Consider the following 72,089-nt stretch of genomic DNA (forward strand, 5'->3'; position numbering starts at 1 on the left):
AAAACAAACGACTGGCTCACTCAGCATCAGAGAGTTCAAAAGTTTTCAGCAGGTGAGCTTTGAGTGCAGCGTACTTATTGTCCGTCGGGGGGTTCTGTAAAAGACTGATCACCCTCGTAGCCGTAGAACTGCTGAGCGCTGAAACGGCGTAGTAGTACTCGGTGGAGTCCATAGGTATGTCACGTAAGGCGAACTGCGCTTCAGCCTGGGCAAACCACACCAAAGCGGATGACTCCCAGAATTCTGGCAGCTTCAAAGTCACAGCGTTTGTCGTCATCGTTCCGAAAGATCACGGAAAAGGATCACATTGGGGTCACCAGTGTGGAAATTGTAACAGACGAAGAAGCAATTTCACACTTTGGTCACGCAACACGTTTATTAGAGGTCTAACACTGAAACCCCGTCTTTAAAAGGGACAGCATCCTCCGCAGACCAAAAGCTGGCCCAGGGCTCCTGAGCAACCGAGAACATACTTTTAATACTTACTGCATGGTGAATTATGCATGAATATATATGAGTCACTACAACACCATATATCACAGATGGTGGATACATAGTAAAAATGATATTTCATTTCTAAAATATTTTATTGTTGTAAATATACATGTTTTCAAGCACCCTGTTCATTAAAGCAAAGAGCAACACTTGAAGGCGAGGTTAATTACAATGATTCAGCTGAATAGTCTCTTAATTGCCTGTGGGGTAACTGAGTGCAATGACCTGGAAGTAGTCAAGAAGCAACCCTGATGAGAGCTGTCTGAATTCTCTAATTACTAAGAAAAGGGGCTTTGAGCTTCCTTTATTATCTCCTTTAGCAGAAGAAATACTGGACCATCCTTTTAGAGAGAAAAGAGATCATTTCATCACACAAATCTTTGCAGCTTTCAAAGTGATGCTTGATTACTTTTTATCCAGTAATACTAAATAAGTCTTAGAGTTCAAACAGAAGAATTCACCCCCCTCTTGTCTGCCCTCATAATCTGCTGTTTGAGCTTTTTATCGTGCTCTGATCCTTGTTTACTGTCCTGTAATTTCCCCTCTGGACTGACTTTCAGACAACTTTCACATCAGTGTCTACTCTACAAGGGGTCCAATTGCTGCTCTTACTATTTCCTCCCCATTTATGTCTCCATTCTGATAAAATTATGCAAAATAAAACTGCGTGTTGAACAAGCGACAAGCTGCGATGGATAAAAGTGAAGCCTATGCGTAAGTGCCAAAAGTTGCAGTTCCCTGCTAATCCACCAGGGGCTCCAAAACAGCAAATTCTCGTAGACTCCCATGTGAAAAAAAAGACCAACTTCACAGCATAAATAAACTTTTTTACAGCCTGGTACAAAAAGGATTTTTGCTTTAATAGGATCAGGTTTACCTTCATGACAACTGTGGGTAAATCATCTCAAAATGACGGGGCGTGTCATTTTGATTGACAGCTAAGTAACATCCCGGCGCAAATAGGAAGAGGGTAGCCCAACCCCATTTTTTAATTGGTTACCAGTGCGACTTAGCTGTAGCCCGCATACTTCTTTTAGCTAGTTAGTTCAAATAGCTCTTAGCTACAGGCAGGTCAGAGTTTGACAAATATCAAGGATCCACCCCCATGCTTACAACTCCACCGTCAGCTCTACCTCTTTGCCATTTTTGTATTTTCCAGGTGTGACGGCACATTTGACACTGCTAAAATAGAGGCTATGGGAACTGCCTAATGAGCTTCAATTCAGAAACCTAGATGGCTCTGTCTGTCTTGAATGCATAGGGCGGTTTCGAGCTTCATGGGGGTCCGAGGCATGATGCTGTTTGGGACCCCTGTAGTTTGTCAAGCTGTGGTGAAGAGATTTCCGAATCTTTAGACGGTCTAAGATGTCACAATCTATTACACATCATGAGCAAAACAGGTTCCAGGTAAATGAAACATCTTAAGTTGACCCACTCAGCCAAGTTAAGCTCATTTAAAAAAAAAAAAAAAAACACCATATAGGTGGTTCTTTTTTTTTTTTTTTTTTTTTGCATTAGTTTACACACTATATTAGTTAAAGTAATAAAATAAGAAAAATAATCGACTGCTACAATAGTCTGAAGTGGTTAACACCATGCCTTGTAAAATACTTCCATAAAATATTAAATAGGAACACACTTCAAATAAGGAGCTTATAAAACACACACCAAACTTAGCAAATTCATCTCAAGTAAGGCTAAGGCATAGCCTAAGGCATATGTAAGAGACAACTTCCATTGAACAATGGGAGAACTGAGTACAGCAACATGGCCCCCTCCCTGTTAGAGTCTGAATAAACGGGTCTGGTTCAGTCATTCCCATGGCGGGACAGGACAACATGGCGGGACAGGACAACATGGCGGGACAGGACAACATGGCGGGACTGGACAACAGAGTGGGACAGGACAACATGGCGGGATTTGGCCAACTTTCATAAAATAAACAAAAAAGCTGAGTTAATGACAAACAAATATTAGCTCGCCAGCTAACATGTATCCAATGCTAGCTAGCTGGCTAGCAGGACAAATTTGTTGGCAACGAATAATTTACCTTTATTCAGTTTTCTTTGTCTTTTGTTTTTTGCTCTGCTTGGAAAACTCCTTTTGATGCCATTATGGTTTTTCTTTAAGTCTCTTGCTAACAGGAATGAATGGTAGCTGCCAATCACTCCCATCATGCCTGTTAGCGTAGCCGGCCTGCTACATCACTGTGTGTCATGTCATGCCAAAGCAAAAAAAGAAAAGACCAGTCACATTCTAATTTCCTCAGAAGAGGCTGCACATGCAGCTTTGGGGCTGTGGTGGCTTAGGGGCCCTCGGCATTCCCCAGGTGGCCTGTAGCAAGAAATGGCTCTGTGTTTAGGCACCCAATCACACCTACTGTATGCGAGTATAGTCAACATAGCTTTAGAAATGAGGTCAACTCATTTCATATTGATTTAGTCTCCTGTCTCTTGTCTAGAAAGCAGTTGATAACTGATTCCAGGTGGCCATGCTGAGGATTGTTACACTCAAATGGTCAAAAAACAAATGTGGGGAAACAATGTTAAAAAAACAAAAAGAGCATGAGAAATCAGACCAATGAGAAAATCTGAGTGTCCATATTTATTTGAATAATTTTACATTTCAGCAAATTGTCTTTGAGGACATTTATACATTAAACACCTGCTAACTGAACAGTTTTTGCTCCTATAATATACCGTCTCTCCATATTAACGTCACAATTCAGGTTTAGTTTGGTCTCCCTACTTGCTCCTACTGCAACTATACAATCAAATAACAGTGATATGAAAATTAAAACAACAAACTGAGAAGTATTCATTCATTTTTCCAGGAAATTCAATCAATAAAAAAACATCATTCAGTGTCTTTAGAGCACAAATACTTCATGATCTGAAACAATACATTAGGTTCTCAGTGGAAGAGGTGGCTTTGGCTGAGATAATAATAACATTAGTCAAAGTCAGAGTGAAATAAAAATTTTTTCGTAAAAATACTACAAGACTGTAAATCAATTAAATAAATGCAAAACACGCACAGAGCTCACGATGGACAGAGTCATTTCAGAATGAGGCATTATTAAAAACAGTGCCTGAAAAACCAATTATTAAACCACCAAAATGTTGATGTTAAACATTTTTTGCAATGATTTTTATCTCCTCATTTTATAAAAAAATCTTAACGCGGATATTTAATTAATCCCGTCTCTACAGTGCACAGCGCCACTGCCAACAGCTTTCACTGGGAAACGTCTAAATAACCAGTATAGTTCAGGTTCCATGTCACACGCAGAGGCATTGAAAAGCACACATTTAACATACATCCATAAAATATAGCTTTTCAAAACAGCCACGTAGTGTCAAACATTAGAACCGTGTAGTTTTCTTGTCTTTTTTTTTTTTTTATTGTGATACTATTCTGTTTCCCACAGTCTGTTAAACTTATTATTTGCAGGATAATTAATGTTTCAGATTGTGATAAATCTTGGAAGATGCAGCTTCAGTCTTGGAGGCTTTGCAGTTTCACAATCCAATATGCTGCAAACCACTTTTTAAACCACCGTAGAGGTCCACCAAAGAATAAACCCATGTATGTTAGACATTGCGTTTGTTCATAATGTTCAGAAGATCATCCATATCCACAAAGAGACACTAAGTCCTGGATGGGGGGTAATATCTGCTCACGGTTTCCTCCTAAATGTAAAGCGATCTGAGTTACAAGAAACACTGACAAGAGGAGGAAGTATAAAAAAGAAAAAAAGTGCATTTTTCCACTTGATCTTTCAGGAGAAAAATTAGAAATATTGCTGGGAATAAAAACACAGAATAAACTTCAAAGCTGATGCAACTGTGTGAATAAACTATGATGTTCATCACTTACTTTTCTCAGTGTTCAACTGAAGACAAGTCTGCAAGATACATAAAAGATTTACAACTTAAACATAAATGTCCTACTTCCATGGAGTTTTGGGTGATTATATAAAATGCTTTTTGTTTTCTTAGAATAATTTATTGGTACTAGATTATAAAATGATCACAACCTACTCCTGAGCTCAACGCCATGGTTTTCTTGTGTTTTTAATCACAGTGGAAAGTTGAAACACATACTGTGGAACTGTAATGATGTTTGTTACGGCAATTGTGGGAATCTTTAACAAAGAAATAGCTCCAAAACTCTTAAACAGTGTCACTTTTATATTTACTTGATATTTTCTGAGCTGAAGTGCCTTCTTGCTCCTATATCGCTGCATGTGTGGTAGATTGGCCGAGTCCGTTAGAAGATGTGTTAGATTTGTTGGATTGTTTACTGCAGCGCTTCCTGTTTGCAAAGATTTAAAAGATAGTAAGTATTTGTAATTTTTTTAGGACTTTCATTCATTTTTACTGTTCAGAATCAAAGTTTTGGGATATTTCATTCAGAGGTCTTTCCTAATTTTCCAAAGTGAGAGCACTCTGAGGCTTTTAAAACACACAAAAATAAAATATTTTATCTTACATTTAATTTGATGATGGTAAACGAGATTTATTTTTCATCAAACCAAAACTTACAAATGTGAACTTGTGTCTGGTTTGTGCTTCAAATCATTAAATTCCCATTTGGTCTTTCAGGAAAGTAGGAATTTGATGAGACATCGTTTTACGATCACAAGTCGCTGTTTGTGTCTTTTTGTGTTCTTTTCTGCTTCACAATAAAGGTATTTGTTTATATTATTGAAGTAAATTAGATTGAAATAAAAAATTTATCACCGAATTGAAAATATGAGATAGGGTGTTTTATTTGTTGCCACTAAATAACATTTGACTTACAATTCCTCATTCATGTCTATAAATGCATCACAACCAGATCTCACTTTGCCCGGATAAAAACACATTGTAAGTTCAGTTCAGCATTTACACAACGTGACATGTTTAGAATAACACGTTGTTGTTTTGTTGTGTGACAACCATGTTAGCTCACTGAATGCTGACATTACTGATACACAGGATTACACAGTTCCTGGAAAATCACAGCATACAAATTTGTGTTCAGACTTGTTGAGTGATTTGAGGCAAAAATGTAAACTCACAAACCGAGGACCTCCAGGGTGGCTTTTGGAGTGGCTTTTAAGCCGTCTGAGTCCCTGAAACGATTACGGCAAAACTGTGGTCCAAGAGTCAGAAGCAAAGACAAAGCAACATAGAAAAAACATTCAAAATGCTGAATTCCTTAAATAAAAACAGATTATAAATGATAAATTCTGTTTACACTTCATATAACTGTGTAATAAACGAGGCTGATAGCAAGTTTAATAAAACACTGACAAAGAACATTGAAATATCTTGCATGTTGTGTAAAGCAGAAAGTATCGTCCAATAAAATCTATCTGTAAAAAAAACAAAACATCTTCACCGGTGTTTCACTCCTAATACTTTCACCCTAAAGATCATCAGCCGGACCCTCTGAGTCAAACTCAGTTTAAATCAGTCGCTATGTTCAAGCAGTACAGATGTTTATTTCATGTAAACGTTGTATCCTAATAACTGGAAGCATCTACAGTGGCTGTGTGAGTGTGTGTGTGTGTGTGTGTGTGTGTGTGTCCCTGTTTACGGTAACAGGCTTTATAATTATTTTACTCCTGAATATCCGACTGACTTTTTTTTTTTTTTTTTTTTATTCTAACCACCTTTTGACTGCTTCATAACACTAAAGAAATACGTCTACCATATCAGCTAATGCACAGAAATCAACATCTACAGACGTGAATGTTTCTCTGGCATCATCTTTGTAAGACTCTCAGTCTCTCTGATGTGCACTAAATCAGGATTTACATTCAGCCCAGTTGTGTGACTGATTAATTGAAACTGGAACAATTATCTTTGTAATGCAGCTCTAGGAAAACCAGTGACAAACGCCAACTTGAGTTTATTTATTCAAAAGGACTAAAAAAGTAAACTGAACGCCAATATTAATGGTTTAAAATAAAAATATGTTTTTCAAGGCTGACATCTGCAAACATTTGAATATTTGCATCATAGTCTGATAAAGGAAACTTACAAATATACGTGCTGCTTAGTGAGCACATCTGCAAACAGGACACTGGATTTTTCTTTATTAAAAAAATCTTATTTCAGGAGAAAAGAGATAAAAACTCTTGACTGAAGGGCGAATTTTTAATGTATTTAAATGAGAGCAAATACAGCAAGGTTGATGTAATAATACGACTTTTCATATGATTGTGAGCAGCAACATCGACTCTCTCATGATATTCCAGCAGAGATGTGACAGCGTTACTAAAACCATCTCTACTGCCAGTTTTCCATGATAAACTGAGGTGTTCAGCATATCGTCGGTGACCAGGCTGCTTACAAATGAGCTCTACAGAGTTTCATTCCAATGGACTAAACTAAAATAAAATCTTAATGAGAATACAATTTAAATTTATAGAATTATTGACCGCATCAACACTAAACTGCTGTACCAAAAACACTGGGCGAAGATGAAGATATAACTTTATCTTCCTACATTTTTCTTCCCGTTCAGCGGTTTGCTCAGACACGTATGATATCTGTGTCATTGTGAGGTTATTCCATGTCAGATATGGAGTCATCTTGGTCAATTTCCTTTATTTTTACATGTAATTTGAGATTTTAGACTATTTTCGTTTGGTCACTTTTTCTTCAGACAAGTGAGCAATTTGATCTCATTCAGAGCAGAAAAGCTTTGCTGTTTTGTTTGAGCACGTCTATTTTGTAAGATAATTCCTCATTATCTAATTTTAAATGAAAACTTTAGAAGACTTAAAGTAGAAATGTTTGAATTTCCATAAAGGACTAATTAGGGAAGTTTCAAAGTCATGTGTCGAGATTTATTAAATCTAGTTGCTCATTTAATTAAACATTTTTCCTTCCACATTTTATAACTATACAACACTGAAGTGGTTCCATTTAAGATGAAGTGATGTGAGTTTTCTTGCCATTTCTTTACACACATTTAAAAATTTGCTTAAGTTTTCGAAACATAAGAAAGTGACATTTATTCCGGAGCATCTTTACTGGCCTGTTGCTCATAGACTACACTGTTTGTGGTTTTTAAATGGTACAAATACATTTAAAAGTAATGAAGAGGAACAATTTTCTTAAACTATGATGCAGCCTAAGTTTTTCATAAGGTGTTTAGACATAAAAAAAAAAAAAAAAAAACAAGGTAAAAACAGGGATCTTACCCTCTGTGACCCAATAAATTCCAATTTAGCTTTAATATTCAGGATTCTGACATTAAATAAACCAATCTATGCTTAAAATAATTTCACCAAATAAAGAAATTTAAGGTTGGGAGGTTTTTAACAAACAAGCCTCAACAGCAGGGATGCTCAATCGATCAAAAGAGACGGTGTCCTGCAGGTTTTCCAGGTGTCCCTGCAGGACACACCTGTCTCAGACACAGACAAGCTCTGTACATGTCTACTAAATACACATTAATATGAATCAAGTGTGTTGCAGTGGAGGTACTTGGAATACCTGCAGGACACCGGCCTTGGAGGACCAGGATTGATGATCCCTCTACAGAGATGTAGCAACACTGAGTTTTCAGCCCAGCTTCTTTTTTTTTTTTCCAAGAACACCGACTAACCGGCTGATTTCATATTCAGTAAACATAAAATATCCCCATCACATATTATCATGTGTGTAACTATAATTTAAACATCAGTGGGACCAGACGGAGCTGAAGGGGAGAACCAGAGCAGAGCTGTAAGTGGGGTTGACATGCCACGCACGCGGGTGTGATGGTTTAATATTCCAGCTGTCTGTTCTGGTTGCAGCCGGCCACCTCTGCCTCCTGCCTGCCGGCTTCTGTCTGATCTGCTCAGCTGTCTGTTTGCCAGCCTCATTCTCTGCTTTCTCTGCTCATTTCCCCACTTTTCCCGCCTGCTGTCCTTCTCAACATTCGATTTTCATACTTCTGCACTTCACATGCCTGCTGTTGACGTGAAAGAGTCAAATCCACAGCATGTGAAACACCTTCTGATTGTGCCAGTCTAATAAGCCGTCACAGGGAGTCAGTGGAGCATAAAGAAACAGAGAGTGGAGCAAACACAGATAGATTTTGTGTCATTTTGTGATATTCTAGCTTATTTACACTGTAGCAGAAACTTCTCTATGGTCATAAAAATCTGCACTCTAAATACTGATAATCTGAAATAAAGTTAAAAATAAACTCTAAATTACTTAAAACCTCTGTACAGAAAATAGTAATTGCAGAAACTATGAATGACATTTTCCTATGTTTGCATCACTAGCAACCAGAATCCAGCGTCAGACATAAAATCATCTCATTTCGCTAAATAAAGTCTAGTTTAGTCGGTGGATGCTCATTTGATTTTCTGGAATTCGTCCTCAGATAAAAACCCAGCAGAGCCTGAGAGTTCACTCATCACTCAAGATGAACTCAAAACTTGGAAATACATTGAAGTTGGACCCTCATTACAATATAGATGAGCGTTTCAGAACATTTGGCTGGAGAGAGTGTGAGAGAAGAAAACAACAGAGCTCTGCAGGAGCAGAAATACCAGAAGTGACGTCTTCAGATAAACAAGTGGTGTGAGGAGCACAGAGCTATGCTGCCTCAGTCATGAAGCATGCAAACTGAGTGGAACCGACCGAAACTTGTGATTAACCCCACTGTTCTCGCTCACACTCACAGCACAAACAGCGAGAACATAATGGCAGTAAGGTAAACGATATTTTCATGCATCTTTTAACACGTTCTCATGAACTTAAATGTGTCATAAAGTAGATGATGAGCCGGTTCTATGGTTAAAACTTGGCTGATGAAGGTTTTTCTGTAGATATGGTTCAGAGCGTTCATGTCAGCCAGACAGGAAAAATAAATGTAAAAATGTTGTGATTGAGAGTTAAAAACGTAAATATTACTGGTGATACCAACAGGAATCACAATGCACCGTTAATACAAACTGTGTCATTGCAGATGCCTTGTGTAAGGATCGCAGGGAAGAACACAGGTTCACATGCAGGTATCACAGCTCTGCCACAGTCCAGCAAGATTAATGATGCATCTAACAACTGGTTTGTGTCTGAAGATGTGGATTTCACGGTGGGATTGAGAGCGATGGGGTTCATGTTATCATGCATATGTTAGCCAAATATGAAATGCGGTTCCAACAAGGACTTCTGACCAAGCGTCAACAAGATAAGAGTGAAAATATGTTCTCATCTGAAACATAACATCTTAGTTAAACTCCACAACAGCCTTTTATTCCTGAAACAAACAGAAGACAAAAACTTCACTGTGCCTGATGGTGATGCTGAGGTGGCGGCAGACGAGTGTTTAGCACCTTCAACCAAAGCTGAACCCTGTTTAGCTCGAGGATGGGTGCAAACATCAAGCTGCAAGGAGTAGCATTAGATATTTAGCTGCATTATAAAATATTTGAGCTTAAACGGATGCAGAAGACTTGAACCGCAGGCTGCAATACTGTATTATGTTTATGGTTTTTTTTTTTTCAGAACTGATGAATTTCTAATTCTATAAATGTTACACTGACAATTCAACCTGTAATAAAACAAGGCAGACGCTATGTGTGACTTTTCAGAGGAATAAAAATACATTTGTCTCAAAGTTACAGGACAGGATTTTATATTAGCTATGCTTTAAAAAACAATACAAAGGAAAAAACAAACCCAAACTATATCTAGTCTTATTTATCTGACTACCCATTAGATTCAGAAAAATATATTTTTGGTCATCTTCTGCCAGAGGAACATAATGATGCAGGCTGCTTGCTGTTCAAGAAGAAGCCCGCGGCTTTGTAGTTTTTCTAATGGTGGAAGAAAGCATTGTTTTCTGTGACATCTGGGTCAGAAAAAGAGAGAAAACGGCTGACGGGGAAAAAAAAAACAGATGATTCATTGAGCCATCTCTTACCGTAAAGGGAGGTTTGCTTTTCCAAGAGACTACTGGAGCGAGACCGAAAGTTCAGACATTATTTTCACAGCAAAGAGGCCAATCGCCCTCTGGAAAATGAGAAATAATCTCCCACTAAAACCAGTGCTTATTTGCAGGTTTGAGTTGAGAAGGTTGAATAAGCTGCTAATTCTAAGACATCCTTCCTGCCCATATAAAGCAGTTACTGCACAAAGAAAGAAGAAGAAGTGTGACCCAAAGTCCTCTTTGAACTCTGATTTGCGTCCCTTAGCATCGGTGTCCTGTACAGCTGTGAAAGAAGTCCTACCACAATTCGTCTTCTTTTGTCCGCTTGCGAGACGGGTCCTCCCTGCTCCATACTGGATTGTTTAAAGACGTTAATTTTTTAAATTGGCACTTGACATGTAACTAAATAAATAAATATACTGTATAGAACACCATCAGTAGCTCTTAGGATCCCTTTCAGTGAGAGGAAATGTCCCTCTTGTCTCTGGGAATACGCTTTTCCTTGATTTCAGTAGAACCATGACTAACGGCAGCAGAAGGAGTGTGTTCTGGAGGAAGATGTTTTTGCAAGTGTTGCTTCCACGATGTGCACAGGTAAGTCAGTGTAGAAACATGGATTAGGGAATGCTTTAGAGCTGCTAATGTGGGGTTTAGTCCAACGAGAGCAGTGGCTGCAAGTTGTCTTCTTCACTCTTGACTTTATCAGGTCTCTTCAGGACTCCTGGTTCCACCACCGACTGAGACCTATGAGAATACAGAAGGCAACACGGTCAGCAGGGATTTCCACCAGGAGACATTTTGGTTATTATATATGAGACCTGGCCTTGTCAGTGTTGGGCTCCAGTAAAATCTGATTGGTTCTAATTTCTGTTCATAAACGAAGAAACATAAATTTTATTTTGGAGCCTCAGCTGTGAAATGATCCCAGCGAACCTTTTCACCTGGAGTCGCAGCATCAGACTGTAGATCGTTCAGAATCAGGCTTTACTTTTGTCTTTTTTCACATATTTCACAACTGTTGACCTCACTCTGTGCAACTCGTTAGATTCATTTTATGGAAAGAAAAAGAATTAAAAAAAAAAAAGAAAAATAATAGTGCCTGCTGGGGAGGTTTGCCTGTGGAGATAACAGAAACATTAGATTTCACTGTGACATGACAAAGATTGAGATGCTTTAAACAAACAAACAAAATCTAACTAACTGTTTGGGAAGTGAGCAGAGCAACTAATGCAGGTTTAAAAATAAAATATTTTCTTTACTTTTGTTGGATTTTAGCTACTCAAAAGTTTGATTTTATTTTATTTAACCTTTATTTCACCAGGAAAGTCCCATTGAGATTAAGAACCTCTGTCTCCAGGGAGTCCTGGCCAAGAGGCAGCAAGAGTTACAGGCAATTTACATGTTACCACTTAAACAAAACACATAATTAAAAGCAATTACAACTGAAGGAGGACGTCTCAAAATCTCTCTGGACTTAAAACCGTTCAAAGAAATAAATTGGGACAATTTCCAGTCTCTCTGCAAAGAGTTCCACATGGACATGATTCAGAAGTTCAGGGTTTATTTTTCCAAGTTTGTCCTTATTCTAAACGGGAATGTCCAGCTCCGGTCCTGGAGGACCACATCCTGCAGGTTTTCTGTGTATCCCTGCTGCAAAGCACCTGACTCAAATAAATCAGTCATTGTGAAGAACTTCATTAGCTGTTGGATCCATTTAACAGAAGCCAGGTGAGTTGGAGCAGGGACATATCAAAAACCTGAAAGTCCAGCGGACAGCCCTGTTCTAAATGGTGAGCAATATATTGATGGCTATAAGTTGTAAAGCATCATTTCGACAATGCAGGAAAAATGTTTAAAATATAAACAGAAAGCAAACATTTTACATTTCAATAATTAAACACGACACAACTTTTGTCATTTTCTCCCTCTATCGACCTCTAATTCGGCATCCATCTTGCTTCCTACCTGACCTGTTGGCTCTCTCCAGCCAGAAAACGACAAACTTACGATGACTCTTGTTTTGTTTCTTTCTCTCTTTTAGTCTTCTTGTGTTTATTTGCTGAATCAGCAACGTTGCATGTTGAAAACAGCCAGTTCTTCATGACAGCATGAAGCGAAACCCTGCTGCAGCGTCGCGTCCCGGATGTAAAAGTCGTACAGTGCAGTTTCTCAGCTTTGAGACGCTGCTGCAGGGACAGATGTTCACTGCGTCATTGAACTTCCTCCATTCTCTGTTCATGGCAATCGGCTCCTGATCACCCTGACCTGTTCCATCTGTCTGCAACCCGCCTGTCAGATGGCGGTATTCTAGCAGTCTGTTTCAGGCATCTCTCCATTTGCCTGATCTGACCTGTTTTCTGCCCTTTTGGACAACTGACCTCTGCCTGTCTGAGACAAGGATTCTGGGTTGTGGACTTGGATTGGAGGACCAGGATTGATTGATTACCTACCTTGTAGCATTTCCTTCATTACCTGGGTTGAATTCCACGGATGATCTTCAGTTTGTCCATCCACCTGGTGGATCTTACCAGTGCTACCCCAGATTCCAGCTCCACTACGTCTCTGCTCAAAGCTTAGTACTGCGGTCATATTGGATTTTCCTGTTTCTGCTTCACACACCTTCATATAAATCAAGACCTGCCGAGGGAACACCTTCCTGTTCCCCAGGCAGTGCTCATATAAACCATAACACTCTGTTGTTGCTGGTCCTTTTCTCTGAGTCCATCACAAAAACATTAACTTTTCACAAAATAAAAATATATTTAAATTAGGGTTGGGATTAAAAAAATTAATCTAGTTAATTACAAAGTTATTAATTAATTAATCTCCGACCCCAGTCACCCAACTTCCAAACTGTTCATCCTCTTACCATGAGGAAGAAAGTTCAGAAGCAAATGCACATGAAACGGTGGTTCTGAGACAGTTTTTACCCACAAGCCATTCGGCTTCTGAACTTCTGAAAAGCTTAAATCTTGAAGCTTTGCTTCATTATTTTCTGGTTTTTAACTGGTTTCTGGGCTTTTTTCCCTTTTGCGTTTTGTGTCTCTGCAGTGGGAACGGTTTAAATATTAAATACATCACATGAACTCAGTTTTTTTTCCCCAAGACTCCATTTTTGACCAATAAAATATTAGTCTGAGTTCCTGTGGAAACAGAACTGAATCTTCATGCCAACATTTCCTGCAACAGGGAACTGAAAGAAACAACTGGGTGTGTTTTTAACCTCATAGTGTCATTGTCACATGATTAATTAGGGAGTAATGATCCATTGATAATTGACAGGCTGTGCTGCCCTGCAGTGACAGTCTGCTGTTTCAGCTCAGGACTCTTTGTCTCACATCGCATGAGTGTGTTTGAGTATATGAGTTAGTTTACGTCTCACAGTGAGAAGATGTTTTTCTGTCACAGTGAATTATCTCTCATTGTGGCCTATAGGGAGGAATGATCCAGCAGGAAATGTCAAACATGCTCACAGCACCAACATGCTTACAAAGTCATGAAAACAATAAAGAGGTAGCATTAGTATTCAGCTAATGTGTTTAGTAAATACATTTATGTTTTAACACACATTAAGTATCACCTAAACGATATATTTGCTGTGTCAGCTTTTTTCTTCTTCTTCTTTTTATCGCCTTCAGTTTGGGTATCATTTGATAAAATTAGCTTTTATGCTAATTTGTTTACATCAGTAAATATCGTGATTGGTGACCACAAGCTTCAGATGACTCGCAACATGGCTCATGTTTTCTGCTACTTTTTTTCTATCTGTAAAACTAAATAAAACAAACCCAGAAAAAATATTTAAATCAAAACAGAACATAGTCAAATGGAACCAATTAGGACACTTAATCCTTATCAGCTTCGTCAAAGATGACAATCAGACCATAGTGAGACAAAAATCAACGAATTAGCTTAATTATTGTTTTACTTGTTTGTTCTAATTATGCAACGATAACCTAATTAGCTTGAGAGTGCAGCGAAGCTCTACTGAACACTGACACAACACAAGCAGATCGTTGTGAAGGTTTTGCTCCATGCAGCAATAATTAAAAAAAAAATCTTTCACTTATCTTGACTTCTTTCTACAAAATGCCCATTTTAATTATTTAGTTCAAAATCCTGCTTCATTTGTAAGATCTGAAGGCCTGATACCAGGAAACTTAAATCTCCACACAGATGCTGAGTTTAGCTTCGGTAAAACTCAGATCATAAATGTATATGATGAGGACGTGTTTAGAGCGAGACGCTGACCTCTTCATGGTTTTTGGGGACATGTTTTTCTCCAGGTCCCTCTCCAGGTCTTGGACAGACAGGGTGTAGGACTCCGGACAGTAGTCCGTTTCCTCGTCGTACGCATGGTCCAGCAGCGTTCGAGCCCACGTCCCCATATCGTACGGCGGCATCATCCCTCCCAGTTCTGATGGCAAGATCTCTGGGTGGATAAGCTGGTGGAGGCTGTTCAGGTTGTTACCATGCATGAAGATCTAAAAAGGGAAATGCAAGATAGTATGTATTTACTTTTCTTAGTTTAAAGTAACAACTAAATCCAATTAAGGTTTGTCACTATCACAACATTCAGCACATTTTACATGCTGTAAAGCGTAATGAAAGCAAATCCAAATTATTTTTGCATCTCATTACCAACAATCTTACAACAGACAAGCGCCTTATCTTACCCTCTTCCTGGTCTTGTCCTTGAGGAACGGTCGAATTACGGTGTAGAGAGCGTGGATGTACCACGGCTGATTCACAAAGTGGATCCCTCCAAATCTGGCAGGAAAACTATCCTGTTAGAAACAAAACAGCAGAGTATAGTTTCCTGTTGCTGATTCAGCATTCATTCATGTTTTTTTAAAGTTGTAGATTTCCACATTGTAAAAGAAGGTCATAGGCAAAGATGCATGTTTGTGGACTGTGGATAGAAGCTGGAGTCCTCGTAGTGAAGCCACAAGGAGAGCATGCAAACACACAGAAAGGCCCCTGCCGAGGTCCGAACCAGGGACCCTCCTGGAGCGAAGCAGTGGTGCCAACCACCACACAACTACAACCATCAAACCATCCATTTTCTTAACTGCTGAGTTCAAAACAGGGTCACAGGAAGCTGGAGCCTATCCCAGGAGTCATTTGGTGAGCGGGTACACCCTGGACAGATCACCAGTCCATCACAGTCACACAGAGAGCCAAACAACCATTCACACTCACACCTAGGGACCCTTAACTGAACTAAACAGTTGAAAGAATGAATGAATGATAAATATGTTTGTAAATATAAATATATTTAAAAAAAAAAAAAAACAACTTTAACAGACTGGATTTCAGTGACGCTTTTTTTCGTCTTCATGTCTGCATTTTCCATTTTATTTAACTGGCCCAAAATCCAACAGACAATACTTATGAAAATATTTCAGGGGAAAGTATTTCTTACAAGTTGGTGTCCTAGCATAACATATCTTCACTCTTGCTGAAGATACAGCAAGAATTTTTTTTTTTTTATTATTATGTATATATATATATATATATATATATATATATATATATATATATATATATATATATATATATATATATATATATATATAAGCTGTTTTATTCCAATTAAAATAAGAAGACAGTCCTTATAAAAAGGAGTGAACCTGGCTCTTCGCACACGAAATGGACTTTCTGTAAACATAAAATTACCTCTGTGAGTTTCCTGTCCCTTTTCATTAGATTAGTTTTGCAAATGGGTTCTAATCTAACAGTCAATAGGAAAAGGTCCAGTCCACTTTGGAGTCACCGTTGCTCAGGGGCCTGAGGGAAATAAGCCCTTCTTCATGTAGGTTAGTGTGTGGCGCCTGAGCCTGATGCAGTGTTTCCTAGAAGGCAGGCCACAATTATTATAATTACAGTCCAGTGCTTGTGTGTGTGTGTGTGTGTGTGTGTGTGTGTGTGTGTGTGCGTGTGTGTGTGACAGTCATGATTTGGCTGTGGTCCAGCAGTGTGCTGAGATTACGTTATGACATAAGAGCTGGCTGATGAAAATGGCTTGAGGCAGACATTTATGTAAAAACTGTTGATACTGTGTGGGAGAGGAGGACACAATGACGGTGTCTGAGGAAAGCTGAGGTTTGCACATTGGGACTCAAAGCCATTTCTAGCTTTTTTTTTTTTTTTTTTTTCTTTATAAGTTTGTATTAATATGTTTTTATTCATTTTAAATTAATTTTACAATTTTTAGTGCACAGTTAAAATTTGGTGTCTGCATTGTGTCCATATGTGAACTGGTGTATAATAAGTAAAAAAAAAAAAAAAAAAAAACTTTATAAACTAGTGAGATCCATGGAAATTTTATGACCTCTTGCAGATAAAATGGGATAAAGTGTCATGAGACATCATGGCCACATCATAGCATTTCTATAAAGATTTTTCCTTAAGTGCCACAGTTTGCCAAACATTTAACATGAGAAAATACAGAAAATATTTTAAGAGCAATGATTTCTGAATGTTTATTTCAGTGACCCAATAACTCCCAGGTTTAGGCTCCTCCCATTCGGATTAAACAGCAGTTTTATTTTAAGCTGAATTGTGTTTGACATGTTGAATATCTGCTGCATTGACAACAATTACTGTTCGGTCTAACTATGATGTAATGTATTTTGGTTAAATGGTGGTCAGACAGCCCTTCCTCCTCCTGTAAGCTGTTACCGGCCTCCTCTGACTACAAACCTCTGGCCTGCCCTCTGCCTGACAGACTTTTTTACTTTGATGAAGCATGCATTATACATGAAAACTGAAAATGGATTACAAGCTGCAGGGCTCCTTCAATGCCAGAGGGACTAAAAGAGGAGAAGAAGAAGCAGCTAAAGCACTGATCTGCCTTCACTTCATGTCGGCAGGAGAAAGGACGGAGTCCGTATGCAAGGGGGAACTGTAGGGAGAATACAATGAAGCGGCCAAGAGGAAGTGGGCTGGGGAACACATATAAAAACAAAATATTCACATCTTCCTGAGCATCTTACAGGATTCTAAGGTCCTACTGTATCCTTGAACCTAACTCATGTTTAGTTTCCTACAGTGTTCGTGATGACCTAAAACCATCCAGATCTTTCCAAGTGCTGCTTTACTTGGACTTCCCCTTTGCCCCTAAAGCTTCTTTCTTTTTGACCTGCAGCCTCCCAATTCAGCATATACCCTTCTGCTGCAGCATCTATTGGCATTTTGTGACAGTTAGTTAAATTTATGATAAAAAAAAACCCCCCAAAACTTTAAAACAAGTGAATAATTTAGTGAGAAATAGGCTGAAACTTGCATATATTAAGCAACGGCTTGTGTCAGAAATGGCATGTTTGTATAATACTGGCTGTATGAGAAGCTTTCTACTTTCTGATTCTGAAGGTAGGTACTTCATATACATGATTGGAAACACAGAAAACACAAAGTTTGACTGCAGTAAATCCTGTTATTATATCCTTTTATTGTAGATTCGGAACTACAATAGACACTTTAAAATCTCTTATTCGCACCTTATCTACTGCTAAACTGCATCTTATCTGCCTGTGTCCAGATTTCATGTACATCATCATGTATATATTTTTCATACTTTATATTCATCTTTCTGATTACTATTTCTTTGTTTGTATATTTTATTGTTTTTTTTGTTTTTTTTTTTAACTGTATGGCAACCCTTGGACAACAATTTCCTGCAGGATTAATAAAGTTCTTATCTTATCTCATCTTATCTTGTCTTAGACAACTTTAAAAAGGAAAATGTCTCAGTTCATTCTCTGTCATCCAGACTCTAAAATGATAAATTTAAAAAAAAAAAAAAAAGGGTTTTGTTTTCCACTAATATTTATTATGAATCATTATTATTATCATTATCATTATTATTATTATCATCATCATCATCATCATCATCATCATCATCATTTTTTTTATTATCATCATCATCATCATCATCATCATCATCATCATCATCATCATCATCATCATTATTATTATTATTATTATTATTATTATTATTATTATTATTAAGCAATATTATTAGCTCAAAATTTTCAAACGTCAGCAGGAACCAGCAGAGGACTCAGTCTATGTTTTAGGCTGTATAAGCATTCCTGAAATAAACATTTGCTGACATACAGTATGTCTTATACAGATACTTCTCTGTGAATGTCAAGCAGCAGAGTCAGTAGTTGAAGAGTCAGACAGAGGCTTTTAACACTATAATGGCAAATACATTATATGTAATAAGTTTCTCACAAAATGGCACTAAAATAATCTAAATGTTTTAAAACTCAGACCATTGATTGCAAATGTTTCCCCTCCCTTCATTGACCTGCATTGGAATAAGCAGGAATAGAAAAGACATGGATGACTTCCCAACTAAAAAAAACAATCAGTTGAGAAAACTGTAAAAAGCAAGACAACCAGCTGTACAACGATGTTGGGGAAACTCACAATGCAAACTTACATGAAGTGGGCAAAACAAAGCTGCAATTTTAAGTTGGACAAGCTCAACCATTTTTTAAAAGCACTTCAACGTAACTTGAGTTCTTTCAGCTCGAAGACAAGAGTAGAACTAGTGGCTATCCTAACCGACTTTAATCTAGTTTCATTCAACTCAGTGGAGTTAACTCAATGCTTGGCGGCTGGTTACCTAATTTTTTTTTCATTCAACTTTGTTGTTTTCTTTTTGCAGCGTACAAGAAATGGTGGGTTTTTTGCCCTACAGCAGGTTAAATTTCCAGCATAATGTTGCCATGGTGATCCATCACCACTGTTTATTTTGGTTTGCCAGATATGAAAAATATCCCTCTGAACCATCCATACCTTTTCTATGTGTAGCAGACCCTGAAAACCTCCTAAAGATATTTACAAATCAAATATTCCATTAGTTAAACATAAGTTATAACATATGAGCTAAAAGTTAAAACGAAAAGGACATCTGGGATGTCAGAAACAAAAGAGTCAGTTTGTTTTGCCTTTTCTCCTCATCCTAATTAAACAACAGCATGTGTGGCAGGAAAAAATATCTGGCAAGGAATAAAATCTAATGAGGGAACTATAAACACCAATTAAAATGTTCTGAGAACCATTACAAGTATCACAGGAACAGAAAAAAAAGACAAATACAGCAAAAACTAACAGTTAAACAGGTGAGATGGAATATGAGGACAGATAAGTGACAAAAGCAGGGCTTAAAACCTAAGAAATTTGTTTTAGTCACTAAGAGAGCATCCGCATGTGGAAAATCCACGAGACTCTGTCCCACTGAGGACTCTCTTGGGAAGGTGGGCGGGGCGGTGTGCAACATCACTGGGCTCTGAACCCACAATGCACTTTGTTTTGTAGTCCACATCCTGTATTTTTACCACTTGAAACGGCCAGTGTCAGTACGCAGTCCGATTCTTTGATCCGAATCAGGAAGTCATTTTGCACATTCACATTTCTGCAAATGAAGCAAACTTTGAGCAAACAGACAAGGATTCGAAACAGAAAGGCTGATGTGAATGTGCCCTCAGTCCTATTGTTGAAGGACAGCTGTAACTTATCCTCATCTTGTTCTGACAGAGTAGAAAAATACAACATTTTGAACTCATCTAGTTGGCAAATAAATAAAATCAGTAAATACAAGCTGCCATTGTTGGAGACAACCAGTCTGAACCACTTCAGTATCATCTTTGATGTTGAGCAACTGGGAGGCAGAAGTCGATCTTAAACAAATGAGCGGGTGAGGAGGATTTATTTTTAGATTACTGCTGCAGGTCACTGCTGATTGTGTTCAGATACGGCAGAAGGTTGAGCGTGATTAAAAGTGAGACGTTGGGATGAGTCTGTTTCAACCAAAAGGACAATGTGTGTAATTGATGAGACTTTTGCCTTTTTATTTGTTAAATTGATTTATAAACATCAAAGTTATACATCATGATGCTGACTTATCTGCCTTCCTCCTGAGAGCCTGTGGCTTCACTGAGCTGGATAAACACATTAGAAATGATTTTCTCTTCAAAGGAAAGAAAAAAAAACAACAAAACAACCACCTCCAGCTTCATGACATTCAGTGCTTGGACAGATTTTCCTCTAAATCTACCCCAGGGACAGAGCCTGCAAAATGCTCTTAAAATCTGCCAATCTTGTTGGTGATGGTCTGTTTCTTTCACACCAATTAGAGTAATGACTCAAAATCAATTTCCATATTGTTTTAACAAAATACTAAAAGGGATTATCTTTCATTTTGTTTTAAAATCTGGAGTTTTGGCATATTCTTTTTACTTCCTCCGACATGTTCTATGGCATAGAAACAATCTTGCACCATGCCCAGGTTTGACGACTACCCTCCCGACTCCCCAACTGACCATTCACATCCCATTAATGCTCCATACTGAAGCACCCTAATGTTATGACCAATAGGTTAGTTATAATCAAGGTAAAACAGCAGCTATCATGCTTCCATGCACTTCTGCTGGAATAGTAGGTAAAACAACAATGTCATCGCAGAGGTACATGTGGAGCAAGAGGGCAGAAATCAATGCTGAACTTGGTTTATTTGGCAGAGCCAAGCTCCGAAACAGAGATCACAAGGCAGTGGAATTAACCAGTGGCCTAGCATGGATGGTAGTTGTTCAAAATTTCAAAAGGGATCACAGCCCTTTGCCAAGAGCTGCAGACCATTTGGAGATCACATCCTGTAAAACAGCAGGATCAAACTCTCCCGAGACCCAAAGACTGCAAAGTTTCTGCAAACATTTTGTGTAACAGATACGTTTTATGGGATCTGCATTGTTGGAGAAGAGTTGTTCCCCAAATGAAAAATAATTGAGACATAATCATGTTATAACATGATAGTTTAATATCGTGTTATAATGTGTAAGTCTTATAAAAACATGTTACAAAAAGTTCTGTACAGAGATGCTGTTGAAACCAAGCAGCAACCTGTGGCGGTTTAAAAGAAGCCTATACGGAAATGCCAAAAACTGCAGTTTCCTCCTCATCCACTAGGGGCTCCAAAACAGAGCAAATCTCCATAAACTACCATGTTAAAAAGACCAACTTTTAGCAGAAATAAACAAGTTTACAGCCTCGTGCAAAAATTCATTTTAGGTTAAATAGGTGGGGGTGAATTCTTCGATAACATCTGTTTAGAAGAAATTTGTCATAACTAGGGATATGTTTTTTGGTATTTTGATCTTTCTTTATATAGATTAACAGGTACCCCATATCTGGCTGCAAGAAGGCAGAGTGTTGAACAACCGTGGTTTTGAACTAGTTATCAGCGTGATTTAGCTTTAGCCTGCCTACCTCTGTTGGCTGGTTAGCTCCTGTTATCTCTGGGGGAACTCACTTTGCTCTTAGCTACAGACAGGTCAGAGTTTGATAGATGTCAATCATCCACCCCCACACTCACAGCCCCCCTCTCAGCTCTACCTCTTTGCCCATTTTTGTATTTTCCTAGACGCAACGGCATGTGTGACACTGCCAAGATGATGACTGTCAGCTAAAAATCAGCTTTGTAGAAACCTACGAGTCACATCTCAGAGGCTCCATCCATCTTTTATACAGTCTATGGTTGTGACCGAGAAATATTGGAGTAAAATACGATCTATGAAAATAATTCCAACCAAGCAGAAACATTTCAGGGTTTTTTGACAAGAGTTCATTCTACTCCTATTTATTGTTGTACAAACAGGAATGTAGGACAGTTACAAGCAACATGTCAACTACCTGCATGTAGTGAGACAGTATGTGCATCTGTCTGTGTGTTGCATTTAGTTACCATGTACCAGTGGTTTTATAGGCTATATGCACTGCTGGGACTGGTAGAATTAAGTTGCCAACATGAAGACGTAGTCCTGTCTGGTTTAAGGGTGCAACAGTGTACTCCAAGGTTCACTCCTGTACAGTCTTTCCCATGATGTACAACCTAACTCTGATGTTCAGGTCAACTCGTCTCTGCTGCATGCAGACTTTCTCATTCAAAGCCAAATATGGTTTCTATCCAATTTTTTCATCACAATAAAGGGTCAAGGAGCTGGAGCCTATCCCAGCAGTCATTGGGCGAGATGCGAGATGATTTTCGGACTTTGTTTGCTCGAATGGCACAGAAGCCGAGGTGTGCGTCTGTTTATGGAGCTAAGTTATGGAACTCCTTAAACAAAGAGCTACAATGTTGCACAAGTGTTTTTATATTAAAAAAAAATGTACAAGGATGGAATCATGAGACTGTATACACAATTACAAGTTTATTGAATCTATTTACAGATACACAAGACAGATGTTTTTTTTTTTTTGTTAATTTAGTGTATTGTGACCTGGTTAGAGTGGGGGTTAATCTAATTCAGTGAAGACAACTCAACTTATTACTATCTAAAAGTTGCTTTATGGGGCAGATTATACAAGATTTTAATCCTCTATCTGTGCCTGTTTGTTCATGTATAACAAAGTCAAGTTAAACTGAACAAGAAATGAAACATGAAAAAGAACATGAAAACTCCACACAGAAATGCTTCTGTTTGAACCTCCACTGAGGCTCAAACCAGCGATCTTCCTGTGAGGTCCCAGTGCTAAACACAATGCCCAAAATGACATCTTATTGAAATGAATCAGTAAACATAGTTTACATCTGAGCCTGCTCGAGCAACAAATGTAAAGACTTTTGAAAGATTCTAGATTTCCAGGAGAAAAAGGGTAAATTAGGTCACAGAAATGTCTCAGCTGAGTTCAACCACTTTCAAAACATCACGACTTAACTTGGGTGTTCCTTTAGAGCAAAAGCAACCTGCTACCTGAAGCTGAAATCATGCAGAGTGAGAAGAGAAACACTTCAGAGAGCCACAGTGTGACTGAGAGGATATAAGCTGTGAAGGTGTTATGTAAGAGTCAGTTTGGGTGAATATTTAACAGCTGTATGGATGTAGCTTCCTGAAATATTTAGTTTTGGGAGGAAGAGCTGGAGTGTGGCACCCAGCAGATACACTGCTCAGTGTTTTCTCCTCATTTACATATTAGATCATCCAAACACTGCAGATGGGGACTTCAAGCTGTGCTTTAAAGGTGCCATATAAATAAATAAATAAATGACCAAATACTAAAATTACATCTCCTGGAAGCAAACTCAGTACAATGCCTTTGTCCTACAGTTTCATGTTTCCTGAGACCCTAATGTGATGCATTATGAATGTTGCTTCCTTTAACTAGGATATAAACAGTAAAAGGATGCAAACTGATCTTAAAACAGTGTTCCCTCAAGCCACAGCTCATATGTAGACTGAAGAGATTCTTTTGAAATATTAAGCACTGAAAGGTTCACAGGCAGCTCAGATTGGATGTAATTATGGTTGGACTGAGGCCCAGCAGGTTGGCAGAATCTTGAAAGTAAAGAAACAACAAAACAAACACATTGAGGCGGTCTTATTAGTGCAAATAGTGTGGGTAGAATTGACAATGCTGCTTCTAGTTCCAAGGAGAGCTACATTGTGCGCACATGATTCAACCAGTCAGCCAATTCATCTCCAAACAAACATTGAATTGACAAGAAACTCCAGCAGACTCTTGAATCGGGGACAAATAGCAGAAAGAAGGATGTGGTGATGTGTTTGCAAATAGCCGTCAACCACCGGCTTCTTTGAGTTAGTCCTTTTTTATTTTCCTTACACTTGTTTAGCAGCAAATAGCAGGCAGACACAGCTGCTATTTGCAATCCAAGATGTTGCTCTGTATCACCTGGACGTGCAAACAGGAAACTATTTATGAACAGCAGCAGCTTTGAAGCAGCTCAACGCTTGAGGCAGCTTCGCATCTTCCCACCTAAACTGAGTCACAGTTTTCACTTTTATAAAGAAATTTAGGCTAAATTAATTGATTTATATGTTGTTTTCTAGCCTGATCAATGTTTGCAACAGACTGGTCCTCCATTGAGCAGTTGGGCATGTCTAACAAATGCTGATGTATTATTAATGATATCAAGTACAGATATCTGCTCATGGGTCTGTAAAAAGTATCAAAAACATGCACCAGGAACAAGCTTTCCATAAAATGTCATTAAAATATAGCACAATATATATATATATATATATATTTTTTTTTTCAAATGGAAATAATTTTCCATCAATCCATTCGCCGCCGCTTATCCAGGGTCGGGTCGCGGGGGCAGCAGCCTAAGCAGGGAAGCCCAGACTTCCCTCTCCCCAGCCACATTTGCCAACTCTGCGGGGGGGATCCCGAGGCATTCCAAGGCCAGCCGAGAGATATAACTCCAGCAGGGTCTTCCCCAGGGTCTCCTCCCAGAGGGATGTGCCTGGAACACCTCACCAGGGAGGTCCAGGAGGCATCCTGACCAGATGCCCGAGCCACCTCAACTTGTTCCTCTCGATGCGGAGGAGCAGTGGCTCTACTCTGAGCCCCTCCTCACCCTATCTCTAAGGGAGAGCCCGGCCACCCTGCGGAGGAAACTCATTTCTGTATACAAGATCTCATTTTTTCGGTCACGACCCACAACTCATGACCACAGGTGAGGGTAGGAAGGTAGACCGACTGGTAAATCGAGAGCTACGCGGCTCAGCTCCTTCTTCACCACGACAGACCGGCGCAGAGTCCGCATTACTGCAGATGCCGCACCAATCCGTCTGTCGATCTTGCGCTCCATCCTTCCCTCACTCGTGAACAAGACCCCGAGCTATTTTAACTCCTCCACTTGAGGCAGGTCACTCCCGATCCGGAGAGGACAATCCACCCTATTCCAGCATATAACCAGAAATCAATTGCAGCCCGAAAAAAGTTCACACAGTGCCTCGTTTTGGGGCTGTACAGCTGTCAAGTACTGGTGTCTGAACTGACCTTGTAGACATCCAGTATTGATCAGGCTCAGCAGTCTATGGATTGCAAACAGAGGCTGGCAAAGGAAGTAGGATCAGATTTCAGTCGAAGCAGCACATTAAGAGGTGAGTCAGCATCTGATTGCAAAGACAACAAAGTGAAGAATGATGTGCACAACCTGGAACCTGACGTGCACACAGACGCCAAACAGTCTGTAATTATTTATGTTACAAAAATAAAACCTATAAAGAAGAAGAAATTGATTAAGCACTAAAATTCCCCTCAAGTAAAACTGTAGCTGCAGGAGAGAAGAAGAAAAAAACAGGACCTTTATGAGGACAGGAAACAAGACAGCATCACACAGTAACAGGGGAGGAAGATGGATCACAGCTTTTCTGTGGTGTGTGGGGGATATCTCACAGCTGAACCTCCTGAAGCTGGAACATCAGGACATATAAAGCTACAGCCATTTATTATGCAGTTTATCAAAGAGAGCTGCAACAGCAGCACGAGACAAGATGGAACCAGATGATGGGACCCAGATTCATGCTTCCCTGAGTTACTGTTCATCATCCAGGCAGCCGGTGATGCACAGGGCTGGATCAGTGGGACAAATCTGACAAATATGCGTAACAGGTAATTTAAACTCTATTTTTAATTCTAATAATAAGTTTAACTAAGCCTCTTTGATTGCTTGGAAAGGCTCCAGCTTCCTGTGACCCTTAATTGGACTGTGGTTAAGCAAATGAATGAATGAATTAAAGTTTAATTAATAAGTTTATGCCATTTATTGTTTAACAGGAATCGTAAAGTGGAAAATAACTTCCAAGACACAATGATGTTATGATGAAAGGATACAAATAAAGCAAATGAAACTGATTTTTCATGTTTTTTAACAAATAAAAGGAGGTGTTTAGCATTAGACTGTTGTCATTTCTGCTGCTCATCCCACAAATGCATTTTCCTTACTGGCACCATTTCAAAGGAAATACAACTTCCCAGTGGTGGAAGATTTATCACCCAGAAACATGGTTGCAGCAAGGAAAAAATCAGCCATACACAAATTCCTTCACTTTCAGGCTAAGTTTACTACATCTTGCGCATGTTTTATAAATTAACAAATGGGTGCAGAGGTAGAAGGCAGCATAAATCCATTACTGTATCATTATCATTACTGTATCAGATCATTACTGTATATTTAAGCACAATTTTCTTTTTAAATATATTCACAGTATTTAAAAGTATCATACATACATACACACACACACACACACACACACACACACACACACACACATATATATATATACACATATACACACATATACATATACATATACATATATATATATATATATATATATATATATATATATACACATATACATACATATATATATATATATATATATATATACACATATACATACATATATATATATATATATATACACATATACATACATATATATACACATATACATACATATACATATATATATACATATATGTCAAGTTGTTAACACCGTTCAGTCTCATTAGCATTAACTCATTCATTAGGCATTTTTTTTTCTTACTTTTACATTTTTTATGATAAATGAAACTGTCTTCCTGTAATTTACATTTAATATCTGATACCTGTCAACAAATGTTAGCCTTGTTTTATGTGATAACCAAATAGATAATGTGAACATTGAATCTAAATTATCTCCTTCTCCAACCAAAAACCTATTTATGTCTAAATTGATAGCAACAAAAAGTTTGAGGCATTTTCATGTTTTATTTTATTCTAGAAATATTTTTAATAGATAAAAGGACAAACTGAACCATTCTTATTAGATGGAAAGTTGTCATATATTACTAAATACATGCTTGTAAAAACTGACTGTTGCGTGAATGATGTTAAATGCAGCAAACTGGAAGTCTGGATTTTGTGAGAACAAATGCAACATCCAGCGTGAGTGCATCAGCTCTCAACCAGCAGGCAAATGAAAGGGATGGAAGTTGACATGTGACGTCTAACACTCAGGTCATGAATCTTCTAACTCCGTCATGCTTTTCCAGCCTTTGTACAACACATCCGCTTGATGAGCTCTCTCTATATGCTGCTCTGCTTCTGTCACTTCCCATCCACACAAGGATGACTTAACACGTCCTCTACGGGGAAATCGGGAGTTTGTGGGTGAGGAAAGAGGACTTCCATTCGAGTGCATCTTTTTAGGCTTTTAAAGTGTCGCCTACGGTGATGACATCGTCTGCTCCCGCCCTGCTCTTTACAAAGACCACCTTTATGTGAAGACGTCGGAGTGAAGCTTGGTGTGTGTGACAGAAAACAGTTTCTGTGCTGTGACAGATGTGTGCTACTTTAAAGGCGGTCTAACTTTCAAACTAAAAAAAAAAACAAAACAAACATAAAACAACCCAGTTTTCCTCTTAATATTTTCTTGTTTTTATTCATTTTTCGAAAGTACAAACATAACCCAGCCTAGACTTCCTACCCTTTTCTTATTTCTCAAGAGTCTTTTATCCAATCTGTTCATCCAACAGTCTTATTTCCTGCTGCTTTCACTCCGTATCAATCAGTACATTTTTATTTCTCTCCTTATTGCTGGACCTTTTAACCAGTCAGACCATTTTACCTGCTCCATGATGCTCAAATTCTTCAGACTATTTCTTCCATTTTGTGGTAAAACTTTGTTTTAATGCACTTTTCCCAATTTAAGATTATATACACTCACACACATACACGCGGACAAAATGATGGCACCCTTAAAGACACACTACAGAACTTTTGCCATTTTCCCCGTCACGCCCCCCTTATCGCCGGCTAACACGGCATCCCAGCCAGCAAACGACAATCATAAGACAACCCTTGTTTTGTCTTTATCTCTTTTAATCTTCTTGCGTTTCTTTGCTGAATCAGTGATGTTGCGTGTTCAAAACAGCCCGTTTCTTATTATACTGCAAAGCGAAACTCACGTCGCATCACATAAGTAAAAGTTGTATAATGTGGTTTTCAGCCTCGGGATGCTGCTGGGTAGCAGCGGTTCTAGAAATGCACATGATAGATGTCACTCTGCCATTGAACAAGTCCGGGATGCAGAGTTTTAAGGTCAGAAAGTTACAAAACTTGGTCTTTAAAAATTAGTTGCACAACCTTTTGAGGCAATCACTGCAATCAAATAACTGTCAATGAGACTTCTGCAATTCTCATCAGGTATATGTATTCTATCTATCTATCTATCTATATCTATCACTATAGTTTCAATGACATCCTGTTTTTAATCCATAGATTCAATCCATGAATGCACAGTTCACATACATATGAAGACAACAAAAGGCTTCATTGCATCATATGTGGTAAAAAACGCATTGGCAGCTCATCAAATAAAGTAAATTAGTCCTTTGATATTTTAGAAGAAAAGAATTACAAAAAAAGGAGTAGTAGGAACTGAAAATAAAGCATGATCAGCTAAATTCGGTCAGGTTATTGGCAGGTGTTCCTGCTGCTGATAATGACTGTGAGATCTAATGAGCCACTGAGGGAAAGAGGGATGTTTTTACTCCAAACTTTCCTTTGCTTTAAAAACAGCAAACCTGATACATGTAAAAAGGTAATTCAGTTTTACATTGTTTTATCAGATTTTACAGGTAGGTTTGGTTTATGACCTGATGCCCTCTGAGGAGGAAGGTGACACCAGCTAAACTGCAACCTCTAAATTATCACTAAACTCTCAGAAACACCAAAGCAGAAAAGGAAAAAGTGTTTCCCCAACGGGGACCGCAAGTGGATTTAAACAAGTATGCACACATATATAAATATATTCCTGGAAGGAAGCGTTGCTTTGGACTGATGAACAGAAGAGACAAGCTGCTGACCCTGAACAGTTAAATGGGATCCACCACACTGCTTCATTGTGTGCTGAGTGCTAATCAGGCAGGTTTGATGTGTTTATTAGCAGGAAATCTCAAGAGCCACTTCACGAATGTGTATGAGGGAGCAAGTGTTCTGCTGTTTTTAAATATTTGTAATAAGATGCGCCTCTTGTGGTGTGTGTGTGTGTGTGTGTGTTAAGTGGAGTTGACCTGCATGTACAGACTGTGCTGAGCCTCCAACAGATCTTGCCGTCCTGCCAAAATGACAAAGGGAGGTGCAGCTACAGAGGACTGGTCACCGTGCCCAGTTTGTCACTGCGTCATTCTTCCTGAAGCTTCAGCAGCTATTTGTACTCTGCTGATCTTGTTTAAACCCTGCAGCACTGGGAACAGAACTACAATCTGCATTAGCTAATAGCAGCAAACAGTTTTCATTAATAAGACTGTTTGTTAGTTATTATCCTGCCAGAGAAGCTGTAGAAACTGTAAAGATTAAATCAAGAAATTATATTTTTCTTTTATACCAATATGATGTAAAAGAAAACAGCTCCGCTGTGAGTGAGAAACACACAAAAAGAAAGTTTCGTACAAAGAAAAAAGGGACACACTTTGAGTTTATGAACTGGAAAGCAGGAAGACCCAGTGTGTAAAATCTATGTTTTAAAAAGGTAACACTTTGACAATGACACAACTAATGTGTGGAACTGTCGGCTGCATTCACCCTGAGCAAATATCTGATAGAATACAGCCCGCCTAAATGATCTGTAAAGATTAATGGAGCGTTGAACTCTTTGTCCTTCGGTTCTAAGGGAGAGAATAACTTAGATGTGTGAGATTCATGCACTTATTTGGTGGTAAAGAACTGAGAATTTCAGCAGCTTGAGCTCCCACCACGTCAACAAACAGCAGCGCTCTGCAGCCAAACTACGATCGTTCGAGCCCAGGTGAGTAAAGATTTAGGAATTATTACTTGTGATAAAGACGTCTGCTGCACCTGACTCATTAGTTACCTACAGTATGTTAAGTTAAGACGCTTAAGACCTAAACTAAAGGAAGACCTGCCTTTTTATTGCCGTTTAACCTGCATGTGTTTGTTTTTATTGCTGGTATTGTCTTATTGTTCCTCCGCCAAGAAGGTTATGTTTTTACCGGTGTTTATCTGTTTGGAGGTTCTGCTCTCCCGGTGCTTTTCTAGTCTTGAATAGCTTTATTGTTTTATCTTTTTTATTTTTTAATGCTTTAGTTATTTTCTGTTCAACACTTTGCTCAGATGACGCTGACAGAAAGTGCTTTTATAAATAAAGTTGGCTTGGCTGGACTTCTGAATCAGGTCACTCAGACACCGGTTTGCACTTTTCTGACATTTCAGAGCTCCACAAATATAGTTCAGAGTAATCTGACTGGTTTATTTATAAAGATTCAGAGTAATTTGAAGATGCAGGTGATTTTCATTGAAATCCTTCATGATGTTGCAAAAGCAAGTTAGGTTGGATTTTCTAGTCTTCAACACCAACAGCACATTGTTCTCTAAGCCACACTCACATTTACACACACATTTATAAAGCACTTCTTAGTCTGAGTGAAGTTTTCTCAACCACATCGTCTAAGCATCAACTAAACATCTGCCAGATCACTGCTCTTCGCCTAAACCGCAGCTGCTCCTCCGCAGGGGCCTAATTTCTGTGTTTACTTTCACTTGGTGTCAAAGAACAATTAGATCATTTGTGGAAAAATAATGTTTTCCCAAAGCAGGGAGATTGTGTTTGTTGCTGGGATAATACACTGTTTTAATACAAGGAGACAATTTGATGAAGTGACTGATCAACAAAGCCACAACATGTAGAAAATAAACGGTAAAATAAGAGGAAAGTATGACAAGAACTGGATAAAAAAATCTCTGGACAAGGTTGTCCACAACACTCTAAATCAGTGTTCCTCATTGCGTAGCTCGCAAGCTGCATGCGGCTCACTGACTCTGGAGTTGGGGCTCATGAAGAAGCCACTAGCTTTCTGAAAACGCTATCTAAACAAGTCATAATGATCCTCAACGGTGTCGTTGTCTCCACAAACAGGAGCTGCAGGCTGATTGCAAAAACGTTGCTGTCCAAACGGCCGTCACTGACCCTGTCAGAGTTACCAGTTTTGGCTGATTTCAGCTGAACTAAACTATTGAATTAATAGAGAGGATCACTGCTCTAAATCATCAATCTCCCAATCTGGTCCTCTGGTGATTCAGTGTCCTGCAGGTATTGAATGTTTCCCTCCTGCAACACACGCAATTCAAATTCTACATGTATGATTTAAATAGTCTTTATCTAATGTTATTTCCATTTCCTTGCTTTGTCGTTTTAATTTTAAATAATGCTTTTTATTTTACAATGTCTTATTGTCTGTAAAACACAGAATCACCCTGCTGTTGAATTGTGCTATATAAATAACATTGCTTGGCCTAAAACTGATCTCCACAACCTGTTGTCAACTTCTGCACAACTCTGTTGAAGCCACATTCATTTGAATGCGGTGTGCTGCTGCAGGGACACGTTAAACACCTGCAGGATACTGGCACTGAGAAACCAGACTTGGAGATCCCTGCACTAAAGGATCAAGTATAAGTTTATATCAGTGACCTTCAGCAGGTGTAAATTTCCAGCAGGTCTCTGAGATCATGTGATCAGGCTCTGCTGTGTGTGCAGCAAACAGCTGAAAGCCAAAGGTGATGGAACCTTTGCAGCAGTGGCTCCTGCAGTCTCGAACGTCCTTCCTCTCAGCTTGAGATCTGCAGACAGCTTTTAAAAAGCAGCTAAAAACATTGTTTCAAACATGCTTTTGCTTAGTTTTGTCTGTTTATTCTCTGTATCTGCATTTTATTGTGGAGAAATGTGATTTTTCTCTTGAAAAGGTGCTTTATAACTAAATATTTACTTACTTGTTTAATGTAAGAGTAAAATATAAAAGAAAGTAAACAGAAAGGAAGATGAGAGTCAACACTGGAGTAATTTTTACAGGATGAAGAAAGTGCAGATTATTCGTAGGATGCATGATGGATACCAGATTAGTCTTCATTAGGAAATCTTACAGTAATCTGCAGCGCTTCCTCAATCAGAAAACCAAACATTGTGGTGTTTGTATGACTTGTTCGAGCTCTATTCGTTCTTGGCCTTTCAGTCTTTAACGTTTTTTCCATTCAGAAACAGAAAATACTGGTGTTCACTATGCAGGCGTCTCAGTTATATTTCTGTCAACCAAAATGTGCAAAAAGCAAACAAGCAAAAAAATAAAGCAAAACAAAGAAAACAAAACCAAACAATGAACAATAGGATATTGTTGGATGCATACAAAGCAACACTTATTTTGGCATTTAGTATGTCTCATGCGGCAGTGCACGTGGACTGTGTCATTGATTCAATTTACTGTCATCCTTCCTGGGATTTTACACAGAGCATTACATACTTGCCAGTTGGCATTTAGAAAAACTCATGTCTGGATAGTACAACTCTTTTTTACCTCTGTGAAGAGAGGATTTATGTGGTTTAGTGGAGGCTTGCTTGAATCTGCGCTAAACTTGAGGATGAGCTTTATTTATTTGTTTTTTTGGCAGAGAACACTTAATTATTGGCAGCTTCTCTTCAAATCTTCTCCAAAACCTCCTATTAGCCAAACTCCAAGAAGGCTGCTTCGCTAACGTGGGAGAGCATTTGGTCAGATTGTTCACCATCTGCAGTTCAGAGATAACAGGCAGTTTAAAATCAATGCAGCACGGTGTGTGAAGAAAACCAGCTTCTTTCATCACAACAATCCTGCTCAACATTACATTTACAGCCTCTTACCACGGATCATCAACACAGCGACAATGTTTTTATGTGTTTATGTCTTTTAACTAGGTGCTAACTGCAAATGGTGGTTATTCCAAATGAGAGAAACAGTAATAAACACCACACTTGAAGTCATGTTCCATTAACCTAATTTTCCTACATTCATTTCCGTCTAAATCGTACTGCTTCAGATGAGAAAAAAAACTCAATTACATGGTGCTTAGGGGCTTTTTTTAATTTTTATTATGTGATAATGATTAAATGAATTTGTAATTCAGTAGATTAAAATCAGTCGTCTTATAAACCAGACTATTCTTTACATAAGAAAAAGATAAGTGTTCACACACTTTCCAAAGATGCAGTAGGTCACTATTCATCATTCAATGAATATTCTACACAGGAGTCCCAGTTATTCTGGTGGGGTTTCTGTGTTGCATAACAATGTTAATGCAGAATTAATCCACAGGGATTTCACTAACTGGAACTGTCGTCCACTGAACTGCATATGTTATCTCCTGCACATATTCAGGCTTGGAAGGCAAATGCTTATTGAAGGGAAAATCCATAAATGCAAGATAATAGCTGTGGTCATTGTATACATCCCGTATTTTATATATATATATATATATATATATATATATATATATATATATATATATATATATATATATATATATATATATATATATATATATATATATATTTTTTTTTTTTTAAGAGCACTCATCTTATGATATTGTTAATATTTTTCATGAATACGTGTTGATGAACTTGGGGCTTGGGGTGTAATAAGTCAATTAGATATAAAGGAGGCATTTTTTCCTACATTTTAAATGTAGAATTTATTTAAATACAATAGAAATAAAAGGAGAAAAGAAGAAACTGTGTGACAAGTAGGCGTGATAAATGAGTGAACAAATCAAAGCACAGAAAATACAGTTTTGTTTGTGAAATACTTAAACGAGCGGTGAATTATCTCATCTGATCAAAGCAGAGTGTGATCACTAAAGTAAGCCAATAAGCTCATTTCACTAAATAGTTATCCTCAGTCAAACTTCACCGTTTCTATTAGAGGTATTTATGCATAATTCATAGTTAAACAAACACAAGTATGAAGAATATCTTTGATACTTTTATTGTAATGCAGCCTCTAATTCGGTTCTGAAACCGTTCCTGTCTCTTTAAACCAGACCTCTACCTGACTGTAAACGCAAACGCTATACTCAGTGGTTGCATTTTGGAAGTTTAGTGGCTTTATTGCCTTAAATATTGCAGAGAATTAGTTTCAGTATCATAAATCTATGTTAAACCAAAATTAGCCAAGAGACCCTATCACGCTGACAGTATGGAGGAAGGACTCCAATGCCAGATGGGGCAAGGAGGCTTGTGGATGTTTTATTAAAGCTGGGGTAGGTAATGTTGCTCAGAGACTTTTTTGTTTTTTTTTACTCTGGGTGAAGTGGTTCCTCGTCTCGATAGTAGGCTATACATTTTGTAATCATGAACAATGAGAAATATAGTTAGACCCCTCAGTTTACTGTAAATCTGTAAAAACCCTGACCAATCCAAATGTTCGGACTGAATTGAAGTTGTTCATTTCTTATATTTCGTAAGCTTCTTCTACCAGCTCCCCTCATCCCCCTCCAGCACCCTGCATATAAACAGCGTGTTAAGCTGAAATACAAAGTAGTGAAGAAGAAACTCAGAAGGCAAACATGGCTGAGAAAATGCAGGAAGGATTTCCCGACCCGGCTCGGTTTATTTGCCTCCTCCTGCTAAACAGCCGAGAAAGAGAAAATTGTTGGTGGAAAAAGCTGCAAATAAAGCCTTTGATCATGCAAGGAGCAGAACCAGAGGGGGAGGAGCAAGACAGGGCACCACTTTCACATCCTGCTAGCTCCCCAACATTACCGACCCCAGCTTTAAAGAAAACAGAAGATGTTGCATCGGCAGGATAGCTAAACAGCTAACAAAATAATTACAAAATACAATAAACCAAAACAGACTGATTCCAGCAAGGAAGCATGATGGACAATCAGGACGGCAAAGATCAGGAACAACAAGGACGGGGTGAGGAGCGACAGAAAAACGTCAGGTTTTTTTATACAGAAGGAGATAATTACTGGTGAAGAGCAGGTTGGTAATCAGAAAACAGAAGATTCACTCTGAATTAAAAGCCAAACACACACACACAACTAACCCCAAACCAGTAGACCACGACAGATTTAATTCCCAGGCATCAAATGGAAGTTTCAACCATACTAGCCATGGGAACACTACTGGATACCAGATACAGACAAGCTTTGGGAGGAACTAATGCGACTGCCAAGAAGATTCGCTGCACTGTGCCAGTTTAACATGGTGACCGGTCTCTTAAGCAGGACATGCCACTCAATAACAGCTGGAGGAATGTCCCATACTGTTTATACCTGGAGTGCCCAAGTCTGGTCCTCCAGATCTACAATCCTGCAACTTTTAGATGCATTCCTTCTCCAACACACCTGAATCAAATGAATGGCTCCTTCCCAGGCCTCTGCAGAGCTTTACGATGGGAAATTAGCTGTTTGTTTCAGGTGTGTTGGAGAAGGGTGCATCTAAAAGCTGCAGGAGAGCAGATCTTGTGGACCGGATTTAACTGTACGACATTGTTTGCATAGCAACACATCTGTGTATGTTGAATTATAATGGACACATTGGTCTTGTGGAAACTGATCAGTTGAGGCGATGCCAGGCGGAATCTGGAACGAGAGCGAGGAATCGACATCCTCATATCAAGCCAGATCCAAAAGCTGCCTGATTAGAAAGCTATTTAAAATTGGAAGCTTGTCAGCAGAATAAGTTGCTGGGTTTTTATTTTCTGATCCTTAAATCCATGAAAAGCACTTTTGTTCAACTGGTTCCATAAAGCAAAAATTATGCCTTAATCGTTCAGCGTGCTCGACACCGGATAGGTTATGGTTTGGGAAAGATGCAGTTTAGCTTAGAACAAACCTTCCCACACCATTTACTCTGCACATTAAAATAGCACTGCTAAAAGTATCCTGAAATAATAAATGAACGATTTATTTTATTTATTTAACCTTCACTTAACCAGGAAGTATGGAGAAGCAAAAGTGCCACATTGTATTAATTAAATAATTTATATATATATATATATATATATATATATATATATATATATATATATATATATATATATATATATGTAGCAATCTTGGCCTCCCAGGATTAAAAACATTCGACTGGATTAAACAATAGTTGTATTTCTTTCTCTGCAGTAAGACTGGTCCACACAGGACGAAGAGAGAGTGACCATTTGACCCAAGAGGCGTGGTGACACTCAGAGATTTACACCTTTACTCCCTACAGAATGCAGCTGTGTCAACACGAAGGATTAAAGCACATCTAACAATTTATGGTTGCAGGTCGGGGGAGATGCCGAGAGTCGCATCTGACCAAACCCTGGTTCTTGTCAGAAATGACACTTCTAAGCCAAAAGACGAGACTCCAGGGCACCAGAACAACCCCTCCCCTGACGGAGAAGGAGACAGAAGGAATCCAAACTTCTTTCCCCAATTGAAGGAACTGATCTAACTTAGTCTAAAAGACTGTGGTTAATTGTTTTGGTTGAATCTCTTATTTTCAATTATTTTATCTTGATATGTAATGTAATTCTTTGAACTGATCACACACACACATTAATCATGAACACTGCAGTAAATAATTGTTGAGTATGTTTTCCAAGCTTCAGACTTCTCTTAAGCTACTAATATGAATGAATAAAATGTGAGTTTTCTTTTTTAGGATCACCCAATGAGGACGAGTCATGACAATTAATTAATCCACCTTTAATAAAAATTACATGTAGCCAATCTTTTCATGTGTGAAAGTAATACTATAAAATGCTTTCCTTCGCCAGCAAACGAGGAATCTGCATAACTCTGAAAGAATGTGATTTGATGTGTATTGCGGCAGACAAATCAAGGAGTTGAAAGTATCCTGTTCACATTAATGAGATGCAGAGGGAAGGAACTAGAGCTGACCTGATTGGATAAGGTTGGTCAGCCTCTGACAGAAGCAACTCATGATTGGCTGGAAGTTCGAAAGGCGGGTCTGTTTAAATTAGACTGGCAGACCAACTTCCGAGCTTTTTCTCCTCCTGAGTTTTCTTTACTTTTTCGTCTCCTCTTAAAGTTTCTGCTTTTCTTTTGTCCTCTGTTTAATTCCTTAGCCTTTCGTCTTCTTTTCTTTTGTTATTTCATTATAAGTTTTTACCTCTCCGTTCTTCCGAACGGGAGAAAGTACAACAAGTGTTTATTTGTAACCAGTATTTTTCCCGAGATCAGTAATTAACTAGAACCGTAGCTCCAACTTTTTCCATTACGTCTTTACACGTAAAATCTGGAACTATCTATTTTTGGGACAATCTGGATCATCATCACGCCGCTCTGGAACTCCGCTGAACGGATCCAGAAGGCCAGAGTAGCTGCGTAGACCTACATCTTCTGACGCTCCAGGGATCCAATTCCCCCGGAAACGCGCCGAATAGGGGACCAACCACCCGCTTCGACCCACACTCCGGATTCAGCGTTCAAAGTAGGATCTGATAGCGCTCTGACATTTGTGATGTCCCAAACCAGTACATCAAATTCTAATTAAATAATTAAATTCGAATTCTTATCCAAATTTAGAATTATTGAACACGTTCTTGTCAAAGATTTAAGTAAGATAATCATCCCGATTTATTTGCTTAATTCCAACCAGTTTCTTCCTGCTCCATCTCATTTAATTAATCTCAGCGTTCTTTATTAATGTTATAAATGAAATTCCATGTTGACAAATTCATCATACCATCTCACCAATAACATCTCTCCATCATTGCTCATTTTCACTGCTGTATGTTTACCATCATTGTAAATAAATATGTATAATCAATTAATCCGTTATTGTCATAATTTCTGAATGCACGATTTCTGGTTCATTCGTTCTTAGGATTTACTCCTTGGAAGTGAGACTGTTTATTGAATTGAGTTTATTTCAGGTGTCTCATCCGCCTGAATTTTAAGTTAATTAAAGGTGATGAGTGGTGCTCCGAGGTAATTAATAAATTCATAATTTGTAGAGGCTATTCCGCTACATACACACATATATATATATATATATATATATATATATATATATATATATATATATATATATATATATATATATTATATACACACTACTCACAAAAAGTTAGGGATATTTGGCTTTCAGGTGAAATTTATGGAAAATGCAATATGTTCATGCTACAGTGATATAATATCATAAAAGTAAGACATTTGAGTAGAAGGATGCACTACTGATTTCCTCCTCTCAAAAAATTCATTCAACACAAAAGGTAACAACAATGGTAGTTACACCACAACAAAAAATTTGAACGTCTCAATATCTCGTCATGTGCCCTTGAGCATCAATTACAGCTTGACAACGACGTCTCATGCTGTTCACAAGGCAACTTATTGCCTGCTGAGGCATGGCATCCCACTCTTCTTGAAGGGCAGCCCTCAGGTCATTGAGGTTCTGGGGTGCAGGGTTTCGAGCCTCTACACGACGGCTCAGCTGATCCCACAGGTTTTCAATGGGATTCAGGTCTGGAGAGAGTGCAGGCCATTCCATTTGAGGTACACCAGTCTCCAACAGCCGTTCCCTGATGATGCGGCCTCGATGAGCAGGAGCATTGTCGTCCATGAAGATGAAATTAGGCCTGTGCTGTTCATGTAGGGGCACAATCACTGGATTAATGATGTTATTCAGGTAGTATGGGCTTGTCACTGTACCATTGACAAAGTTTAGGGCAGTTCTGTACCAAGTGGACACCCCTGCCCACACTGTAACACCGCCACCACCAAAAGCTGGCCTGGTGACAACAGTGGCTGATGCATAGCGCTCTCCCTGACGTCTCCAACATCGTTGCCGGCCATCATTTCTGCTCAGTGTGAATCGACTTTCATCAGAGAACAGCACTGAGGCCCACTGGTTCCTCGTCCAGCGTAAATGCTCCCTGGCTCATGCAAGACGATGATGCCTGTGCCTGGTGGTGTGGTCAGGTACCCGTGCAGGTCGTCTAGCACGCAGACCACGCTGATGGAAACGGTTTCGAATGGTCTGACGTGACACTTGGGTGCCTCTCACCTCTCTTAAACGTGCCTGGAGTTGAGTGGCATTCATCATCCAGTTTCTCAGGGCAGTGTTCACAATGTAGCGGTCATCAGCACGGGATGTGGCCAAAGGACGTCCACTTCTAGGCCTTTCTGTGACTCTTCCAGTCTCTCGATATCTCTGTTGCAACCTGCTGATGACACTCTGTGACACTCCAAGCTCAGTGGCCACTTCTGTCTGAGAACGTCCTGTTTGAAGCATCGCAATGGCAAGGGACTGTTGTTCCATTGTTAGGTGTCGTCTTGGTCTCATGATGTCAAAATGTGAACAGCATGATGAGGACAACTGTTTAAACACCAGCTCTCATTGAACCAGGACATTTATTGGTCATTTCAAGGATCACACACCTGCCGTGATTTTTGCCGTTAAGCTCCTTGTTAGAGAACAGCAACTTGTGCAAAATTTATTGAAACATTTAACAGTTGGACATGTGCATTTAAAAGCTTAGAGAAGATCACATTAAGTTCACCTGTACAGGTTTGAATGCATTTTAGGCTTGTTGTGAAATTTCACCCAAAAGCTGAATATCCCTAACTTTTTGTGAATAGTGTATATATATGATAATTACATGCTATGAATTGTGTTTTAATGACTTACTATATTATTTGAATTCATTAAGTCTAAATTTTAATTCCAATTTTAAATAATTAATGACATTTAATTAATTTACTTTTAAATGTTTTCATAAAGTAATTTATAGAATTATTTATATAATTATTTACATTTATATAATTATTTAATTATGTACTTAATTAATACATTGTGGCACTTTTGCTCCTTCATAAGGAAGACTTTTGAGATTACTGTCTCTTTTTTAAAGGAGAATGAGACAGGAAAGCACGCACAGCAGTCAAAACACCATCAGCAAACTGTAACACAAATCATCTTAACAGAAGCAGGAACGAACAAATTAATAATCTGCAAAAGAAATTCTAATGTTTTTCACTTTTTAATTTGTTTATTTGGAAACCCAAGTCAGTCCTGAAGGAAAACAACTCTTCTGTTGCCATGGCGACCACAACAGAAAGTCTAATGTGTGAGAAAAACTGACCCGAGCAGCACAGCCTCCAAATTCCTGATTCATTTTGATGCCACACCAACATTCATTATTGGAATTTGCAACGTCCAGAGGCTGAGAAACATCACCTCACACTGTTTTTTCTGCATCGCGGTGTCACATAACAGCTGTGTTTGCTTTATGGCATCGTGTCACACGCAAACAACTCAATATCAACACGCTGGCTGTTTCCAACATGCACCAATGGCTGATTCAGCAAAGACGCACAAGATGACATCACTGGAGGAAGTGAGGACAAGAAAGCCAGAGTGACAGAGAGAAATAATTCAGACAGTATGAGCTGATCTACTTAAAATCGCTGCCAATGGCGGTCCAGTTAAGCGGTTGCATCTCATGGGATGGAAGCTTGAAATGATGATTATTGAGTCTGATCCTTTAGCTCACAGAGTTTCACATGTTTACTACATTATTTGAAATGTTCATGTTAAATACGAGCAACTCACGCTGACATTACATGACTACCAGAGAAGCACTTTGGCAGGTTTTCTCTGTAAAGTGGCCCCTAACTTCTTGCTTTTCCTCTCTTCTTCCAAAGTCCTCCTGCCTTTCTGAGATGAATTAGTCACAGTACAAGAGTGTTGATATTCAGTTCCTCGCATGTGCAAAAGCAAAACTCAAAGTGAAAATGTATGAATCTAAGCTGGAACCCACAGTTGCAAAGTCCAGTTCTTCAGCCTCAGGATGCTGCTGGACGATGTCGGCTCCAGGAGGACAAGTTACATCCTGCTGCTTTCAGAACCGGCCTGCTGATGTGTTGCAGGTATGATGTGTAACACCCCAGTCTGGCTGATACCAAATGTTATTACCTTTACTTATAGCTAGAATAATATAACTAAAATCTCAAACTGATCTGATGACGGCAGCAGACAAAAAGTCAGTATTTTATGAAAGACAGATGGATCCAGTGTGGAGGATCAACAAATATATTTTCCTTTTAATAAAAAGAAAATCAGCCTTCTAGCCCTGCGATGGACTGGCAAGCTGTCCAGGGTTTACCCTGCCTTTCGCCCAAAGACTGCTGGGATGGGCTCCAGCTTCCCCGCGACCCTTCCTCAGACTAAGCTGTTAGGATCATGAATGAAATAACTAAATGATTGTCTTCTAGATATTTCCATGGATACCTTCTTTTCCTTGAATACAGTTTGATCTGCTGGAAGTGATCATAAGGTGAATATGACCTAAATCCAATCTATAGCACCTAAATTATAAAATCAAGAAGGAACAAAATCACAAATGTGGATAAAATCTGGATAAAATGCTAATTAATTTTATCATGTATTAATTTTTAAAATATGTCTCCAGGTCTTTAATGTATACTCCTTTTTTTTCTCCATAACATACGTATGTTACTATGAACACAGCATCCAGCTGAATGAGTCATGGGTTTACATGATCTGGTGCATCATCAAGCCGCTGACACTTCATCAGCAGCTTCCTCGAGAGGAAGAAAACAACTGAGCAAAACGGAGAAGTATGTTTCTGTCTCGGCGCACATCAACACTCAGACACATAACAAAAGGAAGCCCATCTGGAGGAGAGGGCAGAGCAGATAGCGAGGCAGTACGACATGTTGCCGTGGCAACGTGGCGAGGGTGGGATGAAGCAGGAGGGAGCCGAGGAGGGCAGAGGAAGGAAGAAAAGGGAGGGAGGGAGGAGGGTAAGATGAGGCACACTGTGTCTTGAAACTGTCTGCTGATGAAGAAGATGATGCTTCTTCTTTTTGGTGAAAAGTAAACCGCAAAAGAAAAAAAAAATAAAAAGGTCTTAAATATGTTTTGTATCGTTTGTTTAGCTATCCGACTTGATTGTGTTTCTATAGAAACGCCGATTTCTGATCATGAATAATTGCTGCAAATGTTGGTGATTCTGGTTAATGACTGCATTCATTTTTAAACAAAATGAATAATTATCCCAGTGTGACGTGAACACTCTGGCTGCTGTCACTCTGTTGAAATGCTCTGCCGCTATTGTCTCTGCTGGAAAAAAGATGGAGTGGGTGAACTGTGAGAGAGGGGAGGAATGGGAGGGTGATGATGTTAAGGGAAGAGGTGGGGGAGGGTGAAGAAAACAAAAGTAAATGGAGTAGGGAGGCCAGAGGACACAGAGGATCAGGAAGAGGACAACTACTTCACTACTTTCTATGAGAACCTCTTTAAAAGGACTGGGAAGCAGCATGTGCCGTTTCAGCCTCATTCACACTTGTTTTTTTTTTTTTTTTTGAGCCTTTTTATTTCACGCATGCTTGGCAAAGTGGTTCCAGAGGTTCAGAAAAAGGGCAGTTTGTCATTTGTAATTAAATCACGTCATTAGTGTTCGTTTCATGCTGAACAGGTTTAAACAGAGTAGACAGATGCTGACTTCAGAAAAAAGAAATTGAGATTGTCAAACTCTTTTAGACTTGCCCTGGGGGTTTGTGCATATTTGCACTAAATGTCACAGAAACGAGTCCAAGTGACAGAGAAGATGATTTAGCTGTGCATTATTGCCACTATTATATTCTCCTTGTATTTGCTGGAGAGCCGCAGCATATCAATATGTTCTGTCATCATACAGGCAAAATGAATTGTTTTGCTATTGATAAGCCATGCTTCATCAATAATAAGACTTCTCTTCTAATAGGTCGATAAACAGCTTTAGACTGAAGCAAATGTCTAATCAAGTGTGCTTTTTATTTCATTTTTAGAAAATAAAAGTCTTTCCAGGTCAGGTGCTTGGAAATGGAACCAGAAGAACCAACATATTGGTATTAAAGCTAATTTTTTCCAGTGGCATGAAACCCAAATTATCTAGATGAAATGCATATTCAGTTTCACTTTGTTTCATTTTTCATGGATGTTTGACAAAAAGAAAAGAAATGACAAATTGATCATCATGACTAAATGACAGACAAAACAAACCAAAGAGTCGTTCTGGGTTTTAAAAATATCCTGGTCTCATAAAACAACTAGATTTGACTGTTTTCTTGTATATTAATTAGCAGTCAATCAATATGATTTATGTCAGAAATGGTCGGGTTATGCTACTTATTGTGACGTAAATGTTTGGACTATTGCTGTGGTTACTTTGTGGTCTAAATGAGAGCATATGACATGTTGGATCAGGGATCTTTAAATACAGTTCTTGAGGGCCAGTGGCCTGCAGGTATGTAATGTGTCCAGCGCATCTGGTTCAGGTGAGACGTGCAGAAGTAGTTGACAACAAGCTGTGGAGATCAGCTTTATTTAAATCAGGTGTGTTGCAGCAGGGAAACATTCAATACCTGCAGGACACTGGGCCTGGAGGACCCGATTTGTATCCATATTTGTAGTCTTTGCTGCTTTCTTCACAAGGATTGTTACTGATAGAAAGTTCTATTACAGAGACACCCTACAGGTGGAAAGCACCATAAAGACACCTGAGACTCATCAGATCTGTTAGACTACCTGATGAAGGCCAGTGGGGTGAAACACATTGGTGCTTTTTTAAAGTCACTGACTGCCATTAAAATAAATGCTATTTGAGTATTTTTTCCAAGAATGGTGCCTTGGAGCTTGTTATTAATCAATGTTTCTTAGATAGATGATCTTTAACAAGGATCTTAAATTCCAGTCTCTAAGGCCATTGTCCATCGGTTTACCCTTCTTCAACACGCCTGACTCACATCAGTGGGTCACTGTGAAGAACTTCACAACAAACTGTATTCATTTACCTTCAGTGAGGTGTGTTGGAGCAGAGAAATGTGTAAAAACAGCAGGACACTGCCCACTGAGTAAGTTTACCTTAGGACCTTATAAATATATAACTTTTAATATTTATAATTAAGGGAAAAAAAGTTTACTTTTTATTTATTTCTTCCTTAAAGCAACACAAAGTCCACAGTCAGGGCTTTTTCCCAGTACCATTTGAATGCAACATTAAGAGATTTGGCCACAACAGAAACTGCCAAACTGATAAAATTCGCTGATCCAGATCTCCATCAACATCTATGCAACTCTCCCCTGAGTCAAGGCTGATCTGTCAACAAATATGAGCCAAATCCTGCTTAAACAGACAGATGAAACTATTTCACTCTGGGTCATCATCAGGACTCGCAGCAGATTTAAATGCATGTGATGTGGTCTGGCGCGTAAATGCTGTCGGCAGCCGGTTAGCTGCTGGTTAACTGTCAGAGACTCAGGACGCTTCATTCATTACTGTGAGTGGCAGGTAGTTGATCTGAGGGTCAGGTGGTGTCATGCTGTGACAGATGACCTTAACAAGGTGATTTACAGGCCTGGAACTCCACAAAAAAGCAGACGGTGCTGCAGTCCACTGCTTCAGATGGCAGCTAGTAGGAAGAATAAATACACACAAAACATAAAACTTCAAGCACAACTGGAGGAAAAACTTCTTTTAATGGGAATTTCTCTGGTTTTATTCATTATCTAAAGCGCATTTTAGAAAATGAATCATAGATGCATTTAGAAGATATACTAAACTAATCCTCAATAATATATTGACAGAAGTTTTTTATATATATATATATATATTTCTTTGAATCCTTAGAAATATTTTCAAACTTGTTTTTGGGAAGAAAAGGAAGGTTCTGCATACTTGAAACTTTAATCCGTCTGTAACATTGTAATCCTGGAGGATTATAACTGGCTGGGTATCCTTATTGCACATGACACTTTTTCCACTTTGCTTCCAGGATGAATGTGTAGCAAAGACCTTTTGTTTGTTTGCCATTGAAACAAAAAAGCTGAAAACCACATCTGACGACCACTGGAGCCACTCAGCAGATGTCCTGAAACATTTTTCTAAATGCATATCAGCAGCTGCGTTCTAATATCTGGTCTGAATATTCTGAATGTTTCCCTAACAGGATGGGAAACCTTTACCTTTCCACTTTTACTTGTGCTAATTTAGATTTTCCTTTAGGGCAGTGGCTTCTAAACTAGGGGACGGGCCCCCCAGAGTGGGCCCAGAGTTGTCATAGGGGAAATGCAGCAAGGCTAAATAAAACTTGGAGTTTTGGGACTGAACACATTAGATAAATTAGGACAAAATAAAGTACTAATGGAAAACGATGACAAATCAACAAGAGAGACTTCCAAGTACTATAAAAAGAGAAGAAAATATGATTTGGCATCTGTGTCCCTGGTCTTGAACAGGTAACGATCAAGTAATAGTCATAATCATTGGTGGGTAATTAGGAGACCACAATGTGTCAGGGTGTCCCTGCTAGAGGATGGCACTTATTGATGACTAGGCAAGGCAAGTTTATTTATATGGCATAATTCAACAACATGGTTATTCATGGTTTCTGATTAATAAACAACTAACCAGACTAAATAACTTGGAAGTTAATGTTAGGTATCTTATAAAGAAGTTGATCTTTTTTTAAGTTGGGTTTAGCCCTCTTAGTAAAACTTCTTCTCTAAACTATATCTTCTGACACAGGTCAAGGTGACCATGCAACTCTGGATGAAGCAGTGACAATCTGTATATAGGTGCTCAGGAGGACCAGCAGTTGTCTACTAACCGGGAGGTAGGTGGATGAAGTTGTTGCTATATGCCAGAATGTATTTGGGCAAGGCACTGAACCCCACATTGCATCCCAGGAGGTATGAGTGTGTGAGGGATGTATTTTTCCTTCCCTGATGACATGGCCATATTGCAAGAAGACAATGCCAGGATTCATCAGCCTCAACTCGTGGAAGAGTAGCTGAGGGAGCACAAAACATCATTTTTACAGATGAATTGTCCATCACTCAGTGTAGACCAGGGATCCTCAATCCTGGCCCTCGAGGGCCGGCATCCTGCAGGTTTTCCAAGTGTCCCTGCTGGAACATGCTTGACTCAGAGAAACTCTGTACATGTCTGCAAAACACACAGTGATTTGAATCAGGTGTGTTGCAGCAGGGACACTTGCAAAGCCTGCAGAACACCGGCCCTTAAGGACCAGGATTAAGGATCTTGGGTCTAGACCTTAACCACACTCCAAAAAGTTCATGTGACTATGGATGGAAATAAATGTTGTGAAGCAGATTTTTGGCAAAAATAAGGAAAATAATGCCTCAGTTAATGTGTGGCTGATGAAAGCTAAAGGTGGTCCAGCAAAATATTTGTGTGTTGCTTCTTTATACTGACTTATACTTTAATACTTCTTTTATACTATACAATACTATGCATTCTTTTATCATGTATTCTATCTGGTTGTAAGAAAAAACTGCTTAAAAAGTGAATATGAAGACAGAGGGTTCACACATGCTGGGTAAGCATAACAAAGAGGAACGTTCCACATCAGTAAAGAGTGCTGGGATCAACATCATGATCATTACAGAAGCCTAACCAGGTTTCTCTGCTGGAAATCTCACCAAACTGGTCCCAAGCTCAGGTCTCGAAGATCCTGTTTAAAGCACTTCCAATGTGCACTGAGAGAGAAAGCCATGGGAACGCTTTGGCTAGTTTCACTAAATAGTTCATAAGTGAGCAAACTGCTAGTTAAATGACGGATTTTAATGATTTGACATCTAAAAAAACTTAGGAAAAGAGTTTTGACTGTGCAAGCTCTGAGAAAATCTTTAAAAGAAGCAAATTCCTGACTGAAAAACCATAAAGCAAGAATTTCTTCCATCTCCATCTCCCCATGTTTCCAGTCTATGTATACAAATGTCCCAAAGAAATAATGTGTAGAAAAAAGGAAAAATCTTTTTTATTTGGATGGTAAGAAACACTGAAGGCTTGAGGAGCTGCTGACAGGAATCAAGACTCGAGCTCACTTTCGCTGTTACGCAACACAGAGCTGCAAACGATCCCAAGGCATGCGGCCTACATGCTATTTGTATTTGCTAAAAACCAACATTGTTAGGGTTGCCATGACATACATAAAATCACAACTGAGGCAGTCTAAGCAGCAACTCAGGAAAACGTCATATTGTCTTGTTCCAGGATGTTTTTAAACTTATTTCCCCTCTTTTTAAAGAAAAATAATAATATTACAAAGCAATTTCTGAGGTATGCTGTGACCACATGCAGTCTCACTCATTATTATAAGGAAGTTTTGCATAAACTTAAAAGTCTAAAACAATGGCTATGATTTGAATTTTAAAAAGTAGCTTTGATGAATACAGATAGCTTCAGCCTTAACTGATCGCATGGCTTTGGGTTTTTTATTAATATGTTTCCGATGAACTATAATCTCACATTAGCCACTATATGAACCTACTGAAAGGTAGAACAAGTGACCGTGCTCATCTTCTACTAACATTCTTACTTACAGCAATGAGCCCTGCAAAACAGTGTTCACCTGACCTCTGAACTCTTCGGATATTTTTCTGATAGCTTCTGTGGGGAACATCCCAATCTCAATAACTTTGAAATGATCTAGTCAACCTAGAGGTGTTTCAGAGTCCTCATGATGGTAGAAATGATGAGATGGAAGGGAAACGTCCCCATCCAGATCCAGCAACTTCTGATTTGTGCTAATCATTTTCTGTTGCACAAACAGCTGAGAGATCTGCCATCTGGAACGTAGCGAGTATGACTTCAACCATAAACTGTTATGATAGACTGTGCTCTTTGCGCCTGCTGTCATTCACTGTTTACACAGCAACGCTAACACTCCTGGCTAGTGCTAGCTAGCATCAGAGAGTAGTAATTGTGGTTATCGTCAATACAAAATGTAAAAGTAGAAAAGTATCGGAGAGAAAGATATTATTTTAATACTTAGAGTTGTGACTTGGCCTACATAATTAAATGGAAATTTAATCATAGTCACGATTTGGCCAACTAAAGTATTAACCTGACCTTCCCATCATATTGCAAAGACCTAATTTAGCACAGATGTGCTTTGTAACAATGCTGTATTACTGTTATAATCATATCTTTTATATTTATCATATTTTCCTCAAAGGGTTGATTAAGTTGGTGAATTTAAAGCTGGGGTAGGTAATCTTGCTCAGAGACCATTTTTGTTTTACTCTGAGTGAAGTGGTTCCTCGTCCCGATATTTGTCATGTAATCATGAACAATAAGAAATAAAGTTAGACCCCTCAGTTTACTGTAAATCTGTAAAAACTCTGACCAATCCAAACATTCGGGCCAAATTGAAGTTGTTCATTTCTTGTATTTTGTAAGATTCTTCATGGCTGAGAAAATGCAGGAAGGATTTCCCGACCCGGCTCGGTTTATTTGCCTCCTCCTGCTAAACAGCTGAGGAAAAAAATTGTTGGTAAAAAAAGCTGCGAACTAGAAAAGCACTCAGAGCGCAAACCTCCAACACGGCATTTAAAAAATTCCTGGATCCAAACGGTGATCCGGATCACCACCAGAATTAAATCAGTTCTTCCTTTTCACATTTCTGAAAATTTAATTAATATCTGTTCATAACTTTTTGAGTGATCGTGAACACAAACAGATAAAACAGGTAAAAACATAACCTCCTTGGCGGAGGTAAGAAAAAAGCCTTGGGTCACACAAGGAGCAAAACCAGAGGGGGAGGAGCCAAGACAGGGCGCCACTTTCACATATTGCCAGCTCCCCAACATTACCGACCCCAGCTTTAGAGTTCTTATTAATGTGTGGTTAAAGTGCATTTCTGTTACGTGTACGATTTCGCGGTAGTGCACACCGCTTTGTTTGTTCATGTGAAACAAATATGCCAGAAGATGCCATCAACCCATCACGTTACCAGAATCATTAGTTAAAATGATTCTGTTGGCCATTAGCCATAAAAGCAACACAAAACAATCTCATTTTCAGTCACCGAATTGAATAATTTGCCTCCATAAACTTCTGTTTATTCAGATTTCTAATCAACTTAATTATGATACTGCAAATAAACATCTATTTGTCTTCCAGGGTCTTCTGTAGAACACTAATGTCCCTACCAATGTCAAAATCCAACCTATGCCCAGAAGGACCTGAACTTCAGGCAAGTGGCCATAACGTCATGGTGGATCCATGTTCGAACTGCTCTCTGCAAGTTCGTTTTGACATCAAATGCCCAAAAAAGATCTATTTTGCATGGAAAAGGTGTGTATCAGCAGATACAAACATGCAGATACACACAAAAGTTAACTGAGCGATGTGTTTATTGTTAATCGCCATGCCAACACAACACTCAAGCAGAATAAACTTCCTAATTTCCCTGCTCGAGTGTGACTGTGCCACTTTAAATCACTCCCTAGTTTGAGGATTTCTAATTAAATCTGCTCAGATTTAGGTGACTCACTGTGGCTCAACAATCAGATGTGGCGTTGTTTGTGGGGATGACTCAGGGCCACCTCTTTTCTGTTCACACAAAATACAAAAGCTGAACCATCGGATAAGGTTTTATTCATTCTTAAAGTAATCAAATCAGACAATGTTGATAACGGCTGAAACTTACAGAGACAATATTACAAATGTAACCTACTTCCTCTCAACCGTGCAGCCGACTGGATTCAGCAAAGACATGAACAGTTAAACAAAGGAAAAGGTTTAAGAACGAAATTATTTCCAGAAATAACTGAGCATGTTAACTTCTATGATTCTGAATCAGTAAATGAGAATGTGTGTTTGTGAGGGTTGAATGTTCAGTCATCAAATTTAGACATATAGATTTGTGGCTAATGCATGTTCATCAGAAGATGTGAAGCTAAATAAACAGACATAACTATTTCCTATATTTTAATCTTTAAAGAAAAAAAACATCCCTGCTTGTTTGATTTAACATGCTTGAGAAACACTTTTTGAAGCATCAGATCTCATCAGATGATCCTTTTACACCTATTTCCTTTTTCTTCAGCACCCAACAATGATCATCCATTCAAGTGGGAATGACTCGGGGCTCGGCTAAAAGCTTCCATCAATATTTCAGGCTCTAATCTGAGTCTGGAAAACTGTCAGAAATGTGGTACTTATGGACTCCTCACAGCTATGCTCCGCTTGAATCCTCCACTGAGCTCTTAATCTGAAAAAAAACAATCATTTTCTTCCCAGCGACGTATCACGTCAGCCATGTGCTCAGAACTGTTTACAGAAAAAGGACGAGGTGAAAACATATCGTCACATCCTGCAAAGAAAAACAGTTTTCTTAGTCAAGTCAAGCTGCAGCTTCATCTGAAGACAGATTAATAATTTGTTAAAAAGATTTATGTCTTTAAATGTAAATCTTGTTGCAGTCTCTGTCAACACAAAAGTTTATTATTCAATTAAATAAATCTTCTGCTGCTGATGCGAAAAAAACCCCCATACAAGTTTAAGAGTGCATTCACATCAGGATTTGTAGGGGGGCGTATCCATTCAGACTGAGATCTTGTTCATGCTGCACTTTGGTCAAACGCGCCAAACCTTCACAACAATATATCCCCATTCTCACCAAAGGTGGCGCTGCACCTGTGTTTAGCAAGAAAGAACAAGACCCGCGTGGAGAAGGAAACTCTGTTGCGAGTTAAACATGGAGATGAAACTGTCGCTGTTTTGTGTTTTATATTGTGTCTTATGCAGGTATACTGCAGAAATACACGGCAACAATGAACAACACACGAGGCAGAGGAGTCTTAACGCCATCACTAGGTATTTACCCACAATGCAAAGCAACATCAAATGCAGGAAGTGACTTTTTTTTTTTTAGTCAGCTTCCTGTATTTGGGCCACTTGAAACAGACTGAGACCTGTGTTTGTAGGCGGACCGAGTCCATTTCTTTGGTCTGAATCGTAATTTGTTTGCTGCATTCACGTTTCCCCAAACAAAGTGGACTTTCCAAGGAAATCGACTCAGATTCTAATCAAAAGGGCTGATGTGAATGTGTCCTAAAAATCACTTCCAAATTTGTCATATATGCAGGATATTTTTTTTCAAATATAGAGAAGTATTTAAAGATTCATAAACAACCAGGTCAAAATACTGCGAGCTTCTTAAATGCATTGTTTCAAAACTAAAAACAAACTCATTAAAACCCATTAAAATCTCTGCATATCAAATCCAGCTTGGAAGTCATGCTGCTTGTCAGCTCTTACAGGTCAGTCTAAGAAAGCATGAAAAACTTACGTTTGTATACAAAACCAAACAGAATTGATGTTTCGGTGCAGAATTGTAAGAATTGTTTAGCATGTGGAATCATTCTGGTGATAAGACCTGGAACACGTATATGACAATATTTCAGGCTAAATATGTACGTAGTTATCCACGGTTTGTCTTTTACTCTAAAACTTTAGATACTTTATGTTTCTTTAAAAGGTATAGAAGATGTTCAGCTTTCCTGTTAAAAATGTGTAACAGTAGCTGTGGCTTTTTTTTTTTATTCTGTTCTCCCCTTATTGTTTTTCCTTCATCTTTTTCTGTCTTCTCATCTTTTTCCTTCACTTCCTGTTTCCCTCCAGTCCGGTCCAGAAGTTATAAGTAGAAATATCAAAATAAAAAACATATTTATGAGATATTTAATCAAATAAACTAGAAAAGCACTCAGAGCGCAAACCACCGCCAAGCACAATGTTAACGAATCCTTTAAAACATTCTTGGATCCAAACGGTGATCCGGACCGCAGCCAAAATTTAATCACTTCTTCCTTTTCACATTTCTAACAACTCCTGGAAATTTCATAAAAATGTTTTCTTTAATACAAACAAAAAGAGATAAACCCCGGTTTGGCGGATCAAAAGGAGCTTCATATCGAGCCTTTCCAAACCTCCACCAGGTTACAGGATCCTCTCTAATCCAAACAGATCTCAGGATAAAGTCCTCCAGGCCACCAGACAGAGAAGATATAATGTAAGCATTAAAAAGCTGCAGGATCCAGTTTTATTGAATATGTTTCACTTTCTCAGAAGACAAAAGGTGCAACAGATCAGTAAAAACCTCTCTTTCACCCCATTCAGTTTAAAGTCTTTCTGATGGAAGATCTCAGGGCAGCTGTTTCCATGGGAACGAATCTATTCGGATCTGGTGTTTGCATATGCTGACATTTAGGCAGAACAGTCCTGTCCGACATGCGCAGAAAGATGTTTACATCACGGGATTGATCAGAGAAGGAGAGGTCTACAACCTGATCGGCACAGTTGTGCTTTTGCAGGACTTTAAAGCAGCAGCTTGAAGCTCATGTGCTGCAAACAACGAAGTGGAAAAAGAGTAGAGTTTGAATTACAACCAAACTTTCTGCCGCTCTCTAATCAATTTGTTTGTTCGCCGCCATCTTCCCAAGTGAGGAAACATCACTTGGACACCACTCAACCTGACAACTTTCTGATTCAGTGTTTACATGATAACAACCGTTTTGGGAAAAGGAATTCTCTACAAAGTGAAAACAAATGAAAATCCTTTGTTTGACACTTTTCATTCAGAATGAGGTGCAGACATGGATAGTTTTCAAAGCGATAGAGCAGGAGTGTCCAACTCCGGTCCTCGAGATCTACAATCCTGGAGGGTTTTGATGTATCCCTGCTCAAACACACCTGACTCAGATGGATGAGTCACTGTACAGAAGTTCATAGGCTTTTAGATTCAAGTGTGTTGAAGCAGGAATACATTGAAAACCTGGAGGACAGCGGCTCTCACAGACCGGCATTTGACACCCAAACTGATTGCAGTCTGTATATTTGGCTCCATGAAATCATAGCTACTGTTGACACTACTGACAGATATCAGAGGTTGCTGGTTCGAGGCTGCCTTTGTTCCCACGCTGGCTGAGTTTACATCTCTTTGCCTTTTTAAACTTGACAGAGATGATGAAGTTTTCTGGTGTCTTATCTAGTTATACTTGATGTTGTTTCTTTGATGTTTATTCTAACTTATCTACCATGTTTTCCATCTCTGAAAAACTTTCATAAAGTAAAGCCTGAACACTGAACAATTTGCATGTCTTTAACAGAAGAGTTCGCGTTTCCATGATGTGAACTATCCTACAGAAGCAGCATCTTACAGGTCAGTCATCAAAACTTAGAAGTGGCTCATCCAGGTCATCAACTGATGGATTCATGCACCTCTATAATATTATTACTGGACTAAAACAACACAAAGAACTAATCAAATCACACATCTTTAGCAGATTTGTAAAAACATGGAAGAAACCTTAATTATTCTAATGTCTAAAATAGTGATAAATATTCTTTTACAAATAAAGTTATTTACTAATCATTATCCTTGAGGACAATATCTACATTTAGTTCCATCTAAATATACAATTAAATGTTGCACCAGGATGATAAAACCTATATATTCTCTAAAATGTTTAAGTTAACCCTCAATAAAGCAGTTAACCGGCTGGGTAACCAGTTAGTTTAACCAGTATTGTAATCTGACAGATTTCTCCAAAGTAAATTCATTATAGTTTCCTTTTTGATTAACTTTTCATAAAGTAGAACATTTGAACTCATCATTAACCATCTCCAGCTCCAGCAACATGTTTTGCTTTCCTTCTCTCTTCAGGATCAAAGTGCTGGATGGAAGTTTATGTATAATTCTAACAGGATACGACTAACAGCTGCTGAACTGTCGCAAACACATCTGATCACAAGTCAAACCACACTGTCTCACCAAAATCTTCCCTCAAGAAACACTTCTGTTTTATTCAACTAATATATCTAACAATAATAAATGTGTCTTAATGAATAATGTTATTAAAAATCCTGGAGATGCAAACAAGTGCAGAAAGCAGTTCATGTTTCTCCATAACTTCTCTTGTTTAAGCCTCATTCCCACTTCTCACCAGAAGTTTGGAACAACAGGGAATATATTTAGCATGAAAGCTAAAGAAACGGGTGTTTCAGAGTATTTTGTGTCATAAAAGTGCTTCATAGCAGCACTTTTTATACTGTTGGAAATCGTGCTTATTTCCCTTTAAATGATGCCACTTCTGGAAGGAAAATGCATTTGTGGGATGAGCAGCAGAGTGGGTGAAAAAGTTGCCAAATCTTCTCTTCCAATACCAAACAGATATTTTCTCCTGCTTGGTGTTCATGTTGGAGTGGATGATTAAAGTCTGAAGAAAAAGGACATGTTGGGAACCTAACAGGAGCCTCAGTGGCATGTGGAGGAACCACACACAACCACAACAGCGTGGTGCTACTTCCTCACACTGGTCAGCAACCTGGTTACACACTAACTGGCAGAGGTCTGCAGCAGGTCTTTTTATGAGTACAAACAACAGACTCAACTCTGCAGCTCATCCCCACAGATGCATTTTCCTTCCCATTTAAAAAGGGAAATAAACAGACTTTCCAGTGGTATGAATGTTATTACCAGCAGATTTGTTACAACAAAGAAACAATCCACAAAACACAAATTCAAATGGATTTTTTTTGCATATTTACAAGCTACAAACCAGGAAAAGAAAAAAAAGAGAAGAAAAATAATGAGTAAAATGTGTAACCAAAATGGAAATGTCACCATTCCCTCCATTGCCTTTCTACCAGGCCCACAGCTTTAACACAGTGCTTGACTGGTTTTTAAGTGGCATATTTTAACTGCAGAGAGGATAATGGAAGGGGAGTTGAAGGTTTGCTGTGCCACTGTTGCAGAAGGACAAATAACGCTTCAAGTGGGGCAACGCCACTGATTTTTCTTTTCCCTTCATTACTTACTTCAGGAAACCTACAAAAGATTGGCTGAAGGACGAGGCTGCAACTGTTTACAACATACAAGGCCTGGAAAGCGGCAATCATTGTGTTATGTTTGCGATTTGTCAGAAAAACTTGCATGCTTTCCACATCATAACAGGTGGATGAAGATAATATAAAATAAAAAACAGAAACAGATTCTCAGCAAAGACTTGTGTGTTTCATCTTTGAAAAATAAACAAGGTGAGAAGATGTGGTTTTTTCCACATAAATAAGCAAAAAAAAAGTCAACATCTTCAGATGCAAAGCAGTTCTTTATGTTGTGTTTATGTAGAACCAGCTGCTAACACACACACACACACACACACCCCATCAGCAAAGCTTTCCTACCTGCAGCCCCTCGATAGCCAGCCGCAGCATGCTGGGGGTCAGTTTGGACGCCTGCTTGAAGGTGAAGTTGCTCCAGTCGATGATGAGGATGAAGCCGTTGACCTGCAGCTCGGGGTCTTCGATCATTGATTCCAACGAGAGTAAAATCGCCCTTAGTATGTCCACAAACGTGTATCTGAGAGATATGAGACATGATTTTAATTCATTTGAACGTGAGGGACGAGGACATGTCAAAGTTTTACCACATGAATAAATATCACAGAGCAGCAGGACAGTAATGAGCTGAAAGGATGAGATGACAAAGATGGTTTGAGCGAAGACGGCATGTTAATGTCTGTGAGTTTCATACATAATTAAATGTTTTGGTCACTTTTCAAAGAAAAATGTCAAATATTTTCTGGCTACAGCACCTCAAAAAGGAGGTTTACTGGCATTTCTAATTACAAAGTGTCGATCTTTGGAGTTTTTTGTGGCTTAATTGGAAAAATCCGGCTTTTTGAAGACTTCTGCTAATGTCATCAACTAAATTAACCTCTTTTTTTTTTTTTTTTTTTTTTTTTTAATAATGTTTTGATCTGGGCATTCAGTTAAACATGAAATGTATCTCAAGGTTTGTCAATTAAGGGAATAATCATTAGTTGCAGCATTAGCCAAGTGTCATTAAGAGCCATCACGTCTTTAATCTTATGAAAGCGCTGAAAACTGGATCTGCCAGCCTGCTGACAAGACACCGTCACTGGAATTTACCGATAACCTCCCACTCACTTTAATTTTCTCCTAAATCAATTAGGTTTTAGAGCCCAGCTTTAATTGCTTTTAGTGGTGACCATGTGTCCGCGGATGCGAGTCCCATGATTTGTTGCTTCAGGGTGTCCTTGAGGGTTTTCCTCCACCTGATGCCTCGGTTGCCCCACTGTCCTGTTCACCAGTCAGGACTTGTTCTGCTGTCTGGGGCTCTCATTATGTGGACTTCCTCTTCATCTTCTGCTTTTTTTTTTCTTAACAAAGAAACTTAATTTGAGAGAGCATTTCCTCCCTCTCAGGATGATAAACACGTCATTCTTAATCAGTTTATCTGGATGCTAAACAGACGTGTGTCTGTGAAACTGCTGGCAAAGGTTGAGTCTAAAACAGATGGATTTAACTAAACCAAAGAAAAGCTGAAAAGATTCATTTTAAAAAAGTTACTGAAGAGAAAACAATGATTAGTAATCTGCCTCATCAATATCTGTGGAGCTCAAAAGCCGTGTTTTTGTTTTCTTTCTGTTTTTATCTGCAAAGTAATCATTCAGTAAATCTAAAACAGATCCAGTGACACAGATAACAGAGCATGACTAGAAACTCTGGTTACCTAAACCTAAACTGTCCTGATCCCTTATTAAGCCAAACCAAAGCATGTTTTAGCCCTACTTATACCTTTAACCTCAGCCTAGATACAAATCCTGTCCACTGCCCAGCCTGCGCTGTGATGGCAGGACGGTGTGAAAGGACGGCGATGGTGACACAGAACAATGAATTTACCATCAAACGAGAAGAAAACAGTGTTAATGACAAATGTCAAGATATTTTATGTTAAGAAAACATAAACTTCCAGTTAAAAAGGTATCAAGATAATGATTATTCCTGAAATGCATTCCTGCAGGAGTTGTTTTAGATCAGAAAGTTGAAGCCATTAACCTTTATATAGTTTTATCTGACTGCGATCATTACCAGTCACTTTGCACAGTTTCATTTCTGCCTTTATTGACCCACAGCTTGTCGAGGAAATCAGATGTTTCCGACATGGTGGTTGGGGGATGAAAGAGATTTAAAGGATACAAGATGGCACCAAACGTTTGATTTCACTGTCCGAGTAACCAGTGTTTCACTTGTAAGGATCATGGCGTGACAAGACTAAAGGCTGACAGCCATTCCAGCAGCAGAAAGCTGCTGTGGGAACACCTCTAACGCTTCCTAAGAAGGAGAATAAACCAGGATCAACCATGGCAGGGCAGCTGTGGAGCAGACTGGGTTGAGGGCTTGTTTAAGGGATCAACAATGGCTGCAGGTGGTGATGCTTCAGGCCTGAGAGAAACATTTTCTCACTGAAACATCCTTCCTTCTCAAGATGCTGACATGTTTAAATCTGGACTAAAGTGCTGGATCACCTCGCCACACACTCCGGCTATAGACGTATGGTTTGGGTCTAACGCTGCATGATATAAGAGAAGCATGTTGGATTTCATTTTGTAGTAAAATGTTATAATTATGGAATAAATGGAAAAAGATGAACAAATATTAGAATATATGGCACGAATGTCAGGGGTATTAATTTAATCTCTGCACCTTTGCATGACGACTGGTTACAGAAGAAGGAAAAAAGTAGAATTGCCACTATTTATCAGCCATTAACACACCAGTACTTCACCTATTTCCCAAGTTTTTACACCATTTATATCACAATGATACTGTGCTAATGATCAGTTTTCAGTATAACGAGCATCTCTATTAAAACGAGCTTTTAATGTCATATTGTATGAATTAATATTGCTTATAACATGAAAGAAAGTGGGCCTATGTACATGTAGGAATTTTGCACTATAGGCGTTAACACCAACCTACACAAGCCAAACATCAGACAAGGACACCAGTATGTTTTCTGGTGATTAATGGGATCCATATCGGTGGTATATCATCACCTGCTCTTATCAGTTTGTTCATGGAGCATCTTCCTACGAAGCTGAATGAATCTAAGACTGATAGCCTGTATGATGAAGGATCCATCAGTCATTCAGTGACCTTACCTGCATGATTGTCTAAGTTAAATAGGCTTTTATTTAAGCTGAATATTTATGTTCTCATCAAACTAAAAGGTCAAGAAGCAATATTCTTATTTTATTTCATTAGCAGATTATGTGTTAATGGGATGTAAAAACTGTAATATCTGGGTCACATCATCAGGAGTGATTTATGTGAAGATGATGATGATGATGCCCACCTCTTTTGGCACGAAAGTTTAACGTCTGGAGAGATCACATTAAACCGTTCAGGTGACGGGTAATGATGCTTTAACAGTCTGGTTTATGTTCCAGAGACGGACAAGTTTAAAATATGTTTGTTTCCAGTGATATTCCCGCTGCATTGAGGGATTAAAGCTACAAAATGATCATTTTGATAACAGGAAAACTAGTGAGACCAACTATTCCTGTTGCTTTGTGAAGAACTGGAACAAGTTGTGTGTTTCCTTTAACTTTCTCTGGCAGCAGCTTGAGACGTCTCCTTCCTGTTTTAACCTTTCCTCAGTCCCAAAGATAAATCTAAGGACCAATGGGGGAAAAAATAAAAAGAAATGCTTTCATAAACGGCAGCATTTAGATGACCTGGAAGCCGAGCCACCCAAGATGCTCCACTTAGAGAACTTTTCAGTGAAAAGAGTTTACTTACTGGCGGCAACGCTGTAGTTTTCTGTATATTTGGTGTTCAGAAAGTTTCTGGTTCATGTGTGGTGCTGAACGGACAGCTCCCCAAACCAGACGGGTATATTTCTATGTATTACAAAGTTCTCTGCTAAAAAAACATCTTCTTACCTGCTCTGGTCCCAGTTAGCTGCAAACAGGACCAGTATTTTCCTGCCATATTTGTCTAGATTGGAAAGCACGCCGGGAAAGCCGTCCTTCAGAGCCTGCTTAATGCCGGGGTCAGTGGCTTTCAAGTTCTTGAACATGTCCAGGTTTTGCTGTCTGTACTCAAAATACTGAGCCAGCAGCCGGAACGCCTCAAAGTGGTTAAATTTTCTTGCCCGGAGGAATCTGAGGATAAAGGCGTCGTCTGTCCTGAGGAAACCGATGTCTGGCCGGGTGATGATCATGTCCCGGACCTCCTGGATGTCCTGATGTAAAGTCTCGGGGTTCTCTTTCAGCTCCACCTTGGCCTTCTCCAGTGTCTCTGGAGAAAGACCAGCCTGTAAGTGAGTCATCTTCTGCAACAGCTGTCCCTCCACAAGGGATCCCACCACACCAGCTTCCAGTAAATAAACCAAATCAATGGTTGGTTTTGGCAGCAACAGGGCAGAGAAGTGCAGGGTTTTTATTTATTTCTGCTTTCCAGATCAGCAGCTGACTTCAGATGGAGGCCTGCTGCTCTGTAGACGTAATCCACCCAGAACTGGCACAGACGCTGCTGCTGTGATGCTCATGTGATGCATTCTCAACATTTGGGCCAGTCACTTTTACGCACAGAAACGCTGCAATTCCACTTGAAAGAATCCAACTTTGTCAGATTTTTCCACCGTGTGTATCAGGAATGGAGTCTCCCAGGCTCTAGGCTGCACATCCAACCTGCTGATCCGGGTGGCCTGAGCTCACAGCCGAGAGACAGCCGCTTCCCTCCATGTCAGAGCCTCTCCTCTCTTCCTCTCTCCGTTCCTGTGACACAGTGACGACAGCATCACCGTCTCCCCGGCGTCGCTCGCGGCGGTCTGGCAATGCGGCACCAACCTGAAGCACCTGCTAGATCATCATCATCATCATCATCATGAAACCTCCTCCTCCACCACGCGTCTCCTTCCGCCGCCGCCGCCGCTGCTGCTGGTGCTGCTACTGGTGGCGCCGCTGGTTTCCGCGTCTACATCCCAGTTTAGATCATCCCTCCGCGCGCGATCATCATCATCCACGACTCAGAAACGGATCCAGATCGCGAAAGATGTGTCCTGGAAAAGTCCAAAAGCGCGATCAGAAAGAGCCCAGGTGTCCCGCGAGGTTTTCTTTCCCTCCTGCCTCCGGTTTGTGGGTTTTGTAAAGGGGTGGGGGTGGGCGAAGGGTGAGGAGGTGGGGGGGGGGGGGGGATTACCGTCTCCGCTCCTCCTGCTGCTGTCGCTGCTGCATCTGTCTGCTGGCTGGGAAAGTGGCTGACATGAAGGAGGCTGTGGTCCGGACGGTGTGTGGACTCCACCGGCGTGGGGGGGAGGCAACAGGGATGCCAAGAAAAGGAGGAGATGAGGGGAGGGAGGGAGAGCTGAGAGATGGTGACAGTTAAAGTGTAAAAATGGAGAGGAGATAGAGGGAGAGTAGAAGGAAACTGGGAGGATAAGGTGGGAGAAAACAACCCAGTTAGGAGGATGTAAAGGTAGAGGTGTGAGTCGACAGAAGCCTGAGGCTAAACTAGGGGCCCCCCATCATCCCTCCCCCCCACTTCTATATGAACCATGTGTTCACAGGTTTTCAGACTTAAATTAGCAATTTTGTCAACGTTTTTTGTGGGTCTCATCCAGCTGCACACCAAACAGAAGATGTTATGGTGAGATTTTTCAATGTGGGGGTTTGTTTCTGTATGAGGCATTTCTTTTAAAAGACTCAGTTTAAAAGACCAGTTCTGGCTTACAGGTGGTGATTGAGGGAATATTTATAAAAACCATAAACTGGCTCCTTCCTCTTCACAAAAAAAATTCAAAATAAAACATCTCCCTTTCTCCTCATTCATATCTTCCTAGTCCCTTAGCAGCCTTGTTAGCCTCCTGTTTAAATGGAACCGGATCATACAGCTCTATGTAACTTGGATACTTTGGGCATTTTTTATAGTTTCTTTGCAGCTTCAATTTGAAAATCTTGATGAAATAAGTTGATGTGTAGGTCCTAAATACATTCACTGAAAACTGAATATGAGATTGTTTCTCCGCACCATCTCATATCCCATCTGTAACATTAATAAGATTAGGAGTTGTACTTGGCCACAAAATGTCTTCTGGTGATGTGCAGTCTTTTTAAAGGATGATTCATTCAGGAACTACTTTAAAACTGACTTCAAACTAGTTTAATGAGCTACTCATGCATGTCTGGAAGACGTCTTTCGTTCTCCTTTAGTTAGCTGTCAGTCACCTGATTGACAGCAGCGAGGATTCAGCATCCCAGGTCCGGTACCACTTCAGCACCTGGCAGACTAAATGTAGTTATGCTACCCAATTATAAAAAATGTAGAAAATCGTTTGTAAGTAAGAAGATATTTTGTCTGCTTTACTTTAATGCTTCCAGATTAAATGCAAATTTAGCTGCTAATTTAGCTTTTTTTGTCTGATTTACAGAACTGCAAATCCACATGTTTATGACATGAGGACTTATTTGTACAGTTAGTAATACTGTATAAATACATAACTAAAGAAGCTGAATGGTAATTTCTGTCATTTTCTTTTAATCCGGTGTAAATTTAGGACATTCTGCATCCACTGATGTAAAAATATTCATCATATACACATTAAAACTTAAGGTTTAATGTTTAGTGCTGTTCATAAAAGTTTTCACAGATGGCAGGCTTGTATATCTTATCCATATCTTCATTTTAGACCATTTTTAATTCTAAAAACATGGATAAAACTTACCATTTTCTATGTGCATTTTACAGTATTTTCTGGTTTATGTAAGAGGAGATAAACTGATTGTCAGTCATCATGACATCACTGCGCTAACTATTAGCATGAATGCTAAGAATAGATTTTCTCGAGTTGCTAAATTGATTGCTGTGAGTTTGGTGTTTTTTCCCATCATGCTTGCTGTTTTTAAACCTTTTGTTTTCCTGCCAAGTCATATAAACACGTCTTGAATTAATGTCCCAGAAAACAGCTTTTCTGCTATCGACTCTGTCGTTAAGCTTATTTATGGTCCATTTTGTGGAAACATGAGGTAATTCTGAGCGTGTATTTTAGCTAATTCTTTGGGTATATTTTTCTTTACCTGCTGAGGGGTCCCAAGCTAGTCATGCCTTTAAGGGAAGCCTGTATTTGTACGAGGATGGTTGAATAAAGAAAATGCATTTGTGGGAAAAATTAGTTCAAGAAAAATGGTGAGAGTTAGTTGTGCCTAAAAATAAAGATCAAGAAATTATCAGGAAATGAATTCTAGAATAAAATATGACGTACTTACAGCCCAAGTTGTCTAAATAATTTAGGATTAATTTGGGATTTTTTGTTGTCTTGTTCTACTTTACACCGCCTTTTTTACACCTGCTTTTAATGTTTTATGTAAAACGTGTTGAATTGTCTTGTACATGAATAGTCCCACATAAACTTGCCACATAATATAACTCACATTATGGTCAACAACAATAGTGAGTAAAAAGCGAAAGCATGAATGAACAGATGAGGAGGTGTTGGGGAAGGAGGGGGGGGGGCTGACACCTGCTCAGTAGCCACCAGGCAGCTGCACATTAACATGCTGAATTCATTTCTCTTGTTTCCGCCTGCTTATGTCCTCTGCTTTATTGTGTCACTTCAAACCATTGAGTGTTCAGCTCCTTAGTCGAACTGCTGCTTATGAGATCAGCACAACCATGACGAAGTTGTGACAAATGAAGCACATGGAAGGCATATTCTGTGTTAACGAATCAGTTGCTCAGTTTCTCGCCATGTCAAAGTATTCACTTGAACATGATTTAGTTTCATTTTTAGCAGCTGTTTTTAGATTTAGACACGACTGCAAAAGCATGTTTTTAAGGGAGCACCTTAAAGAGATGCTTGGATGAATAAAGCAAGAATGAAGACTTAATAAAAGCTCACTGGATGCTTTTTTACTGTTCATGTGTTTCTGACATTTTAGTTCTTTGATAAAAAATGAATAGTTTACCCAAAATGAACCCTTTAAGACACTAAATAGACACAGATAACTAACTGGACCTAAAATAAATAAATAAAGCAAGTCTGGTATTCAAAGAATCCTGCGGCTTAAATGTAAAAAACTCTTTCAGAACAAGACAATTAGAAACTTATATAATGATAATAAATAGATTGTATTCTTGAGAAAACCACCACAAAATGGTAGAGGCACCAAAATAAGTAATAAACAAGGGAATAAGTTCAAGGCTTCTATGCAACTATTATGGGTTTCTCTTTTTAATTTATTCCCTCTTTTCCTTGACTTTTACTCCTTTAGTTTGTTGCCTCGGACGAGTTGCTTGCTTAGTTTTTGGTCAGATATATTTATATATTCATTATGGTGTTCCATATCATAGTAGTATTACTGTATTTCCCCTTTATGGTATCACTGCATAACCTTAATTCTTCACTTTATTTTGCAATATCATTTATTTTATTAGACTTATTTACAGGTGCCAAATCACTGACCAGAGACAAATAAACAAAAAGCTCTTCAACAATATTAAAAAATATTTTGAATTGTCTGAGGTTTCATATAAAATTGCGACAGAAAAAAAATGAACTAAACTTTAATATTTTGTCATTTGAATTGTTTCATTGTCTTTCAGTTGAAAAAAAAACTTGGCTTTGGTCAGTTCACAGCTATCGCTGTTTTATTATTGGATTCATATTTATGCTAAAGAATTTCCCCATCATCAATTGCAAATGCATTATTAGACCTTATATAGTTTAAAGCATTTTACTGCATATATTACAGGAAAACACTGTCCAGGTCACAATATATCAGTTAGAGTGTGGGTTAAAGGAGAGGATATTTAGTTTTGGTTTGAGCATACTTTGTTAACAGAAGGATCCACAGAGACTTCCCTCAGCCACTGAAAGTAGATGTTTTTGCTCAGTTGAGAGATATTTAAGCAGCATCAGGATAGTTTGTCTTTGACTGTTTCCAGATACAACCACCACAAGAGGAAAATGGCAGCATAAAGTAAACGTTTCCATCTGTATCGATGCAGTTGTGTTTCTGTTTGCTGATTCAACTCCTTTGATCGCTCTTCAGTTCTGTTCAGAGCCAAAAGCTGCCGCCACGGGAAGAAATGCGTGTCGAAAAACCTGATCCATTTAGGGATGCAAATGGAGTTAAGCCTTTAAATGAGGAATTCATATTTCCAGCACACATTTCTGACTGAATAAGAAAAAATGAAATGACCTCCCACTCACAGCAACACACGTTCGATCCTGCTATCATGCTCAAGTGCAACACAAGATTTCTCAACCATGTCATTATTTTTCTTACAAATGCATTTTTTTTCTGTCCTACATTACCAAATATTTCTTTTCATGCCATTCATGCATCTTCTGTCCAGAGCATCTGGGCCGAGGGGGAGTTTGGAAAACCCCCTACATGTGGGGGATGGTAAAGGATGAATCCTGAATGGAGTGGGGTGGAGAGAATGTAACAGGCTCCCATGGGAGGCAGGAGTGGTCACAATAAGTGCCCCCAGCTCCGATGGGTTGCGAGGAACTAATTAAATGAACTGTGGACATGCATTAGAAATTGGTTTTCACAAACACAGCCATCATTTTCTAAAGTGCTCACATGATTTAGCTTTTGGTTTCTGAAAACTAAATGGCTGATTAAGACACGATAACTGGGCTTACTGAGCTCAAGCAGGGATGTGCAGCTGATTCAGGATTTACTCACAGTAGATTTAATTATATGGATACTTTCTTTTTTTTTTTTAATTAACAGAGTGTTTTGGTTTTGTCCATCTTTCTTGTCAGATCAGATAAAAATAACAGAAAGAAAACATTTTCCAACATTGCGAGACGTGAGCAGCATTAGATTTTTAAATAAAAGATTTTCTATTCTGCTTATGGAGGTTGATGCACAGTTCTGATTGATATATAAATATGTGACAGAAGATAGATGTTATGCTACCATTTGTCATAAAGACACACATCTCAGTAATATACTTTATATTAAAGTTCTATTCACCAGTTTGTGGTTAAAAGCAAATGAAATGTTACATATAATTATATACATGTGTTTGCAAGAAGGATGGCAAGGATGCAATGAAAGCAGGAAAACTGAACTCGTGACCTTTAGTTTTTCAGGCTTGGCAACTAAAGACCAAAGAGAGGCACCATGGCGCCCTCTGCTGGTCAAAGAGCAGCTGCTCAAACTTCCTGACATTTTACTCAGAGTTCCTTACAAAGTAATTCACCCCCCCTTTCTAAACAAGATCAAACAGAATAACTTTTCAAAAACTTTTTTAAAAAAAAACAAACAAACATGCAATCAAGAATCCATTTTTGTTTAACAACATGTTTTTACTGATACCTTGTTAAGATGAATTTTTTAGGCGCAGATCCTGAAATCTCTTCTCCAGTAATTCATGGGTTTGTTCAGTATTTTGTTTCAGAGTCCATCTGTACTGTGGAGCTCAGTTCAATCAGGTTTTTTTTAATACCTAAATACCTTAATGGTGGACCCCTGCCCCTGGGATGTTTTTAATGGTTTTTTCCATTATTATGAAATCTTGTAAAATCTGTCAGACATTTTGCATCTCAGGCCTACTGAACATGAGAGACCTGATATAATAATATATTTTAATTGTATCTGTTTATTATCCACGGGGGGCTGTGAAAGATGTCTCATCCAGGACTTTAAAACAAGCAAACAAAATAAAAACAAAAACAAAGTTTTTCCATAAGACTGTCATTTTACCTTTCAAAACCAAATTTGCACGTTTAACCGTGAAACAAATGTGCATTTCTGTTGCAGGCATTCATTTTCCATTAAATACTTGTACAAGTTTTCATATTAAGAAAATGTGAAAGAAAATAAGTTGCCATCTTTTGGAAGCTAATTAGAAAATGTAACTATTTCTTCTTTTGTTTCCTTTTTTCATGCAAATGTTAGTTATGTGACTTTTGGCATCAAATAGAAGGTGATGTGTAGAGAGCGGCAGGTGTTTCTAAGTTTTCTTCTACCTGCTTCTTTCCCCCCCCCCCCCCCCCCCCGGTTTAATGCAAAGTGGCAAAAGATGTGAAAAAATTTGGTTTTATAAACTATGAATGGAAAAAAAAAAAAAAAAAAAAAAAAAAAAAAAAAAAAAAAGCAGGAAAAAGTAAATAAAGTTCATAACATCAGTACAGTCACTAATTGTAAAAAGTTGCAGTAATTGCTGAGTTCCCAGTACCACATATTTGCAAGTATGTTTAAAAAAAAAAAAAATAAAACAGCAGATGGCAGCATTGGTACGGTATATAATATTGCTGCATTAAACTGGGTTACCATTCAAACCAGTTTTCTGGTTAAAGGTCTGTTTACAGATTTAACATGTCATTGAATTACTGATATGTTCATATGAACCTAATTTTCTAGATTTGTCGTTCTACACAAATAAAAACACAAAGGGGTCCATTTCCAGCTTCTTTCACAGCAATAATGAAAGTATCTTCATTGTCTTGTTTCTCTTGTATTATCTAGATCCAGTGTCAGATTTGTTTTATTGATCAGTGTCACATCAGCAGGAGCTTCAGAATAAGGCTCAACGATTTGAGACGTTGACGGGAAATTGCAAGAGGAAAACAAAAACTGGATAAGAGGGAATTTCTGGTAAACCACTTTCCCTCCACTGAGCCCCAAATGGACACGTTTCTCCACATGGGGTGTGACCACAAGGTCAGTACAGTGCTGATCAGGTGGAATAACATGGATTGTAACCCCCATGGCGATCAAAGACACTAGTCCACATGGCACACCCCTCTGCCCCTCTCCTCCTGAACAAACCTCTCTGAGGGCAAACCCACTGACCCCTGCAAAGAGGGCAGATTGGGTGGGGGGGCTGGATGTATGGATGGAATAGACTGGGCAAAGGAGAGCAAACATTAAGCATAATGACATCCAGTTAATGCTCGTTTTATGTCTTTGTAATACGGACATCTCAAACAGAATTTCTATACGAGAAACCCACAAAATGAAACAGGAAGTAAACTACTGAAATGCAGAAACAAAGACAAAGAAAGAGCAAAGGAGGAAAGGACAAAACCTACAATAACAAAATGAAATGAATTATTTATCGTATGTCAGCATATTTTGTTTTATTTTGTCTAGAAAGGCACAAGAGTCACGAGTTTATATCTGGCAAAGGAAGCTGTCAAGTTAGTTAATAGTTTATCTTATTTTAAGATTATATACACACACACACACACACACACACACACACACACACACGTCAACTAATATTCCTCTTTGTTCAAACGGATGTTTGAGATTAAATCAGATCATAAATAATCTATACCACATACCCACTTGTGTAGTGGTCCCTAAAGACGTGGGTATACTCTCAATTTTTTTGCCGTTTTTTAAAACAGAAAAAAAATAATCCCATAAAAACACTGTTGGAGAAAAAGTTTACCCCCAAAATCATCTTCACCCATTGCTCATTGTCACATAATTTCTGCTCTTTGGTTTCAGGGAGGAAGAGATATGAAATGACTAAATCGATACCGGCACACAGACCAGAGACAGAGGCTCATAGACATATATACATATCTTTATTATGTCTATGTTCAGGTCAAAGTTAACAACTGATGGCAAACGCACCAGTATGGCAAAGCTAACCTGAGCTGCTGGGCGACGTAGCTACATGTGTCGGGATGTTTGCAATTACAAAAGCAGCATCGCAGGGGGGTTAGAAGTGGCTATACTCAATGCTGACTGGAAAAGTAGCGAGTACATTCCGCATACCCGTGTATACCCTGAACTACACCACTGTATATAACTAGAAAAGAAAGCCAGAACCCATTCCGCTGGCCAGCAAACATGTAGGTTATGTCTAACATGTATTTTGCATCAGTATGTTTTACAATCGGCCCTGTGATGGACTGGCGAGCTGTCCAGGGTGTACCCTGCCTTTCGCCCTAAGACTGCTGGGATAGGCTCCAGCTTCCCCGCAACCCTGAATTGGATTAAGCGGTTAGGAAGATGAATGAATGAATGTTTTACAATCATGATATTATGTTAAAACATATTTGAACATTCATGTGTGGCAGATCTTCAAGAAGAGCTCAATGGCTCAAGAACAAAATCATTAAAGATGAAAATGAGTACATAACTTCCAAAACAGTGGGTCTCAAGTCAAAGACAAGCACTGAGATTTCAGCGAGATGACTGGTTAAGACGCCATCAGCATCCTCTACAGAAGCACTGTGCTGAGCAGGCAGATTGATAAAATATTTAAATAGTTGACCATGTGGTACATATGACAGATACTGTTCAGGTGTCGCTGTGCAAGCTGTTCATCCACCCACATTATTGGCCAACTGCTGAATTTATTTTCTGGTTTAACATTATTTGGCAAAAGCGTGCTGTAATCTATTTTGTTAAAGTTTAATAATAAATATTGATCAGTCTATAAGCATGACTTTTTTTTTTTTTTTTTTTTTTTTTTTTTTTTTTTTAAAAATGCTGCCTCTGCCTTGTTTATATAAAGAAATATATTTTCCTTTATTGAAAGAAACAAACCACTGAGTTGAATTCTCTGATGCAAGGAGAAGCTGAAAGCATCAGTGGAGCTTTTCAACCCAGTAACAACTCCAGTATCCGGTCTCTGTCAAAATACATTGGGGAGGTTACACTCTGTTGGTGGTTAATCTAGCAAAGAAAAGGAGCAAAAAAAAAAAAAAAAAACTGTCTGCTGAAAACTTAAACTTTTTGCATTTTAAAATGCATTGACTTACTGCGTACCAATATGAAGAAGATTTCTTACTTTACTGTGCATTGTGTGAAATCTTTTATTTACAGCAAACCATGTAATCAGAGGTTAATGGTTCGAATCCCAAATGTCAACTCAAAGACTAAATGTCACTGAAAACTCCACAGAACACTGAAATACATGTTATTTAATACAGAAACTGGGGAAAATAATTTTTGATGATTGTCTCAGTCATTCCTGCTATTTTGATGTTATATGAACACAACAGGTTTCTTTTATTATTTCTATAAAGTTGGAATACAAGTAACAATGAGCTGCCATGTACACAGTTATTTATATTTACCAGTATGTTACTGACCACAAGTTCTTTCTGATTTCGCAACGTCAGAACTCTGTGGTCACATAATGGGAAAAAACAAAAAATTCTATCAACTGGAGAAACTCCTTTTGCTTTCTGGAGATGATCCTGAAGACTGAGCTGCATGGGCAACTCTGGTCCTTGACGACCGCAGTCCTGCAAGTGCTAGGGCTGTGCCCAAATGTCCACCCTATTCCCAACATAGTCCCCTCTATACTGCTCACGTCATTGTCTAGAATAAAGAAGTGCACTCAAAATTACCCACAACGCATCTTGAAACGTAGTGAACATCGATGGTCACTAGACGGGTCAATATAGACCACAATGCATTGCAGGCAGGAGCTCAAAGTGATGCAAGTCACAAATGTCAAAGTAGGTTAAGAAAACACAATAATTCATTTCATACTTTTAGTTGTTGAATAAATATACAATAAAGAATAAAACGAAGTAAAAACATTCATTTCACACAAGTTTGACTTAAATAGCAGACTTGTGTAGAGACTCCTTACACTTGCAGGATAGTTGGCCATCCCTCCAGGAGAGCTTAATGTGCAATATGTGATACAGTTTGAGATATTTTGCATCATTTTACAGTATAAAAAAAAAAAAAATTGGGTCGAAACCATGTTGAACACAACCTATTACTTGTCTTCTGCTCCCTAATTAATACCAGGAAGCAGAAGACTGCGCTATAATTCTGACTTATCCCTTGTTGATAAATGGTAAAAATCCAAATACTAAAAAAATGTTTTTTGATCATTTTTTTTCAAGGCTCAAATTAAACCTGGGGTAGGAAATCTAGCCCGAGATTTTTTTTTTTTTTTTTTTTTTTTTTTAAACTCAGGGGGAAGAGGTTCCTCGTCCTGATAGTGGTCTATATATTTTGTAATTGTGAACAATAAGAAATATTGTTAGACCCCTCAATTTACTGTAAATACCTACCAATCAAAACACTTTGACCAAATTGGAGTTGTTCATTTCTTATATTCTGTAAGCTTCTTCTCCCGGCTCCCCTCCTCCCCCTCCAGCAGCACATACCTGATAACCACACCCTGCATATAAACAGCGTGTTAGGATGAAAATACAAAGTAGTGAAGAAGAAACTCGGAAGGCAAACATGTCTGAGAAAATGCAGGTAGGATTTCCCGACCCGGTTTATTTGCCTCTTCCTGCTAAACAGCTGAGAAAGAGAAAATCGTTGGTGGAAAAAGCTGCGAGCTCGAAAACACAGAGAGCGCAAACCTCCATCAAGGCCTTTAAGAAATTCCTGGATCTAAACGGTGATCCAGATCACAACCAAAATTAAATCAGTTCTTCCTTTTCACATTTCCAACAACTCCTGAAAATTTCATTTAAATCCATCCATTACTTTTTGATTTAACACAAAAACAAAACAGATAAAACAGGTTAAAAACATAACCTCCTTGGCGTGGACAAGAAAAAAGCCTTGGATTGGCAAGGAGCAAAACCAGAGGGCGAGGAGCCAAGACAGGGCGCCACTTTCACATCTTGCTAGCTCCCCAACATTACCGACCCCAGCTTTAAGACACATATCAAACTTTTCTTTGCATTTGTTTTTCAAAAGGTTGGGTCTCAGAGTTTTGGTTAGCATGTGATATCGGCTCAGTACCTGTGTAACTACAGCTGAAATACTAACAAACCAGTGTAGGTCAGTGTCAGTATCATACAGTAGAGAACCCAACAATAAATGTGCCAAGCCAGTAACACGTTAACTACCATAAACCAGCCATCAAAGCTACAGCTGAGGATTTCTGCATTAAATCAAAGCACATGACTAACCCAAGAACAACATACAGCGAGAACTTTCAGCAGTTATGATAAAAGGATCCACAAACACACTTTCATGTAAGAGTGTGTTGCAGTTTGTGTGTATTTTCAGGGTGAATAAGTTGGACAAAGGCCAACAACTGACAACCCGACTGCTCAAATGAGTTTCCATTTAAAATCTCCTCCTGTGACGCGGGCTGCAGATTTCCTACTGGAGTAAATCTTTTGTATCAGCGCACAAAGCTCCGATTGTTCTTGTGCTGATGAATTTATGAATGGGGACAAAAGATGGTGGCCTTTGGAAACTGTCATTCTACTACACTGCTGAGGAATTTCAGTGGGTGTGACAGGCTGTTATGAAACAGAAGTTTGGGAGGAAAAGGATAAAGGTTTATTAAACAGGAGTGGGAAAGAGGTTTAAAGACTCGAGTATTCATTTCCTCTGTTCATGAAGAAAAAAAAAAAAACAAAAAAACAAACAAACATCTTTTGATAAAAAGGACGGTGAGAAATGTGTCGCAACATAAAACTGATGTTGATCTAGAATTTAATTTACTAGACACACAGGAACTACGGAAGCTGAGAGCAGCCATGAAAAGCAGTATTTATTTGATACCGTTATCACAAGAATGTCTATTTTTCTGTGATTTTATCATCAAGGATTTTTTCCATGATCTTGAATTAATCTGCGTTTTGTTTTCTCAGCATAAATCACAGAAGCTGAGAGCATCACTGTTTAATGATGACAATGATGTGTGTCCAGACTTCTGCCTGGATCACATGAAACTCACTGTATGAATGTTGTTGTTTCTTTATATTTCAACTTTTTTTTGTTTGTATTTTGTTTCTTTTTTACTTCTTTTTAATTTGTTTTAATTCTACTTTTAATGCTTCTTTTGCGCCTTGTTCTGCGATGGACCGGCGACCTGTCCAGGGTGTACCCCACCTCTTGCTCAAAGACTGCTGGGATAGGCTGCTTCTCCACGACCCTTATTTGGATTAAGTGGTTTGCATAATGGAAGGATGGATTTTACGCCTTGTTGTCACGCTTTTGATGTTTTATGTAAGCTGCTTTAGGTCGTCTTATACAGGAATGTGTGAAACAAATAAACCTGCCTTGCCATGAATAAAGTTTGTAAAGTCCTTGTCCTGTGATGCTTTAAGATAGCAGAATGTTTTATGCTGCAGATAAGAGATGGGACTGTGACACACACACACACACACACACACACACACACACACACACACACACACACACGCATTTAAAAATTAAAACAAAACAAAAGAGTTAGGAAATTCCTTGCATGGAAGTTTGCATTTTAAAAAAGTGTAATTTTGATGATATTGCTTTTATATAAATCATTTTTTTTTTAAATCTGAAAAAAAGGATACTATTTGTTCAGGGTAGCCATCACTAGGAATAAAACAGTAGCACACATGCATGCTTTGATTTCAAGCTCCGTCTTCTGACCATTTGCAACAATCAACAATATCAGTTGGTCCTGATAAAGAACAGAAGACTCCTCATCTT

The 72,089-nt window shown here is 38.8% G+C and overlaps 1 protein-coding gene across 1 annotated transcript; it reads right to left on the reverse strand.

Annotated features, from left to right (window-relative positions):
* Positions 1-11,072: 11,072 nt before the first annotated feature.
* clvs2 (clavesin 2) lies at positions 11,073-59,026 on the reverse strand (the record flags this gene model as incomplete). The annotated part of the gene is made up of 5 exons (XM_079255800.1): positions 11,073-11,166; positions 14,674-14,906; positions 15,099-15,209; positions 55,072-55,246; positions 58,638-59,026. The coding sequence occupies 5 exons, from the start codon at positions 59,024-59,026 to the stop codon at positions 11,073-11,075; spliced, it is 1,002 nt and encodes a 333-aa protein (XP_079111926.1).
* Between the last annotated feature and the right edge of the window lie 13,063 nt (positions 59,027-72,089).

The sequence above is a fragment of the Telmatherina bonti genome, assembly GCF_933228915.1.
Source record: "Telmatherina bonti genome assembly, chromosome: 16".
Lineage (NCBI taxonomy): Eukaryota > Metazoa > Chordata > Actinopteri > Atheriniformes > Telmatherinidae > Telmatherina > Telmatherina bonti.